This window comes from Heloderma suspectum, chromosome 2 (assembly GCF_057233095.1).
Source record: "Heloderma suspectum isolate Gila_16-S chromosome 2, 16-S_ref, whole genome shotgun sequence".
Lineage (NCBI taxonomy): Eukaryota > Metazoa > Chordata > Lepidosauria > Squamata > Helodermatidae > Heloderma > Heloderma suspectum.
This window is the reverse complement of record NC_139459.1, coordinates 60,022,877-60,094,965: the sequence shown is the minus strand read 5'-3', so window position 1 is coordinate 60,094,965 and position 72,089 is coordinate 60,022,877.

The following is a 72,089-nucleotide window of genomic DNA, read 5'->3' as shown; positions in this document are numbered from 1 at the left end:
CAGGAGCTGGAGCAAGGGCTGGTGAGCCTGTGTTGGAATGTTGTCTTAAAAACCTATAATGCTCTCTAGCCTGGACTTATCATGACCCTTGGTTTTTGGTCTGACAACACATGTATCATAGAGATTCTATTAATTCTATTGTATTCAATATAGATTCTATTGTTGGACCGATCTCTGCCTGTTTGTATAAATTCTAGTTTTGTAACTAGCTTCTGGATCATTTCTCGAATTGCCTGGAATGTTTTCTTGCCTAAATTTATCATGACCCTTGACCTTCCTTTGTATTCTGAATCATACATATCCTGACTTGAGAAACTATTGTTGCACTGATCTCTTGATATGGTTGTAGTTATTAGCCTTGAACTGTTTCTTGTACCAAGCAATGTGACTATAGCTTCTGCTTTAGCTATATGATTTATAAGACATGTTAACCATTAAGCTTTTTGCTGTGAGATTTGCTAGAATAAAAAGTCTCACTTCTTTTGGTTTTCTATGCCAGAGTTTGTGCCAGACAGATAGGCCACAACACTTAGTTACAGCCTCCTGGTTTTTCTGGTTTCCCAAGACCAGAGGTATCCCATAAATCACCTCTATGGCAATAGGGAAAGCTTTAGGCTTGGTTGGAATGGCATGTTTAGTTGCAAAAGTGCCATCAGTGAAATTACTAGATTACTCTGAGTCTATCATGGCAGCAGCCTCCAGGAGCTGGCCACCAGGCAGGCTCAGAACCACAGGCAGGGTTAGATGAGTGCCACTTTCTGAATCTCTGGAAACGTTGTCCATGATAGTGGGCCTTCATGTAGCAGAGGCAATAGTGTTCCAATCCCCACCATAATATAGACAGAAGCCCAGCTGTTGATGCTGATACTTTTATATATGGGGCACTCTGTACCTCATCTCCTTTGGATTCACAGCCAGGTCAGGGGGTTGAGCTGGTACCTGAAGATAGTTCCAAGAGCAAGAATCAAGGCCTCCTTCTATCTGGAGGCATGCATTAATCAGATCTGGAAGGTCCTCAGTGGATCAACTTGGACTAGCTTATCCAGGAGCTCCTCCTTCAAGCCCTCCAAGAACTGGTTGACAAGGGCAGTTTTATTCCAGTTCAAGTCTTGTGCCCACAGGTGAAAGGAAGAATGAGATGGACCCTTGTTGTAAGCATTGGATGTGGCGATCAGCAATTTCTGTCTTCAGTGGGTCATCAAAGGCTTGCTTCACCTCCAGTATGAATTCTGCATAGCTGTTCTGGAGGATACTGGCCTGTAACACGTGTGGTGCAGCCCATCTAGCAGCATTCTCTCTCAGCAGACTGATCAGAAAGCATGTCTTCACTTGGTCATTCAGGAAGTCCTCAGGTCAGATTTCCATATAAAGTTGACATTGTGCTAGAAAGCTGGGAAGTCAGGCTTGGTCTCCTGAAAATGTATCCAGACTCACTGGACGTTTTCCCCATGGTGGCACAGGGGGTGCTGAAGTAGTGAGAACTTCCCTTGGAGGGTCTGGTGGGTCACCATTTTTGGATGCCTACATAGCCAATTGAGCTGATGCAGCATGTGTCAGTGGGTCAGACTCAGAGCAAGATGTCCCATTCTGGACTGAGCAGAAGCCCATGGGCTCAGTACAAGGCAGCAAAGCAACAAGACAGGCTGGAAGTTGCAGCACCCAGGAGAGCTCTTAGTGAGCAACATGCTCCGACAAGATCTGAGGCCAGTGGAATCCTTTTACGGTACAGTCCCAAAGTCCACCCTTTCCTACAAAATGGAAGCCTTAAAGGGACAGGCCTCCATCTCTCCAAGTGCCCATGCCTGGTATACTCCCAGCATTGGCACACCGGATCCATAGAATGTGAGGATCTTGCTGGATATGAGCACTAACATAAATTATATTGTACTAGCATAAGGGACCTCTAGCACAACATCAGTCATGTTAGTTGGCATGACAGGATAAAACCCATTGCACCAGCTAATGCTATTGCCATTGCTCCAGAGGCCCCTTATGCTAGCACAAAATAATTTACATTAGCATTAGTGTCCAGTTGGATACTTCCCTTTATATTTAGAAATGGACTTAATTTCCAAAATAAATGAGCACTCTTGTTCATTGTAAGAATGGCTTAAGACCATGTGACACATTTTTCACTGGAAGTCTCAGCCTGAGATGAAGTTCTCATAGAAAATGACAGTATCAGTAGTCAAATCCATGAAGATTGATCTTGGAAGGCTTGTCAACTGCCAGTAGGGATGCACGAAAGTTCCGCCACGGATCCCGGGGAGGCTGAATGCCAGCGCATTCGGCCCCGCAAAATCGGTGGCAGAATGGCCTGCCAACCCCCCCCCCCGGGACGAGATTTACCTGGGGTGGATCTTCCTAGCAGCGGCGGCTCCGGCGGCGGCTCCGGCGGTGGTTCAGTGGCGGCATCTGTGGCGGCTGGTCTTCCGACTGGCTGCTGCCGCCTCCATTTCCAGTTAAAAAAACAAATAAACGTGATAGGCTACGTAAAGATTTACGTAGCCTATGACAGCTAGGTTTTTAAAAAAAACCGTGGTAAGCTACGTAAATGTTTACGTAGCCTATCACGGCTGACTTAAAAAAAAAAAAGTGCATATGCAAATGGCAGCGACCATGGCCGCCGCCATTTGCGTTCCTTATTTTGGCACGTCTTAGTCTATGTAAACATTTACGTAGACTAAGATGGCGAAAATAAGGGGAACGCAAATAGCGTAGACGCTACGCTATTTGCATTGCCCTTATTTTCGCCGTAGTCTACGTAAACATTGACGTAGACTACAGCAACTAAATAAGGAACGCGAATGGCGGCTCCCTATGGGGGCCGCCATTCGCGTACGCGCTTTTTTTTTTTTTTGTAAAGTCACCCGTGATAGGCTACGTGACGATTCACGTAGCCTATCACGGCTGACTTTCCAGATCTAGCCATGATAGGCTACGTGAATCGTCACGTAGCCTATCAGGGGACTTTTTTTTTTTTTTTTTTTACTTTCGTTTTCGCGGCCGGGCGAGGCGGGAAGCCTCCTCCCCGGCCTGAATTTCGGCCGGGCGAGGCGGGAAGCCTCCCCCCCGGCCTGAATTTCGGCCGGGCGAGGCGGGAAGCCTCCCCCCCCGGCCTGAACTTCGCAGGGGGAGCAGCGAAGCGCTCCCCCCCACCGCGAAAAAGCTGCGAGAAAAGGTAAGCGACTTTCGTTCACCCCTAGCGTACGCGCTTTTTTTTTTTTTTTTTAAGTTACCCGTGATAGGCTACGTGACGATTCACGTAGCCTATCACGGCTGACTTTCCAGATCTAGCCGTGATAGGCTATGTGAATCGTCACGTAGCCTATCAGGGGACGTTGTTTTTTTTTTTTTTTACTTTCGTGTTCGCGGCCGGGCGAGGCGGGAAGCCTCCTCCCCGGCCTGAATTTCGGCCAGGCGAGGCGGGAAGCCTCCCCCCCCGGCCTGAATTTCGGCCGGACGAGGCGGGAAGCCTCCCCCCCGGCCTGAACTTCGCGGGGGGAGCAGCGAAGCGCTCCCCCCCACCGCGAACAAGCTGCGAGAAAAGGTAAGTGACTTTCGTCCACCCCTAATTCCTGTATAGTTCTTCTGTGTATTCTTTCCACCTCTTCTTCATCTCATCTGCTTCTGTTAGGTCCCTGCCTTCTTTGTCCTATATCGTGCCCATCTTTGCACAAAATGTTCCCTTGATATCTCCGATTTTCTTGAAGAGATCTCTAGTCTTTCCCATTCTATTGTTTTCTTCAATTTCTTTGCAGTGTTCATTTAAGAAGGCCTTCTTGTCTCTCCTTGCTATTCTCTGGAACTCTGCATTCAGTTGAATATATCTTCCCCTTTCTCCCTTGCTTTTCACTTCCCTTCTTTCCTCAGCTACTTGTAAAGCCTCATCAGACAGCCACTTTGCTTTCTTGCATTTCTTTTTCTTTGGGATGGATTTAGTTGCTTCATCCTGAATAGGGATGTACAAAAGTCACTTACCGTTTCGCAGAATTTGTTCATGGGGGGGGAGGTGCTCCATCCCTCCCCCGGAATCCTCGATGGGGGGGAGTCGATCCGGTCCTCCCCTCCGGAATCCTCAATGACCGGCTCTGCTCTGCGGCGGCTCTGTGGAGCAGCCGGCCAGGCCAGGGCAGTCCGCACCTGGATTTCCGTCCGTGGACTGGCTGGTGCAGACGCAAACAGCGTAAATATTTACATAGGCTAAAACGGCGAATAAAAAAGGAATGCAAATAGCGCCCACTACGCTATTTGTGTTCCCCTTTTTTTTCACCGTAATAGTCTACGTAAATATTTACGTAGACTAAAACGGCAAAAAATAAGGAACGCAAATGACGGCCACCGTAGCTGCTGCCATTTGCGTAAGCCTTTTTTTTTTTTTTTTTTTACCCAGACGTGATAGGCTATGTAAAGACTTATGTAGCCTATCATGGCTAAGACCAGACTGCAAATGGCGGCCGCGGCTGCCCGTCGAAAGACCAGCTGCCGACGCCACCCCTGGAGCTGCCGCCGTCCGGAACATCCGCCCCAGGAAAGTCTCATCCTGGGGGTGATCCACGGGGAGGTGGGGGGTGGCAGGTGGTTCCGCCACGGATTTTTGGGGGCCAAATGCCAGTGCATTCGGCCTCACTGAAATCCATGGCGGAATTCTCTGCCATCCCTAGGGATGTACGAAAGGCACTTACCTTTCGCGGATTATGTTTATGGTTGGGGGGGAGGTTCTCTGTCCCTCCCCCCAGAATCCTCGCCAGGGGGGAGGCGCTCAGTTCCTCTCCCCTGGAATCCTGGCCAGCTCTGCCAGCAGCAGGACATCTGGCCGCTGGCTAGCAGGGACGCAAATGGCAGCGGCCGTAGCGGCCGCCGTTTGCGTCCCTTCAGTCAGCTGTGATAGCCTATGTAAATGTTTACGTAGCCTATCATGGCTGACATAAAAACCAAAACAAAACGTGCATTTACATAGACTAAGATGTACCAAAATAAGGAATGCATTTTCATACGCGCGCGTTTTTTTTTTTTAAGTCAGCCGTGATAGGCTACGTAAACATTTACGTAGCCTATCACATTTTTTAAAAAAAACCTAGCCATGATGGGCTATGTAAATCTTTACGTAGCCTATCACATTTTTTTTTTAAAAAAAAGAAACTGGAAATAGCGGCGGCGGCAGCCAGTCGGAAGACCGGCCACCGCAGCCACCGCTGCTGAAGCGCCACCGGAGCTGCCACCAGAGCTGCCAGTGCCAGGAAGATCCACCCCAGGTAAGTCTCATCCTGGGGGTGGCGGGGGGGGTGGAAGGCCGTTCCGCCACCGATTTCGGGGAGTTGAATGCGCTGGCATTCGGCCTCCCCGAGACCCTCTGCGGAATTTTCGTACATCCCTAGCCATCCCTACTCCTGAACCTCCGTCCATAGTTCCTCAGGCACTCTGTCTGTCAGGTCTAATCCCTTAAATCTATTCCTCACCTCCACTGTATATTCATAGAGGATATGATTTAGGTCATACCTGAATGGTTTAGTGGTTATCCCTACGTTCTATAATTTAAGCCGAAATTTTGCAACAAGAAGCTTATGATCTGAGTAGGGATGCGGGAGAATTTCTCCCCGAAACTTCGGGGGGCTGAGTGCCAACGCATTCGGCCCCCCGAAATCGGCGGTGAAATTCTCCGCCACCCCCCCACCACCACCCCCGGGATGGGACTTACCTGTCATGAATGTCCCTCCCGGCGGTGGGTCCCGGCGGCGGTTCGTCGGGTCTTCGTCAGGGGCGGGGGCAGCAGCCGGTCTTTCAACCGGCTGCCGCCACCGCCATTACAAGGAAAGTTAAAAAAAAACCCACCCCCGTGATAGGCTACGTAACGATTAACGTGGCCTATCACGGCTAGATTTGCAAAGTCAGCCGTGATAGGCTACGTTAATCATCACATAGCCTATCACGGGTGACTTTGGAAAAAAAAAAGCGTGTACGCAAATGGCGGCCCCCATAGGGAGCCACCATTTGCGTTCCTTATTTGGTCCCTGTAGTCTACGTAAAGATTTACGTAGACTACGGCGAAAATAAGGGCAACGCTATTCTTTACGTAGACTACAGGGACCAAATAAGGAACGCAAATGGCGGCTCCCTATGGGGGCCACCATTTGCGTACGCGCTTTTTTTTTTTCAAAGTCACCTGTGATAGGCTACGTGACAATTAACGTAGCCTATCACGGCTGACTTTGCAAATCTAGCCGTGATAGGCTACGTTAATCGTTACGTAGCCTATCACGGGGGTGGGTTTTTGGGGGGGGGTTTCGCGGCTGGGTAGACGGGGCGCTTCTACCCGGCCTGACTTTCGCCGGCAAGGGATGGGGCGCCTCCCGCCCGGCCTGAATTTCGGCCGTGCGAGGCGGGAAGCCTCCCCCCCCTCGCATGAACTTTGGGGGGAGAAGCAAAGCGCATCCCCCCCACCGCGAAAAAAGCTGCGGGACAAGGTAAGTCCCTTTCGTACATCCCTAGATCTGAGCCACAGTCAGCTCCAGGACTGGTTTTTACTCACTGTATAGAGCTTCTCCATCTTTGGCTGCAAAGGACATAATCAATCTGATTTCGATATTGACCATCTGGTGATGTCCATGTGTAGAGTCGCCTCTTGTGCTGTTGGAAAAGAATGTTTGCTATGATCAGCATGTTCTCTTGGCAAAACTCTATTAGCCTTTGTCCTGCTTCATTTTGTACACCAAGGCCATGCTTGCCTGTTATCCCAGTGATTTCTTGACTTCCTACTTTAGCATTTCAATCCCCTGCGATGAAGAGGACATCTTTTTTTGGTGTTAGTTCTAGAAGGTGTTGTAGGTCTTCATAGAACTGATCAACCTCAGCTTCTTCAGCCTCAGTGGTTGGGGCATAGACTTGAATTACTATGATGTGGAATGGTTTGCCTTGGATTCATACTGAGATCATTCTATCGTTTTTGAGATTGTACCCCTGTACTGCTTTTCCCACCCTTTTGTTGACTATGAGTGCTACTCCATTTCTTCTAATGGATTCTTCCCCACAGTAGTAGATAAAATGGTCACCTGAATTAAATTCGCCCATGCTTGTCCATTTTAGTTCGCTGATTCCCAAGATGTCGATGTTCAGTCTTGCCGGCCCATCTCATGTTTGACCACTTCCAGCTTACCTTTATTCATTGATCTGACATTCCAGGTTCCTAAACAACATTGTTCTTTACACCATTGGACTTTCTTTTCACCACCGGACACATCCACAGCTGAGTGTCCTTTCGGCTTTGGCCCAGCCGCTTCACTCTTTCTGGCACTACTTGGAAATTCCCTCTGCTCTTCCCCAGTAGTATATTGGACACCTTCTGACTTGAGGTGCTCATCTTCCGGCGTCATATGTTTTAGCCTTGTGATACATTCCATGGGGTTTTCTTGACAAGAATACTGGAGTAGGGATGGACGAAAGTCCGTTACCTGGTCCCGCAGCTTGCTTCACGGTGGGAGGGTGGTGCTCCGTCCCTCCCCCTGAAATTCTGGGCGGGGAGGAGGTGCCCCGTCCTTCCGGCCGTGAAACCTCTTCTCCTGCCAGGACGCAAATGGCGGCGGCCGTAGCCTCCACCGTTTGCGTCCCTGCAGTCAGCCGTGATAGCCTATGTAAATGTTTACGTAGCCTATCACGGCTGACTTTGGAAAAAAAAAAAGCGCATACGCAAATGGCGTTGCCCTTATTTTTGCTGTAGTCTATGTAAATGTGTACGTAGACTACACGTGCCCAAATAAGGAACGCAAATGGCGGCACCCATGGGCGCCGCCAATTGCATACGCGCTCCCCCCCCAAAGTCATCTGTGATAGGCTATGTAAACATTTACGTAGCCTATCACGGTGTTTTTTGAAAATCTAGCCGTGATAGGCTACGTAAATCTTTACGTAGCCTATCACATTTGTTGTTGTTGTTGTTTTTTTACTTGGAAATGGCGGTGGCGGCAGCCACTCAGAAGACCGGCCACCGCCGCCACCCCGCTGCCGCACTGCCGCCGGGAGCCACCGCCACCAGGGACATTCGTGCAAGGTAAGTCCCATCCAGGGGGGTGGCGAGGAGGTGGCGGACCGTTTCTCCACCAATTTCAGGGGGCCGAATGTGTTGGCATTCGGCCTTCCCGAGATTCATGGAGAAATTCTCCAACGTCCCTATACTGAAGTGGGTTGCCATTTCCTTCTCCAGTGGACCACATTTTGTCAGAACTCTCTGCTATGACCTGTCCATCTTGGGTGGCCCTGCACGGCATAGCTTATGGCTTCACTGAGTTACGCAAGCCCCTTCACCACAACAAGGCAGTGATCCGTGAAGGGGAAGTTTTCATTAGTTTTGCTCTTCTGTCAGTGGTATTGACATGCATGCAATGCTTCTACTTTTACAGACGGTGTTTTCAGTGGAGTCCTCTGAGATATGCTATACAAAAGAGTAAGTTAATGGTAATGAAATACAATGTTTAAATGATTTTCTGGCCAATAAAGTTTAAACAGAAAAGCAATGTCAAAGCATTAGTATTGACATTTTAAGTTACATGTAATTAATCTTTCAGCAGATGCTGGATTTACGTTTCTGTCATTGTGCATTTCATGTGCTATGCCTGCTGGAAAATGTACAAAGTTAAAGTCACTAAAAGTTAATTATCCATATTGTCTGTCAATATAAGATTGGAGATCTTTAATAATTTCCTGAGAATTTTAATTTATTTCCAAACTGACAGTTGTCTCTTAGTCACAAAATGTGGGATTGCAGGCAAGCTCAGTACTTCTTATGCTTAAATTCTTCTGCCATTTATATAGAACAGCCTTCCCTATTCTGGATCTCCAGATGTTTTGGACTTCAACTCCCATTTGTCCCCACTCCCCAGCCAGCATACCAATTGTCAGAAATGTTGAGAATTTTAATGCAAAGAATCCAGAGGACACCAGATTGGGGAAGGTTGATATAGAACATATTTGATCCCCCGGAAGCACCTTGGTAAATAATTTATTTTGGTACTACCTAAATTACATTACTAGAAGATACAATTAACCTGTATGCCAATATGAATTAAGGGAGCAATTCTATACTCTCTGGAAGGCTGGCAGAGGAAGCATTGGATGTGGTAGATCTCCCTTTCCGCCAGAAGAGAGGAGGTCTACCAACAGAGAAGGAGGACCATCAAAGGATGTCTTTCCTAAACTAAGGTGGAAAATTCTGCTGCCATGGCTAATCTGATGGCAGTACTCTGCTAGCAAGAGGGCCAAAAATGTGGTGGGTCAGAAACATTTTTGGAGCAGCTGAGGATCTACAGGATTTCTCTGTCATATCCTCAAATGGAGTGAAAACCTACACCTGTCTGAGAGCTGGTATAGTAAATTCCCTCCCTTTCGCAAGGAAAAAAAAATGTCTGTGCCCACCTCCTGCCTTAGCCACTGAGTGTGGGCAGGGTTCTGGATGAGGCAGTGGCTCCACAGCAGAGTTCCCTCACCTGGGACATGGGCTTGCTCTGCCCAAGTACAATCTCACACATGTGTACTCAGAACTAAGATCCATTGGGTTCATTGGTGCTTACTTCTGGGTAGGGATGTACGAATACCTTACCTCGTTCCGTGTGGGGTCATTCGCGGTGGGGGGGAGGCGCTCCGTTCCTCCCCCTGAAATTCTCCCCAGCCGGCTCTGCTCTGCAGCGACGCCATGGAGCTGCTGGCCGGGGCTACCCACAGCCAGACATCTGGCTGCTGGGCTGCGCAGGGACGCAAATGGCAGCTGCCGAAACCGCCGCCATTTGCACCACATCTTTTGCCGTGATAGGCTACTTAAATATATATGTAGCCTATCACGGCAAAAGACAGGGACGCAAATGGCAGCAGCTACAGCACTACAGCGTATATATTTATGTAGCCTATCACGCCCTCCGCAGCAACGCAAATGGCATCCCTGCGTTAGCTGTGATAGGCTACGTAAATTAGGGATGTATGAAACTCACTTACCTTTTCACGGAATCTTTTGCGGTGGGGGGGAGGTGCTCCGTCCCTCCCCCCGGAATCCTCGACGGGGGGGAGGTGATCTGGTCCTCCCCCTGGAATCCTTGATGGCTGGCTCCACTCCGCGGCCAGGCCACGGAACAGCCGGCTAGGGCCGTTTGCAGCCAGATTTCCAGCCACGGACAGGATGCTGCAGACGCAAATGGTGGCCGCCATTTGCGTGCAGCCAGGCAGCCATGATAGGCTATGTAAGGATTTACGTAGCCTATCATGGCTAACCCCCCCAAAAAAACAAGCCAGCGTGCACAAATGGCGGCAGCTATGGCTGCCGCCATTTGCATTCTCTATTTTTCGTCGTTCTAGTCTACGTAAATATTTATGTAGGCAATTACGGCGAAAAAAAGGGAACTGCAAATATCATAGTGGGCGCTATTTACATTTCTTTCTCTTTTTTTTCACCACAAAAGCCTACATAAATATTTACGTAGGATAAAACGGCAGGAAAAAAAAGAATGCAAATAGCGCCCACTATGCTATTTGCAGTTCCCCTTTTTTTTTCCGTAATAGCCTACATAAATATTTACGTAGGCTAGAACGGCAAAAAATAGGGAACGCAAATGGCGGCCGCCGTAGCCGCCGCCATTTGGGTACGCTTTTTTTTTTTAGGGGTTAGCCATGATAGGCTACGTAAATTCTTACGTAGCCTATCTAGGGATGTCAGAGAATTTCTCCACGAATCTTGGGGAGGCCGAATGCCAGCGCATTCCGCCCCCCGAAATTGGTGGAGAAATGGTCTGCCCCACCCCCACCCTCCCCGGGACGGGACTTACCTTGTGCGAATGTCCCTGTTGGTCTTCAAAGTGGTTTGGATTTCTCATTTTCCACTTGTGTTAGGGATTCCCTAGCTGGCTCTACATGACCCTTCAAGCTTTTCCTGAACTCTCATGAGTCCATGTGACCTCACACTCTGTCATAGGCATTCAGGAAGAGGTTGTCAGGGTTCCCTTAACACCCTCCTTCCTCAAGCACTCACAAACACACAAAAAGAGAGGCTTCAGTCTCATGCCTTTAATTCATTATTTATTACAGATGCAAATCCTTGAAGACTCTCTGGCTACAAAGGAGTGCCTCCAGGGGATTCAAATGGCAATAAATGAAAATTGCCTGCAGTTTGAAAGGGCGGCTGTCTAACTAGGCTAACTTAGAGGGGGGGGGGTTCTGCCCCTCGCCTGCTGCTCCCCTGTGTAGCCTCTCACACATTGCTAACTGGTTTGAACATCTAAGCTCTTCCCCTGAAGTTTCCCTCTTAGCTCTGTGTCTCTGCCTGGCATCCCTTAGGTCACAGATCTCAAGCTCCTCCTCCTCCTGCTCACTGCTTCTCACAGAGGGGGGTAAGGATGAGGTTTCATGCCCGGCCATCTGGGAGCTGGTAACCTCAGTCAGAAGCACACCTATCCATATCTGAACTGGCCTGTGAAAAAATGCCTCCCCCAGTTCTGGCTGCTCCTCTTCTGAATCTGAGCTGCTAACTCAGAATCAATCCTGACAGGGGTGTAGGGCTACAGACATATCTCTGCAAACATCCCTGTACTCTTGTAAGCAAGAACAAATGGTATTTTTAGAGCTTTAAAAAAACCCTGTTCTTGCTTGAAGCAGCACAGGCTCTTTCCAAACAGGCTTTCTGCGGAGAGACATTCGAGAACTCCCACTGGGCTGCAAGCCACTCTTTGCACAGAGGCTTCTGCAACCTGGCAGCTCTTCCCGAATGCCTATGAGTGTGAGGTCATGCGGCCTCATGGGAGTTCCGGAAGAGGTGCCAGGCTGGAGAAACCTCTCTGTAAAGATTCTTGTGCTGCTGCAGGAGCAGGGGGCATTTTTAATAGGGATGGCACGGGCTCCCGAATCAGTCTGGGAATCTGACAGACCCACTCCTACCCGCACTCTGAGCTCCGCTTGTGAAGCCCCTGCCCCTGCTCGCCCCCTGCTCGCACTCTGTAAATGGCTTGCACTCCCCCCAGCAGCCTTGTCAAGCTTCGTGGTTGCCATTTTTTGAGAAATAAAATGGTGATCATAAAAATGTGCATATTCACATGTGTGCAAAAATGCACATTTTCATACACACACTAATGTATGCCTTTACAAAAATGCGCATTTCGTACTTGAGAATACATGCATTTGCAAAAATGTGCATTTTCGTGCATACAAAAACATGCACATTTTTGCGATTGCCTCTTTTTTTTTTAATGGCAACCGTGGAGCTCGATAAGGCTGCTGGGGTGAGTGTGGGCTGCTCGCCGAGCATGGGAGGGGCTCGAGCTCAGTGGGGGACTGGCGAGCAGAGGCAGGGCCTGACCGAGCATCTGGAGAACCAGAACAGGGGTGAGTTCACACATTCCTAATTTTTAAAGTAAAAAAAGAGGAAAAAAAGTTCACGCAGCCACCACCTGGAAATCCTGTCCCCCTCCCCAAGGAGAAAACTATTCAAAATTCTCACCTTTCCAGACTCTTTTGGCAGCTTTTTTGTCCCCACTCCAAGATCTGCCAAAAATAGAAGAATTGAAATATTCAGCACAGCACTAGTTATAATCCTAGTTTCCAAGCACACATTGGAAGTTACAACAAGAGGGGAGAAAGCCTGCCCTGATTCTCAAAGCATCTCGCAATTCTAATTAATTAATTAATTAAATGTATTTATTTATTAAATTTCTTAATCACCCATCTGGCCAGTCACCTGCCCACTCTGGGCGATGTACAGTAATACAACAGTTTAAAACAATACAATTCCACATTAAAATATCGTTATTTCTAAAAATACCCTAACCCACCCCAAATGCCTGCCTGAACAACCATGTTTTTAATGCATGGCAGAAGCTCATTAAAGAGCTAATGACAGGATTTTGGCTTGCACCATCTGGACTGGACTTTAATAAAGGCATAGTGTTACTATTAAAGGATAGATGATCAAGGTGAAAACACAACATCAATAACAACTTAACTACTAAGAGCACGACAGATTTCAGGAATCTCTGCAAAAGAAATCAAATCCACAATTTCAACAGATCATTCCAAACTATGTAATTACATAATAGATATTTAATTGAAAAGTAATGGAAGATGAAATTTGGCCTAGCATAGTCATGTTCCAATGGTTGGAACTCAGCAGGAGTGCTTGAGCTTATTAAAGATGTTCCTCATCTATGTAAGTAGCACATTTTAACCGATGCACATGTTTTATTTTGAATGCCTACTTCTTGTCACTTGGCAACATTAAAGTAGCAAATATATATATACTTTAACAGCTGGATATCCAAATAAAATGAGTACATTAAAAAACTGGCAGATTGCAAAATGGGCCAGTTAAAGATGGGCCAATTAAAACCTATAGCATTCGAAACTAAAGGACAAACAGCACAATCCTCCTACATATACATACAATAAGACTTTGTAGTTTATGTTGTAGTGAATATTATGAAAGTGTAGGGGTGTAGGGAAACTATACAGCCCTCATCAGCAACCAGGGTTTGTCAATAGGCCACTTGGAGAAAGAACGGTGATAGGACTAGCCCTAACATTAGTCAGAGAGAGGCATCATCTCAGGAAGCAGATGACAGGGGTAGCAGTGGCAGCCTCCCAGCTGTTCCTCCTGGACTCCCCCGCTGTTCTTAGGGATGTAATGGGAGTCCAAGAGGGGGATGGAGTCCAGTGAACTCCCCCCCCCACTTGGCCTCCCAGACTCCTGTCCATGGACTGCCATGCTTGCCCCCTTGGCACTCACCAAGCTGGGCAACTATGGCAGTCCCTGCTCCCTCACCGAGCCACCATTTTGCAGAAAGTGGCTGCTTGTTCTTTTTATGTAAGGGGGCTTTATATGCATATGGTGGCCTGAAAGGAGCCATTTACATGAAATTACTGGTGCAAATGACCATTTACACCTGCAATTTCATGTAAATGGCCTTTTATGGCTGCCATTTGTATAAAAAGCCCCTTTACGTAAAAAGAACAAGCCACCATTTTGCACAAAATGGTGGCTCGGCAAGGGAGCAGGTGGCCGCTCACCAGGTGCCTGTGGAACAGCTGGCAGCTTCTGCAGCAAACAGTTGGGCAGCCAGCGGGGTCCACCAAGCAGTGGACCCAGGTGAGTTTGCCTATCTCTAGCTGTTCTCCTCTGTGGGTAGACAGAGCTGTATATGCCACCCAACCTGTCCTGGACCCCCTGAACTAGTCTGCTGCCTCAGGTATGGTGGAGGATACTGTCCCATTGCCAGTGGTGAAGTAAGATTCAAGTGCCACTCCAGCCAGCTTCTCTACATGGAATGGGGTGGGGACACGGGCACCATCTTGTCCATCTCAATCAGCAAAATGTCTTGGGCCAGCCCCAGGAGGTGGGATGGGTGCTATCCTCCTTCCCCCTAAGTTGTGTGCCCCAAGTTCCATTGCTACTGTTACAATTACCAGCACACACCCTCTTCTGCCTCTCAATTGAAAACATCTTTTAGGTTGCCAAATTTGGTCAAGGGGTTGATCCCTACTTGGCACGTGACATCACAGTTCCATAGATTTTACAGCCCATGCTCATAATCCATTAGGATAATTCTCCTGTGCTAGCCTCATTGAAACGAATAGCAGATGTACAAGGGCATGGCTGTGCAGAATCAAGTGCATTTTGTCCCATGAACTGCCTGCCATGTTCCCGCACATTCCATTTTCTTTTGGCTACCTAAATCATCTAGTCAAAGTATAGTGCTAAAAGTGCCAATGACATGGCTTTGAGGCCCATGCTGGCTAGAGGGATGAAATGGAAGCTTTAAGCTTCTCCTCTCCTTTTGAGGGGAAGGGCTGTACCACAGTGGTACAGCACATGCTTTGCATGCAGGAGTTCTCAGGTTCAATGCCTGGTATCTTCAGATAGGGCTGGGAAAGTCTGTTATCTGAAACCCTGGAGAGATGCTGCCAGTCACTATAGAGTAGCCAATGCTGGGCTAGATGGACCAGTGTTCAGACAGTGTAAGGCAGTTTCCTATATTCCACAGCTCATAAGAAAATAAGAAGAGCCATGCTGGATCAGACCAAGGGTCCATCTAGTCCAGCATCTGTTCACATAATGGCCAACCAGCTGCCCATGGGAAACGCACAAGCAGGACATGAGTGCAACTCGTACCCATGTTCCTCAGCAACTGATGTACATAGCCATACTGCCTCTAATACTGTAGGTAGCATAGAACTATCAGGACCAGTAGCCTTTGATAGCCTTCTCCTCCATGAACTTGTCTAATCCCCTTAAAAGCCACCCAAAGTGGTGGCCATCATTACATCTTCTGGAAGTGAATTCCATAGTTTAATTACATCCTGTGTGAAGAAGTATTTCCTTTTATCTGTCCTGAAGGTCCCACCAGTCAGCTTCATGAGATGACCCCAGGTTCCAGTAGTATGACAGAGGGAGAAAAATATCTCCCTATCCACTTTCTCCACACCATGCATAATTTCACATCAAGGAGACTTAAACAGGAGAACTTCCCAGTGGATTGTGCCCCATGAAATTAATTTTCATTAAAGTGATGAACTAGTTATTTAATTAGAAAGTATTAAACACTATCCTAAACATATTTAAGCATCTTATTCAAAGAATGGCATACTGTACCTCAGAATAACCATCTGACTATCTAAGTATGCTTTTTAAAAAGATGAATGAAGAATCTTATGATATAGCAAACTCAGTTCTCTGAGTGCCAGTCCTTAGGTAGCCAAAATGGCTCTATCCATTCAGGGAAGAGGGAAGTATCAGCAGGCTTGGGGAAAAACCCATGGTTTGCAGAAGTACAAGAAAACTTAAGTTTAAAAAAAAACCTCCTAAAGGCAGGCAGGGGGGACATAAAACAGCCCGATGCAGACTGAACATATTCTGTGGACACAAGTTACAGACTGACTGTCAAGAGGGAAATAATGGAAAAGGGGAAACGGAACATAGTTAGCTGACCAGAACCCTGAACAGTAACACTTCACACTGCAGCATGTTGTTTCAGGACCCACTTATTTTAAAACCTTTATTTATTTATTAAATATATGCCTGAAGAAACCTTGTTCTGCAAGGGAAATATAAAAATTTGACCTCCAGATTGTTATATGATTCATCCCCAAAAAAGACTTAAACATGATAGTTTCCTCCCCTGACATGTGTGTGCACTGCACACACACACACACACACACACACGGAGGAGGAGGAGGAGGAGGAGGAGGAGGAGGAGGAGGAGAAGAAGACGAAGAAGAAGACGAAGACGAAGACGAAGAAGAAGAAGAAGAAGAAGAACTTTCAAGAGTTGCTGATTTGAAGATCTGTCTCCTGGGAAAACCACAGAGTGACTGCACCATTTATTTGCCAATTAATCCAAGGAGGCACACTGACATTAGTTCAGGAAGGAGATGTTTCCTTGCCCACCTGCCTTAAGGGTAGAGCAAAGTTTGCAGCTGGCAAGCAGCTGGACAGAAGAAAGAAATTAGGATTCGGAATCAAAGTTGTTGTTGGGTGTGTGTTTTTAATTTGCCTAAAGGATATGAGGATGCTCCCTGCATTAATTTTAGAAGATAGGAAGGGATCCCACTTCACCCCATTGCCAACTGAAATGAAGCTTGAATTTGTACACCTACATTTATACATGTTTATGCCCTATATTGCAGGTAGCTGTATTGGTCCATTAGGAGGAGAAATCCCAAAGCAGAGGAATACTTCATTTGGGCCAACTAAAAGGTCACAAAGATACGAACAAGCATTCAAGATGTTTGACAGCTTGCTCCATTTTTTGTGACTTCTTAGTTGGTCTTGATAAAGGTATTACCTTAATAGTTTATATTCATCCCATTATCCCTTGTCTCTCTACCTTCCCTGCCTTCTTGTCTTCCCTAGCAAACAGATTTAGACTACAAGCTTCTCAGAACATGGAAATAACTGACATTATTCTGTATCTGCAAATTGCCATGTACATTGATGGTGCCATATAGGTGACCAAACAGCAACATCTTAATCTGTACAAAAAAAATCATGACATGAGGAAGGTAGCATCTATATACATCTCTATATCTGTTTCTGAGAGAGAAAATACAAAAATTCCACACTAGATTCTAGACACTTGCACTATGGACATTCTTCTCTTCCCACATGATGGTGTGTGTATTTTTAGTATCTTAAAATATGGGGTCTCCTAGAACTGGGTTCTCCAATGCAGCTGCCATAATACCCATGGACACACACCCCACACAGGTCTCTTTCACCTCCCAATTATATATTATGTTGACCAGCTGGACTAAAAAACAAAGCACTAGCTTTCATTCACCTCACCCGTTTCCTTTCCTCATCCCAGAATGCCTCTGGACCCTACAAGGGCCCAGAGGCATTCTTAGGAAAGGAAGAGCATGGGGTGGCTTTAGGGATGTACAAAAGTCACTTACCTTTCCGCAGATTATGTTTATGGTGGGGGGGATGCATTCTGTCCCTCCCCCTGGAATCCTCGACTGGGGGGGAGGCGATCCGTTCCTCCCCTCCCCCAGAATCCTCCACAGCCGGCTGTGCTCCACAGTGGCTCCGCGGAGCAGCCGGCCAGGCCCAGCCCAGGCCAGAGCCGTCTGCAGCCGCATTTCCGGCTGCAGCTGGCTCTGGCTTAAAAAAAAAACAAAACGCGTACTCAAATGGCGGCGGCTACAGCCGCCACCATTTGCGTTCTTTATTTTTCGCCGTCTTAGTCTACGTAAATATTTATGTAGACTATTACGGTGAAAATAAAGGGGAACGCAAATAGCGTAGGGGGCGCTATTTGCGTCCCTTTTTGATTCGCTGTTTTAGCCTATGTAAATATTTACGTAGGCTAAAATGGTGAATCAAAAAGGAACCCCAAAGCTTTTTCTTAGGTTCCAAGGAGCTCCCACTCATGCAAGCTACCCTGCCTGATTTTCCCCAATTCCCCCTCCCACTTCAGTTCCCCATTCCACATCTCAAGTAGGAATATATGAGAAATACATTTCAGTTCCATTTTGATCAGGTTTTTATCCAGTTCACTGCTTCCAGACTGAACACGGACTCGGACACAATCTGCAGTTGAAGTCTGTACTTTTCCGAGCTTGCAGCGTGATTCACAGACCAAAAAAAAAGCATTTGACAGCACGAGTGCATTTGAAAAATGTGCATGCAAAATATATACTTTTGAAAAACACACATGAATATGCTTTAATCAATGGGAGAAGAATGCACACATTTCAAAGATGTGTACAATTGATACATACATTTGGAAAAATACACAGGGAAATATACACCGATTTTCATGCAATAAGAAAAAAACAAAGCTCGCAATCTGAAATGGACTCGAATCAGAATGAGCTTCAAGATGGCATTTGGAGAATGTCAGTGAGCTTGTGGTTTGCTGATTTGCACATCCCTAACCTCAAGCCTTCCTAAGGATTGTTATGGGGGCGGGGGGAGATCCCAGAGAACATTTCCAGAAGGGGGGGATACAAATGGTTTGAGCAGAGGACTGGAGCCCTCCTTCCATCCCAGCCTTTCCTTCCATCTAGGACATTTACAGGCCTTTCACTATTACATAATACAAGCCAATTCCCAGCATTGTGTTACAATCTAGCATGTCTATGGAACGTAGAATGAGGCTATGGAGAAGCAGGCCTGTTTTTCAATTAATGAAAAGTAGAATAATGCTATGAGGGAGGAGGAGTCAACGAGTTGCTATGTGAAGAATGCACGGAAATTCACTGTCCCCCACCGTCCTTGCAATATATAAATCTCACCTGTCCAGACCTAACACCTATGATAATGCTTATGTGAAACAACAATCAAAAGAATGTATATGTGAATAGAGCACCTTTTCTCTGACGACTAAGTAAGCAGCACTAGGCCCACCACATCACATGTGAAAGAAGAAGAGCTTTCATGTCAGCGATCACAACTAGCAGGCACTCTGGAAACCTGCATCTCATGTTTCCAAAACTGAGTACAGAAGGCAACACCAAATTGTTACCATGTGTTCTCAGTATCTTAACATGCATCTGTACATGTATGCTCAATCAACATGAAAATGCAAGGATCTTGGGCAAAGGCATGGTGCAGTGCACACAGTAGATGTGTATGCTGTGCTGGATACAGTGGTGAAATCTGGTCAAGTATATCAACAAAACTTAAGCTTAAAGCAGGAATGTGGAATCTCCATCTTGCCGAGATGATGCATTAGAGGCTTCACAGGGAGGGAAGGTCTATCTGGGACAAGGCAGCAAGGTAGTGCAAGGTTTTGTTGAGCTCGCAGGACCCATCACTTGTGCAACAGGAACTAGCGCTTCCCACAGTAATTCTGGAAATGAGCAGAAACACACATTTTCGGATCGCAGCAGGTCAACGGAGCTTCCTTCTGCAAGCTCCGCTGACCTACCCCATTTTGAAAACAAGTATTTTGCTTGTTTCCAATAGCTGCAGGATCTACTAGTTTCCTGTTGCACCAGCAGTGGGTCCTGCTAGCATGCAGGCAGTCTTGGATACTGCCCTATGTATGTGCATGCTTATAATGCAAGAGACTTTCTTTAAGATTCCCTTTTCTCCCTCCCTTAACCATCAGTCTTGAAGGTTTATATTTTGAAAGAACTGTGGCTGTTCTTTTCAAACATTTCTACCCACCATAAAGTTTCATAACTATGCCACAGATAATGCACACACATGCACGCACGCAGGCACATACACACAAAAGCAAAAGAGTCAGCAGTTTGGGCGTTTTTTTCACATTTTTATGTGTATGAGAAGTTATTGCAGAGGAAAACATCTTTGCTTTTATTGCAAAACACTGCTGCCACGTAGTCTATTAGGAGCCTAGTTTTCACTGTGCCACAATACATTTCTATTTTTGCAGCATCTTACAATCATCATGTTAAACAACCCAAACCCCTTTTTTTTCTCCCCAAGAATGGAACAGTTTGCAAGTGTGACCTAGTGAAATTATCTAGCAGTTAACATGAGTGAACTAGACATTCTCCTTCGTTGAACTTTCAGAAGACAACCTTCAAAATTGACAGATTAAAAGTGATTTGGTGCTGTAAAAATAGAGCTAGTGCCACAAAATATGCAGAAGAACTTTACAGATGGTGGACTGTTGGCTTACATGGCAATTAGCTTACTATACCCACTGCCAGTTAAATTAATAACGTCACAATCTATCTTTAGTGTCAGGTGTAAATGACTTTAGCACATCAATAACTTGTTTACATTGATGTCCCTCCAGCATTTAAGAGGGTATATTGATTTCACAGTTTGTGCAGAAAAAGTGTGTGTGTGTGTGTATTCACACATGCACACACACACACACACACAAGCACACACATACAATCCAGATATTTTGTTGTAAATGGGATTTCAAATAACCTTAACGGTTATGGCTCAGGGTGAAGCCATAAGACGGAAGGGCTTGTCATTTATAGGAAGATATACAGTAATGATCCTTCTACAACCATAATATTGATTATCAGATTGACTTTCACTCTACCATAGGCCACCACAAGGCAACATGTAAAAGGAAGATTTCATGAAAGGCTGTAAAGGTTACAATGATTTCCTCGTATATTTAACTTACGGAGTGCCTATATCAACAGTAAGCATCGATTACATACTTCTAATTTGCTTTAGACAAACATGCTTATGCATAATTTTCATTTCCAGCACAAGAAAAAGCAAAAACGAAAAAATGAAAAAATGAAAAACAAAGAAAAACAAGTACCACCATCTCAGAAATAATTTTATGATTACATGTGAACCAGACAGCCAATTACTATTCCCCATTACACCTTTTCTAACTACCACTGCAGGTTTACAGTGAATGTTTGTGTTGCTCTTAGGATGACTAGCACTAGAGCCATTATCCCCTATCAACACTACTGTAGTGTTGTAGTTCATCTGTGTTCCCTCCCCACCTATTATCTAAGGAGAGCAGGATTCCTTCCTGCTCACCATTGCAGCAGATCAAGGAAGATATAATGTGGGAAGACCATAGTAAATCTATAGGGCAGGCACATTCACAAAATGGCTATCATTATGCATGTGGCTGGTCCCAAAACACCCGTTTCCCAGAAGGCAAACTGACGAGACTAAAAGAAACATTACTTGCCCAAAAAGCTAATGAACAAGGCAGAGTTGTGGTCTGAGCTGCAAAATGTGAAACCAAACCATTCTTTTGAACCCACATTTTTCTGCTCCAGCCTCCAACAATAACTGCACAGAAAGGAAACTGTTTGATGCTTAGAGATGTGGGGTCTAGAGCCATTCATAGAAGTAAAGATGGTGCTGAAGGCTTTTCAACATGCGAGATTCACAGCGTTAAAATCTGGTTAATTTTAACCAAATGTTTAAAAATGAAAATAAAAATCAGGAGGGGAAGGGAGACTGGTGGCCTCCAAGACAGTTGTCCATGGGCACAGTGGTGCCTATCGGTGCCACATTGGAGACCCCAGCTATCGGGGTAAGCTAGAGCTGCTATTCAGTATAATAGCATTCTGCAGCATTAAGAGCACCAGCTGGGCTGAAATGCAAGATAAAAATGGCCAGTCTTTCCAAAAGGAGTGTTACTCAAACAACCCTCCCTCATGAAATTACCAAATGTGTGAGGAATTAGTAGTCGGATTGCACCTGCAAGCCACACCAGCACTGGATCCACCAGCCACTCCCCCCCCATCCCCCAACCAACTGTGCATTAAAAACTTCTTACAGAGGCTGAAGATTACATAGACTGATGGATGAAGGATATAATAGGATAGCCTTTTCTAAGCATAAGGAGCTGGAACAGGTCAAGAAGGGCTAGAACAGCTGTAATTCCTATTGCGCTACAGGAGGCCAAATGGGCAAAATTACAAACATTTGAACTTACAAGCAACCTCTATTTCCAATGAGTTAATTGCTCTGGTGTTGTGTTTGACATTCCTATTCTATAAATGGAAAACATAACAAAACATCATCGTACGAAACACACTGATAAAATGGCATATATGGCAATAGTTACAATCCCAGCTTTCTAAGAGCATAAATACACTTGTGCAATTAATACTTCCTGTGTAGTCACAGCTCACATGAGCTGATAAACAAACACAAACTGCTTTTAATTAAAATGCAACCTGTTTGGTTCATGTAAGCAAGCTACACTGGGATCTATGGCCAGAGAATCCCATTAAGTCCTGAAAACATTATGTGCCTGTAGGCCTTAGGTTTTTAGTCTATGAGAAAAAAAATGATCAGATCAAACCTTGCAATGCCCCATAAATATCTGAATCAAAATAAAATGGTGGGTAAGATGACTAAAAAAAGATGCAGAACTTTAGTTGAATAAAACTGTAGCTCTTCTGTAGACAGAAGACTTAATTTTGAAAGTTCATTAACTGCACTCCAGTGGAATTCTTCATGTGTGCATGCACATATAAAGAAGGCGCCGGGATTGTGTCAATTGTATATTCATTGAATTTGGATAGTATATCCCATTAAGATCCTAACTTTGCACAACCGGAAGATATACAGTACACAGATTTCTGATATTTTAATTTTATTTAATATTTTGTTGAATCATTGGGTGCTTACAGAATGTTATCAATTATCTTAAAATTTGAAACGATGAACACAGTAATTAATTTTGATAAGACAAAGGTGCACCAGTTATACATCCAATGTCAGCAGTACTATGCATATAAAACAGTTTCTAGGACTTAACAATTAGCACATGAGCAAGGAATTACTGTGCATGTATTGTGTATATTTGGCCACAACCTTGACATTTGCTCATTGTTTCATTCCTTTGGCGCAGACAGTACCTGGTTTATTTTATTTATTTACTACATTTCTAAACTGCCCCATAGCTGAAGCTCTCTGGGTGGTTTACAAAAGTTAAAGGTTTATTCTGTGCTACCTGTTAGTCCCCCAATAGCAGAATTCACTTCCAGTGCATCTTAGCTCAAGTTTTTAGACTTTTAAGGAATGTAAGACTTTACTGTTCAGACAGGCTTTTGATAGCCAGAATTAATTCTATAGGAGTGTTTTGCTTTAAAGAAATTGTAGGGGTGACATTGTCATTTTTATGATTATTGTTTTAGATATTAATGGCACATTGTGCAAATTTACCTGGGACTAAGCCCAAATGTTAAATTAAATGCATATTCCATCTCAAATCCAGGTTTAAATGTCTGTTTTCTCTCCGTGTTTACATGTGTGTTTTCTCTCAAAATACAGAATCAAACCTATATTTTGATACATTAAAACTGCCCAGGGCTGTGTTCCAATATTCAGAGAAGTTCTGATCCACATGTTAGTCAAAAAGGTGCAGATTAGGACAGTTTGTAGAGTAATGAATTAAATTCCTCAAGCATCCACAGGGTTAGAAGCCACCCAGTGTTAACGTCACCAATTGCACACAGGCAGACAATCTGTACTATCCAAGCTTTTCAGTGATGACCATCACCATGGATCGCCATATGCTCAGCCATAGGTGCTTGATATAGGAAGGAGTAGGCTTTCTCCATTAAACATCAATTGTCCATGAACAGGACCTAATCTGATGTGGCGATGACTTGAATATAGGAGCTTTGCATTTTCTTTCCTCATGCTAATCAATAACATGGTATTAACACCTTCCACTGCCAGCATCTGGCCTTGGGGAACAGCCCATAGGTCAGTGGTGGACAGGGATGGGTGGACCCATCTCTGTTTGGAGTTCAGGGAAGCTTGATGAGCTGTCCCCCCTCACATGGCCCAGACCCATTTGACAAGCCTCCCTGCTTCCCCCCCCCACCCACTGAGCTGCGCGAGCCTCCCCTCCTCTCAGCGCCAAGGATTCTGGCAGTCAACCCTTGTGCTTTATGCACATGAGGGCTGACTGCTGGAGTCCTCAGCTTGGCCACCCCCCAGCGCTCTCACCCTGGTGTCCTCAAGAGGAGGCTAGGATGAAAGTGCTGGGGTGCTGCAATTGCCTGCCAAGGCCCTTCCTGCCTGTGCCAGTAGTCAAAGGGCTTCTTTGACAGCCAATGGAGGCAGGATGGGTCTTGGTGCAGCCACCCCCAGTGCTCTTGCCCTGGCCTTCTTGGGAGGAGGCCAGGGTGAAAGCGCTGGGGTGTCGCTGAGGCCCTTCTGCCTGTACCAGTTGTCAGGGGCTTCCTTGACAGCCGACCGGGCAGGATGGGGCCTTGGCTGGTGCCCTGGCCACTAGCTGTCTCCTGCTCATAAGCAGGAGACAGCTACCAGCTGAAGCATTCACTGTACCTCCTCTTCCTCCTGCCCAGTCAGCTGTCAAGGAAGCCCTGGCCCCCTCCCGAGCTTACGGGGCATACAGAGAGTATTGAGCTCAATCCTCTTTCCCTGCTCTCCCCTAGAGCCAGCCCCTCATCAACACCTCCCCTTTTAGGGAGAGGAGTTTCAGGGGGCAGGGTGGATGTGGGGTATTCAAAGTATGGCAGGTGTAGTTTAAGCATCCCATTGAAATGCATTGTGTTGCTATTTATGGCCATGCAGGACATGCAAATGGCTTAGTCCCATGCAATGTCTCCCATGACCACTAGGGGCACCGTAGACAAGTTCCATTCATCACCAGCAGGTGGAGCCCACAGGCTTAGGCCTGTGACACAAAATGGCAGATAGTACATGAAATGGCCACCATGCTTTGGACTCCCAAATCCGAATCCGAATCAGTGCACTGGGCTACTTCAAACCCAGTGAAACTGGAAGGTTTTCCTGCTTTGAGGACCATAAGATACATTTGAAGAAGAGATAAAAGAGGTATCTGGACCTCCTAACCTAATATCTCTTACATATTTTTTGTTAAAAATACAATGAAATGTCCTCTGTTTTCAAATATCGTGCAAGAAAAAGGAATGTTCTACTAATCCACATGAAGAGCAGGCATTAAAACAAAACAAAAACCCTCATATAAATATAGGGCTTCAAAGCAGGAGTAGGAAATATGTTCTACAAGATGTTACTGGACTCCAACTCCCATCAGCCCCAGCCAGCACAGCCAATACTCATGGATGATAGGGGTTGTAGTCCAACAATCTCTGGAGAGCGACAGGTTCCCACCCCTGCTTTAGAATGTTCAGAGTGTTTCCCAACCAGCAGTCCTTAGAAACATTGCAGATAGGCAACTGATGCTGAGAGACAGGAACAGGATGTTGCTTAAGGGCCATCTTGCAGTATGGTTCTGAACAAGGCTGGCTCCATGTTTGAGGGGGCCCATGCTATGGGGACCTCTAGTCAGCACAAGCAGCCAGCCACTCTCCTCCTCACACTTCCTCTTGCCATCCAGACACAGACGCAGGCAAGTTTACTACTGCAAGAGGAGAAGGGCAACACTGACAGTGTGATGAGTGCCAGGTGGCGGCCATTGTAATAGCCCGCAATGCCCTGCAGTGATGTAGCATTTCTGTGAGACATTGGTAGGCAATTGCAATGGCAGCCACCCAGTGCTCATTAGTGGAACATCAGAAAAGGTGGCCTGCTGGGGAAGCTGCGAGTAGTCGTGGGGCCACATCGAATTGCCAAAGAAGAAGACATGCATCAACAAAAAGAGGACAAAAAAGGACACCACTTTGCAAAAAACTTCAAAAAAAAAAAGCTATTTGCGTTGCCCTTATTTTCGCCGTAGTCTACGTAAATCTTTACGTAGACTACAGCGACCAAATAAGGAACGGGAATGGCGGCTCCCTATGGGGGCCGCCATTATCCGTACGCGCTTTTTTTTTTTTTAAAGTCACCCGTGATAGGCTACGTGACGATTGACGTAGCCTATCACGGCTGACTTTGCAAATCTAGCCGTGATAGGCTACGTTAACCAACACGTAGCTTATCAGGGGGCGTTTTTTTTTTTCTTTTATTGCAATGGCGGCGGCGGCAGCCAGTCGAAAGACCGGCTGCCGCTCCCGCCCCGCTCGAACACCCGCCGAACCGCCAGCCGGACCCGCCGCCGGGAGGGACATTCGGCGAAGGTAAGTCCCATCCCGGGGGGGGGGGGTGCGGGGGAGGGGGGGTTTGGAGGATTTCTCCCCGAAACTTGTTCGGGGGGCTGAACACGTTGGTGCTCGGCCCCCCGAAGTTTCGGGGAGAAATTCTCTGCCATCCCTATATAAAGCACTCCTGGATACCTGGGCTTCCCCGGTTAGCTCAGAGTCCAGGAGGACTCCCAAACGATGCACTTGGTCTTTCAGGGGGAGTGCAACCCCATCTAAGGCCAGTTGTAAACCTCCATCCGAAGTAGTTGGTTTCCCATCCCAACTTTAGTAGCTGATTTAAAGTTCCTAAATGCATTATTTAAATGCGTGGGAATCTCGGTAACTTCTGGAGTGCACATTTTGGGACCAAGCCTCATTGACCACAATGTGAGTTACTTCTGAGGAGACACACATATGTTTGTGCTGGGAAAGACAGGGACAGGAACTGAATGACAATAAACCAAACAACGGAGAATCACAGCTTCGAGAGAGCGCTTTACAGCATTTAGGCAACTAGTGCTTTAAAATGTGCTATTTCGATTGAGGGGGATCTCTGTAAATTCTGAAGTGTGCATTCAAGAGACAAGCCTCATTGACCACAATGAGAGTTACTTCTGAGTAGACACTACTTGGTTTGTGCTGGGAAACACAGGGAGGGGGAAAACACAGGGTAGGAAATACCCCTTGACCAGGGTCACAGTGAAAGGCACACCCCTGGGTAGGGCTATCATACCTGAGGTAAATGCAGGGGTTGGGGCACACAACAACTATACTTTGGAGAATCCAATGTAAGGAAAAGAATCAGACTTAAAGTAGTCTCAGGAAATCCATTTTTTCTGTGAAAAGCTCCAGGGTGGCTGCAGGATGGCCACAACACCATGTGCCCTGAACGACCTTGAAACGGAGCCAGCTCACAGCAAACCTACCATGGAGACACCCCACAGAGTAGGGGTGTACAAAAAAACCCCTTACCTTGCATCCACGGGGGTCCGCAGGGGTGGGGGAGGCAATCCATCCCTCCCCCCTCGGAATCCTCGCTGGCCGGCTCTGCTCCACGTCAAGTCCGCAGAGTCGCTGGCCAGCTCTAAAGTGCCAGTGATACGGCCGCCATTGCTGTATTGCTGGTGGGCCAGAGTAACTGCAGCCGCAAATGGCGCCTGGGACATCCCTGCTTTTACGTGATAGGCTACGCAAATATTTGTGTAGCCTATCGCATTAATCAAAAGCACGGACGCAAATGGCTTTTTTGGATTTGCATGGCAAAATGGCAAAAATTTGGATTTGCGGCCGTAAAGGCCTCAGTGTAAGGTAAATGCAGCTATTTATGGCTGCATTTACCTTAAACTAAGGCCTTTACAGCAGCAAATGGCATCCGGGATGCCATTTGTGTCCTCAGTCAATCCATTCCGGAGCCGACCGGCAGGGAGGATCCGGCCAGCGAGGATTCCTCTTGGAGGTGCAGGTAAAAGATCCAGTCCTCTGCAGACTTGGGAATTTGAGCAAGTGCTGTGGGAGCTACCACAAAATGGCCCCATGGTGGATGTGGCTAGTTACATAATGGCTGCAGTGGGGGCCTGGCTAGTCAACAGTGAACTAAACAGGTGCAGGGTGTGTGTGTGGGGGAAGGGAATAGCAAGGCTAGAGGCTGGGAGGGAGGGGGAAACGGCAAAGCAAAGTGGCAGAGGATAAAGAAAGAGCAAGGCTAGAGGCTAGAAAGGGAGAGAAAGAAGACTGCCTGAATACATTCCAAAGTTTTTCTTAAAACATTTTTTTGAAGGGGGCAGGGAGAGGAGAGTTTTATGGGCACCGTTGGAGATCCTCCTGGGTGTTATGGTACCTGCTGGCACTATGCTGGGGCACTGGAAATAAACAATGCCTCCAAAATAGAGGATAGTTCTCTGTAAAAGACACATGGCCACACTAACTCAGCAAGGACAGACCCCTGGCAGCAACTGGCCTAGAATGCTGCCTGTTGATGCTGGGCTTGCTCCTACCTAAGATGAGATTTGAACAAGAAATATCCTGGCTCATTGTACACGTTCTGAGTGTCCACTATACCACTGACACAACTACAGTATATTTGAAAAGAAAGAATCCTTTCAGATGTCTGTACCATTACCTATAAGCACCAAAATCTTCAACATCTAGCAATTAGCATGAGAAAATGGTGAAAGATTTCTTTGAGACTGAGAGTCACCATGAAAACCAGTGTTAATATAAATTAGAATGAAGCCACATGTGATGAATTCTGGAGTTCTTAGGGGTTGTGTTTGGGGAAAGAGAGGTAAACTCCCCTTCTCCTCTAATCACAGTTGTAAAAACCCTGGAAAAGGGTACTAATTTATATGTCCAGCACATGCTACTAGGAATAGTACAGTAAGGAACAAATTATAGTTCTTGGTGGCCTAGATGAGCAGTCTCTCACATAACTGAACACTGCCCTCTGGAGGGACTACAATTTATCCTTTTATGTTAAGTAAAATATATACATATATTTACACAGATAACTTAGCTAATGTTCTGCATAAAATGAAAGAAAAAGTCCACTATTTATTATAGGTATATGAATTGCAAATTATTTCCTCAACAAAACTATTTACAGGACATTCATTTTAAAAATGCCATGTCTTAAATGGTTAGAAGAAATATTTTCTTTAAAGTGGAACTCTAATAGAAGAAGAAAACATGGTTATGTGAGCATGTGCATTTATTTTTCCTACTTGAAATGAGTGATTGTATTAATCATTCCATTTATCCCTTTTTTAGGCCCTAGTAGCTTTAACCATTCAGTCTGAAATGGAAAATTAAGTCCTAAAGCATGCTGATCTGTCATTATTAGGAAAATAAAATATGAATTAAAATCAATTATACAGCTTGATTTCCTTAGAAAAATTAATGTTTCCTTCAAATGCTAAAAGAAGTGCATTTACTTTGTGTGATATTCTGTGATGAAAATGGTCGTTCAATTCCTGCCCCCCTCCTTGTAAGACACAAAAGCAGCTATTATTGAGGAATAAAATGCAATGTCTGTTTTCTACAATAGGAAAAGAATTCAGAAGAGTTTGTATTGAAAATGTTGATTGTTATCAATACAAAGTCATAAATTACTAAATCTAAGAAATTATGCAGCTATTTTAGAGCAAAGAAACTGCTTGTTGAAATAAATTGCCACACAATTATCTGTAAAATAAATTACTTCCACTCATTTTTCCCCATGTTGTCATTTGTAATCAATGCGCCTTTTCCATAGCCTATTTTTATAGTAGTATATTTATTTTATTTTCAAGGCCTGAAAAGTAATTACAAGAAAGCACTTATGGGAGGCAAATGTTTACAGCCATTTTTTCATGCTAATTACAGATAAGTTGTTAGAAACAGATGCTTGACCACATTTCAAAGGTGTTAACTGTTGTTGTCGGGTTTTTTTAAATGTAAAACCTTCCTTTCATGACATAAAGATAGCAATAATGGGTGGAAAACACCTGTAAAAACAAAACCCAAATGCTTGAAAATTTAAACCCCAAAGTTTGAGTTGACTGTATCAACCTTGGACGGAAGTAGCAAATGAAATGCCAATAACTTGATAGTGCCAAGGAAGCTAGGATTAACCCTCAACTTGTCTTTCCCCTCCCCACAAAGTCATACCATCTGCATATAGATATGAGATAGAGATAGAGATTGTTGTTGTTGTTCTTGCCTGGATGCTTTGCACTATTCTTTTCCCAGACCCCCTCAGTGGACAGAAGGTCAATCCTGCCTCCTTTTCTGCATCTCCAACAGCAGGTAACCATCTTCCACCTTCCATCTGTTTTATTTAATTAGAGACCAATAGAAGGCAATTAATCCAAGCCCTCAGACTGAGGGGCAGGGTTATAGTAACACTTTAATTACCTGGAAAGTCTACTATTAATCAAAGTGATGCTAGTCTCTCTGAGGAAATGGAGAGAAATGTGCCTTTTCTTAGGATGACCTGTGGAACGAGAGAGAGAGAGAGAGAGAGAGAGAGAGACTTAAAAAAGAACATGAGGCTATCCTGTTTGCCAGTGCAAGGCACCCTGAATATATCAATTTAAGGATCTTCTTCTACCTAAGAGTCTCTGCTCCTGACTCGTCAACTACTCATCCAGTTAAAAACTAGGATTGCTAGTTAAGCCTTCTGTTTAAGGAAGTAAATCAGTCATTATTTTCAAATGGTTATTACTAAAAAAAATATGACTGCAAGTAGTCTGAGCTAGAAGGGCTCATATCTTAAATTTATCTCTAGTAAACAAAGAGGTCATTATTAAGATCTAGCATGATGTCTACCATCTCATGAAGTTTCCAGAAAGGTCTCTTTCTTGACAAGTGATATTGACACAAGTAACAGCCCCTTGGAATAGTTATGATCATTTGCAAAGGATTGGGAGAAGCCTACAAACTGCAACACGAAACAAGAGATGTGATAGCACGAAGGTAATACGTGCTCCCTGAAATAAATACCCTGCCTTTCTGTTCTGAGTGACATCCAACACAGCAGTAAAGTTTGAAAACAAGAGTCCTAAGAGGAAATGCATATACAGTATTAGATTCTCATTTATCTGAAGGGTTTGGGGGGAAGCCAAATTGCTCTGATAAACAGAAGTTCCAAGATTGCGGGATCACTTTTTCATAAGATTTCATTGCCATGGGGTTACACAAAGAAGTCAAAGTGAATTTTGATAATTAAGGTTCAGTTAATTGATAGTCTACTCTATGCATGCTCTAAATGTTGCTGCATATATTGATCCGTACATTATCTGTCAAACGGAGTTGCAGTTTCCACAAAGAGGATATGATTTGCAATGCTTTTATGTTGACTAGGTATTTACCAAGCCCCAGAAGAGGAACAGTAAGGCTGAAGTTACTGTGGGAGACTGTTTCAAAGAGAAAGAGGTTTCATGACAGCCTGAAGCATGATGCTCCAAGCCAAGCTTATTATGCACTGCCCTCTTCTGTTGCATCAGGCATTTCAGTATGAAAACATTGCATTTCCATAAATTTGCCACATCTGGTATGCCAGGTTGGGTTTTTCATGAAAGTATGCAAGAATGTGACAAATGTTGATTGAGTGGCTAAAATGAGTGACAATTTCTTTGGAAGTGCCTACACACAGTAGTTTGCAGAAGCGTGAAAGGATCCAAAAGGTGTCAGTCAAAGACAGTAGTGGCTCATGTTAATTTTAGATTTGTCAGGAGTTTAACATTTGCATCTTGCACATCCAGCCACTTCGATGTGAGCACAGAGTTAGAACATAAAGTTCCAGAAAGCAAAATGCTCAATTTTGACATCTTCTGAGAAACATGGATTAATGAAGTAGGCTGTAGGAAGAAAAGATTAACTAGAAAGCCCATTGTAAAACTCACAGTTTACAATGTATTCATGAAAAAGCACAATTTACAGGTTCATTTTTGATGTAGTGATGCCATCACAAGGTGGCTTTCCCCCAGATTTCATTCAGTGATGCTTTCTTCTGGATGCGCCTAGGGATGGTGGAGAATTCCGCCATGGACTCCAGTGAGGCCTGATTCTTTAGAATCCGGTCCTCCGGAGTCTGTGGCAGAACGGAGCAATCCCCCTGCCACCCCGCGGAATCCTCCCGGTATGGAGCCTACCTGGCTCCGATGGCGGCGGCGGCAGCAGCTCCTGGTGGTCTTCCATCCACTGCCAGGCTGCAGCCGGTTGCCATTTGCGTCCCTGCCTTTTGCTGTGATACGCTATGTAGATACTTATGTAGCCTATCATGGCTTGGCAGGGACACAAATGGCAGCCAGCGTAGCGACTGCCATTTGCGGCTGCAGAATGGCAGCAGCCGGAAGTCCGGCTGCAGCCAGCCCTGGCCAGTGGCTCCACGGCCTTGCTGCGGAGCGGAGCCGGCCAAGCAGGATTCTGGGAGGAGGGACGGATCGCCTCCCCCCCCCTCACCGTGGATGCCCCTTAGCGGAGCAAGGTAAGGGATTCGTACACATCCCTAGATGTGCCCCCATATGATAAAATACTTAACAACATATTGGAAAGCAATTGAAAATGAACTTCTTTATCACTTTGTACAACCTGATCACACAAGAAAGATGGGCAGTCACAAAAAAGCTTCAATACATGAAACAAACAAACAAAAAATGCGGGGAGCCCCCTTGTGGTGATTTTAAGTTATAAAGCATGAATGTAAAAAAAAAGAAAATGACTTTAGCCATTACAAATTAAATATTCAAAATCCACACTATCTTGAGAGGAATTTTAGGGGACCCTATTTGTTCAAGAAGGAGAAGACATAGGGTTGCGCACAGATGACCACATTGGTGATGTAAAACATATTGATGACAGCAGGGTGGGATCATGATGGCTCTAGTGCAATAGAAAATAGAAATGTATACTCAACAGGAGTGTGACATTCCTGGGGTCCATTGGGGAGCCCTTACAGTTCTCCTTATCCTACCCCCAGTGAGATCACTACTTAAACCAAATTAGATGGTTCTCTACCCTAAATATTCAAAACATCAGCAGCTGAATCACCACCTACTGAGTCAAAGAGCAGTAGGACTCTTTTGTATTTTGGGGTGTGTGGGGGAGGGAGACATAAGCACAGTACCAAAGTATAGCTTTTCCATCCAATATCTTCCCGCCTAACTGTCCTAGAGGGTTAACCGCACTTTCTAAGTAACTTGACTAAGTCAGCCAAGGCATTAATGTGGAATTAGACATGGTTATTTAACACGAACTTGAGCACTCTCCCGGAGAGAGCGGAGGACAAGGAAGGCCTGGCGTGCTATGGTCCATGGGGTCACGAAGAGTTGGACACAACTTAACGACTGAACAACAACAATTTAACACCAACCCAGATCAAGACACACCAGTATATTTAAGCAAACGTTAGGTTTAGTAATAATAGGGATGGTGCAGGTGCCCAGCTGGGTCTGAGAGACTGATGGACTCCCCCCTGCTCATGCCTAAATGGGTCATTTATGCCTGTAATGTTGTGTGTATGGGGTCTTTACAGCTGACATGGGCACAATATTAAATTTACGGAAGTTCCCAAGTTGCTGCTTTTTTTTCTCTTTTCTTTCAAAATAGCAACCACGGGAATGACAGGCACTCACAGATAACTCAGGGTAGGTGCAGATGGCTTGGTGAGCATGGGGAGCAGGGGGTGAGCAAGTCCAGTGGCACACAAGCAGAGGCAGCAGCTTGGTGGGCACCCAGAGGACCTGGACAGAGGGGTGTCCATCCATCCCTAATTAACAAACACAAAAAATATAGAAGAGGTTTCAAAGCAGAGAAAGATGTTTGTTCTAACTTCTAATATTTGCCCTACCCAATAAAAAAGGCAAGTGTGCTGTATTTTATGTAGCAGCAGAAATCCATAGTGAGACGTATAAATGGTGCAGAAATCAAAAATCTGTTCAGGTCCTTCAGGCAGAAGATACAGCATGAAATCTAGGATAGGGGTGTACGAAACCCCGCTTATCTGGCTCCGCCGGGTTCCACTGGGGGGGGAGGCACTCCGTCCCTCCCCCCAGAATCCTCACCGGGGGGGAGGTGCTCCGCGCCTCTCCCCGGAATCCTGGCTGGCCGGCTCCGCTCTGCGGCCAAGCCGCGGAGCTGCCGGACAGCTCCGGCCGCTCACAGCCGGACATCCAGCCACTGGCCAGCCCTGCAGGGATGCAAATGGCAGCTGTCATAGCCACTGTCATTTGCATCCCTTTCTTTCACCATGATAGGCTACGTAAAAATTTACGTAGCCTATCACGGCAAGATTGAACATCGACATCTTGAAAATCAGCGAACTAAAATGGACAGGCATGGGCGAATTTAATTCAGGTGACCATCATATCTACTATTGTGGGCAAGAATCCCTTAGAAGAAATGGAGTAGCGCTCATAGTCAACAAAAGGGTGGGAAAGGCAGTACTGGGGTACAATCTCAAAAACGATAGAATGATCTCAGTACGAATCGAAGGCAAACCATTCAGCATCACAGTAATTCAAGTCTATGCCCCAACCACTGAGGCCGAAGAAGCTGAGGTTGATCGGTTCTATGAAGACCTACAACACCTTCTAGAACTAACACCAAAAAAAGATGTCCTCTTCATCATAGGGGATTGGAATGCTAAAGTAGGAAGTCAAGAAATCACCGGGATAACAGGCAGGCATGGCCTTGGTGTACAAAATGAAGCAGGACAAAAGCTAATAGAGATTTGCCAAGAGAACACGCTGATCATAGCAAACACGCTTTTCCAACAGCACAAGAGACGACTCTACACATGGACATCGCCAGATGGTCAATATTGAAATCAGATTGATTATGTCCTTTGCAGCCAAAGATGGAGAAGCTCCATACAGTCAGTAAAAACAAGACCTGGAGCTGACTGTGGCTCAGATCATGAGCTGCTTCTTGCAAAATTTTGGCTGAAATCGAAGAACGTAGGGAAAACCACTAAACCATTCAGGTATGACCTCAATCATATCCCTTATGAATATACAGTGGAGGTGAGGAATAGATTTCAGGGATTAGACCTGATAGACAGAGTGCCTGAGGAACTATGGACGGAGGTCCGTAACATTGTTCAGGAGGCAGCAACTCAATCCATCCCAAAGAAAAAGAAATGCAAGAAAGCCAAGTGGTTGTCTGATGAGGCTTTACAAGTAGCTGAGGAAAGAAGGGAAGCGAAAAGCAAGGGAGAAAGGGGAAGATATATCCAACTGAATGCAGAGTTCCAGAGAATAGCAAGGAGAGACAAGAAGGCCTTCTTAAATGAACAATGCAAAGAAATCGAGGAAAACAACAGAATGGGAAAGACTAGAGATCTCTTCAAGAAAATTGGAGATCTCAAGGGAACGTTTTGTGCAAAGACGGGCATGATCAAGGACAAAGAAGGCAGGGACCTAACAGAAGCAGATGAGATTAAGAAGAGGTGGAAAGAATACACAGAAGAACTATACAGGAAAGATCTGAATGTCCCTGATAGCCATGATAGTGCGGTCACTGAACTTGAGCCAGACATCCTTGAGAGTGAAGTCAAGTGGGCCTTAGGAAGCATTAGTAACAACAAAGCTAGCGGAGATGACATTATTCCAGCCGAGCTATTTCAAATCCTAAAAGATGATGCTGTTAAAGTGCTGAATTCAATATGCCCACAAATTTGGAACACTCAACAATGGCCGCAAGACTGGAAAAGGTCAGTTTACATTCTAATTCCAAAGAAGGGCAACGCCAAAGAGTGTTCAAACTACCGCACAATTGCGCTCATTTCACATGCCAGCAAGGTGATGCTCAAAATCCTACAAGCTAGGCTTCAGCAGTATGCAAACCGAGAACTACCGGAAGTACAAGCTGGGTTTCGAAGAGGCAGAGGAACTAGAGATCAAATCGCCAACATTCGCTGCATCATGGAGAAAGCAAGAGAATTCCAGAAAAATGTCTATTTCTGCTTTATTGACTACGCTAAAGCCTTTGATTGTGTGGATCACAACAAACTGTGGCAAATTCTTAAAGTGATGGGAGTACCAGACCATGTTACCTGTCTCCTGAGAAACCTGTACGAGGGTCAAGAAGCAACAGTAAGAACCAGACATGGAACAACTGAGTGGTTCAAAATTGGGAAAGGAGTACGACAAGGCTGCATATTGTCACCCTGCTTATTTAACTTATATGCAGAGTACATCATGAGAAATGCCGGGTTGGATGAATTAGAGGTCGGAATTAAGATTGCCGGGAGAATTATCAACAACCTCCGATATGCAGACGATACCACCCTAATGGCAGAAAGCGAAGAGGATCTCAAGAGCCTCTTGTTGAGGGTGAAAGAGGAGAGTGCAAAAGCTGGTTTGAAACTCAACATTAAGAAAACGAAGATCATGGCATCTGGCCCTATCACTTCCTGGCATATAGAAGGGGAAGAAATGGAAGCAGTGACAGATTTTACTTTCTTGGGCTCCAAGATCACCGCAGACGGTGACTATAGCCATGAAATTAAAAGACGCTTGCTCCTTGGGAGGAAAGCTATGGCAAACCTAGACAGCATAGTAAGAAGCAGAGACATCACCTTGCCGACAAAGGTCCATCTAATCAAAGCTATGTTTTTCCCAGTAGTAATGTATGGCTGTGAGAGCTGGACTATAAGGAAGGCTGAGCGCTGAAGAATTGATGCTTTCGAACTGTGGTGCTGGAGAAGACTCTTACGAGTCCCCTGGACTGCAAGAAGGTCAAATCAGTCAATCCTAAAGGAAATCAACCCTGAGTGCTCATTGGAAGGACAGATACTGAAGCTGAAGCTCAAATATTTTGGCCACCTAATGCGAAGAGAAAACTATCTGGAAAAGACCCTGATGCTGGGAAAGACTGAAGGCAAAAGGAGAAGGGGACGGCAGAGGATGAGATGGCTAGATAACATCACTGATGCAATGAATATGAACTTGAGCACGCTCCGGGAGAGAGCGCAGGACAGGAAGGCCTGGCGTGCTATGGTACATGGGGTCACGAAGAGTCGGACATGACTGAACGACTGAACAACAATCACGGCAGGGGGAAAACCTGAGTGTACACAAATGGCGGTAGCCACCGCCATTTGCATACGCTCACCCCCCCCCGCCATGATGGGCTACGTAAATACTTACGTAGCCTATCACAGCCTCCGCAGGGATGCAAATGGCGTCCCTGCCTTAGCCGTGATAGGCTACGTAAGTATTTACGTAGCATAGCAGCATGGACGGGAGCAAGTAGGTGCTCCATTTCGCACGCCTTTCGTGGGGTGGGGGTGGTGGGCACTTCATCCCGCACGCCTTTCATGGGTTGGGGGGGCAAGGGCTTTGTTCTGTGACGGGTTTCAGGGGGCCAAATGCACTGGCATTTGGCCTCACCGAGATCTGTCACAGAATTCTCTGACATCCCTAATCTAGGAAGCTTTTGCTAACTGAAACCACAGACCCTTAACACAACTTTGCCTTCTGATGCAATGGTATGACCTGCTATAGCTTGGTGAAACCAAGGTCTACCAGTGGCTGAAACATACACTTTTGCCCCTTAGGAAGGAAGGCAGATTGGGAGGTCGGGGTGCAACAAAGATCACATACAGACTTATAAATTAACTACAATTTAACTTCTTGTGACAAGGAGTATTATTAAACCTATATAACTTATTTATAACAACAGAATTTTAATCCATCTCTGATCCATTGGTTCAGGTACTTTTGTGAATCCCAACACTTATTTTTCATGTGGATATGAAAATGTACCTGTAGTTTCTTCATCCTCTGACATAAAGTTGTTTGAAACTTGCATGAGAAATTCCACTATGTTCATACAAACGCTTTCCCCTTCCTTTGAAATTCCTCAGAAGTTTCTCCTGAAGAAGAACTTCAAAATTCATCCAGGATTTCATTTTAGATTAAATCCAATGACAATCGTGGAGTGAAGCAAAACTGTCCATAGAAATTTCATGAGTCTTATCAAACCACTTTGAAGGCTTCCCTTGAACTTTCTGAGATGGTTCACCAGTGGAGAAACCCTGAATTTGCCTTTAATTTTAGTTAAGGCAATATCAATACATCTTCCCTAATTCAATTTGTAAGCTTCCTGATGAGTATTAAAAACAAGAGTTTTCCAAATTCTACCCTACACACACACACACACACACACACACACACACATAGGAAGCTGCCTTATACTGAGTCAGACAATTGGTCTATCTAGCCCTGTATTGTGGACACTGACTCTCCAGGGTTTCAGCAGCTCCAGGGTTTCAGGCAGGAATTTTACCAACCCTACCTAGAGATGCCAGGGACTGAACCGGAGCCTTTCTGCATGCAAAGCTGATGCTCTCTACCACTGAGCCACAGCCCATCTTTATGTAATCTGAAGCTCTTAATTAAGATGTTGTAACGTACTCCCCACACAAACCAAACTAGTCCATTAACCTGTAAAAGAAGAACACTTTTTTAAAAAGGTCTAGAAGATCAACATTTGTGAGTTATTGTTCTTTAAGAGCAGGAGTGGCCATCTTCCAAGGGATCAAGGGTGGCATTGCCCCCAGATCACATCAAGGGCTGCCCCCTTGCCCCCACACTGCTGAAAATTGGTGACATGGTGGCAGCAGTGAGGAGAATAGCCTTCTTTAAAAGGCCAAAAGCAACACTGGGATGCTGGTAGTGCCCAGTTTGGCAATATTGGCAATATTTAATAAATATTAAAGCAAAATATTTATTTATTATATTTCTATATTGCCCAATAGCCGAAGCTCTCTAAGCAGTTTGCAGCAATTAAAACCATAAAATACAAGATGATAAAATACAATGTAAAAATTTAAAAGTTTAGAAGAACAGTATAAAATAATAACAACAACAACAACAACAACCAAATAGAAGCTAGCAGCAGTGTAAAGATTTATAATGCAGAACCAGATTTATAACAGAAATGGAAAAACTAAAGTGCCTTGGAAAATAAAAAGGTCTTCACCTGGTGCTGAAAAGAGCACAAAAAAGAGCCTCTCTGAGAAGCTCATTCCACAGACCACAACCGGACTGCCATAACAGAAAAGGCCATCTTCTTAGTAGCCACCCAGAGGCTCCCGGAGAAGGACCAGTGAAGATGATTTTAGGGTCTGGGCAGGTGTATATGGGAAGAGACAGTCCTTTTTAGCACTGTGGCTGCTTCACCCCTGGATTTCAGAGGTAAACTGCTGCTTTGGGCTTTTAAAAGAAGGCTATTTTTACTTGCTGCTGTGCCATAGAATTTCAGTGGCAAGTTTGGTCGGTGGTACAATGGTGGCAGAGGCATGGGGGTGGGGGTGGCAAAAAGAAGGCCAGGGGACTGCATGTGGACCATGGGCCACATGTTGCCCATCCATTTTATAGAAGGGGTTTGTTAGTAACAAGATGTTAGCTACTATCACAGCATCATCTTATCTCAACAGAAATGGAGGCGTAGCCAACATAGTAACAAAATTTAGCATTTTTCAACTCTAGATTCTTGCCTACCAGTCCCATCCAATGTAGCTCAAATTGTGAGCTCTCAGAGTATTTTGGAGCAGCCTTTCCTGAAAAATGTAGGTTCCAAGCAATGCAGGTTCCAAGAATTTTTTTTAAATTTCCCATTCATTCTGATGTACCAAAAGGCACTGTAGGTAAATTAAAATGAATGACTAGCTTAATGAGTGTAGGAGGTAAAGGACAAACACTAGAATGATGAAAGTTTCTTTGTGTTGATTCCCATTGTCCCCATTCAGGTTGTCTAACCTTAATGACATTTGTTTGGGGGTGGGGTTTTTTGTTTTTTTGGGGGGAGGGTTTGGTAAAGTCAAGTAATAACACTGGAGGGCAACAGGAATGACTGAGTAGTGCCCCAAGTAGATGAAAGTAAGCAAAAAGGCCAATTTATTAAACCTGAAATTGAAATAAATAAATAAATCGAGACTAAGCATTCACTTAGCCCAATGGTGCTGTTTACACCATTTTGAGTGCAGTAAACATTTAATCAACAAAGCATGTACTTGGGAATAAGTCTTGTTTAAGCACACTGTTAAGCACTTTTCCATAGTAGTGAGATGTCTAGGGGCAACGTAACAGGGTTTAGTTTCCTTTGAATGAGAGAGAATTGGAGATTTATGGTGCCTTTATCATTTATGCTTTCTTTGCAAATACAGAAGCACAGTGTAGTGGAAGCAAATAGATCCCTACAGCAGGCAGTGAAACTACTAATCTTGTACTAAGAACAGTGTGGACCTTTGTATCACCCCAAGCTTGTTCCAGTCGAATTATGTCTGATGCCTTGTATCTAGTTTACGCCCTATGATTTGGTTTGATTACATATTTTGATGATGCCATTTTAGATTTTTGATACAATGGATTCATTTTATTTATAGAAAGTAAGAGTGTATTTTACTCCTCTAATGAGAATAATTTGGAACCAAAACCACAACCCACTCATAGTTTATCACACAAAATTATAATTTATCACAAGGAATTATAAAGCCCAGGCTTTGGAAAGATCAGTGTTCACATACTGCTGTGTACTTTAACATACACATTTTTCTTAGTGCCATATTTCTGCTGCTTATAAGAATGTGATCAAGCTCATTCCAATATTACTCTGATAATTCCTGAGAACATGTACAAAGATTTCACGTGCTGTTGCTTTTTGTTACATAAAATGGTTGACACATGTGTGCAGGATGGAGAACTGTAAAGTTTATTGCTGTGATCCTGTTCCTGTCAGTACTGCACCTCCTCAGATTGTTAGCTCTATTTTAATTGCTACTTGAAACAATATAAAAATAATATATAAAATGAATATATAAAATTCAAAGGAGAAACAGTGATTGTTTACTCCATGGGACTAAGTTGTCACTCTCCTTTGTGAACATAGCCGCTATGGTCTATCAGGAAGCCAATGTTGTTCAGTGTGTCTTGTCAATAAAAAAAGAATTGGGGGTAACAAAAACACTTTCCCTTCCAAACTCCTGGCTGCCCTGATGCTTAAAGCCAATGATGTGTAGAATTTTTTTTTTTTAAAGTCTTCATAACTCCTTGCCTGATATATGAGTAGGGGAAGTTTGACAGATCAGAACGATACCAGGCAGCCTAAAACATTTGGCACGACGCACGTCTGGCATACAGAGACTGCCTGTCAAATGCCTATGACTCCATACAGCAGCTAGGGACCCTATGGAGTAGCAGATGGACTATTAAGGTAGTATTAATGTAGATGCCATCAGTTTTCAGTTCTGACTGGGACATACTCTTTAGAACTATGAGCAGCTGCTGCCATTTATTGTGACAGCTTCCTGCTAACTTTTGCCAACTGGCACAATCTGACTCTTTGTACCTGAGCTATTAAATGTGTGGCTTCCACCATTTTAGTCCTCCAGAGAACTCTTTTAATAATCCTCCAAAGGAAGAACTAGGCATTTATCACCAAACTTAATGCAGGCACTGTACAGGCAGGGCTATTGTCCTTCCACACTGCAGTACACGTAACAGATCTTATGTGAAGAATCAACATAAGCTTGGTATAAGAAGCCTGCATGGTATGGGCAATTGAAAGGATGTAACAAAAGAAAGCATTACGCACCATGAATTCTCAGTATCTGAACATTCATCTGAAGTCACTGAGTGTACACAATGCTGCACCCTATCAGTGTAACCCTGCTGTAAATAGCAACACTGTTCATCTTTACTGGCGATTATTTGTAACTGTTGGATGCTCCTTGGATCATTTGTATATATGTGACTACACTGTATTGAATGTGATGCTAGGAACTGAATTTAACTGAAGATAATGAATACACATTATGTAACCCTGTTACCTGATCTCTAAAAGCCACTTCACATGAGACACAGCAACAAACTTGGGCATACCAGCAAGTGAATGCTCATCAGGGAGCCACAGCCAATCCTAACCCTCTGAGGGCCAAACTAGATGTGATGGTGACAGATTCATGTGTTTAAGTCCCAGTTGGCTCCAAATCATGTTGAAGGGGGGATGTAGAGTCTATGCTTAACTGGCAGGACATGGCTAGGGCTATAGAGCCTCCTGTAGAGGTGGACTTTTGCCCCCCAGTAGCAGCATTTTTGGTGTAGCCTTGGAAAGCAGTTCCTGTGCAAATGAAAGGAGACAATGGTCTCCATCATTTCTCAATTCATTTACACAAGGGCTGCTTTCTGAGGCCGTACCCCAAAACTCTGGTGCTGGAGGGATAAGCCCATGCCCTGCAGGGCAAAAAGTCTCCTTCAGGGGGTGGGAGTGCCCTCCAGCAGCAGTTTTCCCAGGTGTAGCTCTTGAATGCATGGGTAAGTCTGTGAAGACTTCTCTCGCTCAGATTTTTATCTGAGCCAGAGAAGAAATCACAGGCTTACAGTGCTCTCCTCTCATTCCAGGTGGGTACTACGGAGCTCACAAGGAGGGTTTCCAGGCCTGAGCCTGGCAAACTTTGGCAGTATCTCTTGATGTCATCTTGTGTGGGAAATAGCATTATATGGATTAGTCAATAGGTGGTACAACCATAGTGGCAGTGGCAATCGAAGGTTCAGTTTCCTTCTCTGTAATGTGGGTTGTTGCTGGAACAAAAAAGTAGCCCCAAAGGAGTGCTTTTCTGTGGATTATTATTACTATTAGTATTGTTGCAGGGCAGGGGGGAATCTGAAGTTTTTAAAGAAAAGAAGGGTATTTTCCTTCATTAAATACTTTCCAGCATTTAATTTCCTTCTGACCTCACTGTTTACAATTCCCCACCACCATATGTACTGTATATAATCCTGAAAAAAACCAAAATACTCCAAGTATCTGATGAAGTGGGCTATAGTCTAAGATAAGAAAGCTTATGCCAGAATACATTTTTAGTTTTAAGGTGTCACAAGACAGTTCCTTGTTTTTGCGGTTAATAAAGTTTCTTTGAGTTGACATTCATACCGAAGATGGCGATGCACTGTTGGGCCATATGAGAAGCAAGGGGGCGGGGTGTGAATTGTTAATGTTTAACTGAACATCCCCCTTCATGGATCACTGCCTTGTTGTGGCGAAGGGGCTTGCGTAACTCAGTGAAGCCATAAGCTATGCCGTGCAGGGCCACCCAAGACGGACAGGTCATGGCGGAGAGTTCTGACAAAATGTGGTCCACTGGAGAAGGAAATGGCAACCCACTCCAGTATTCTTGCCAAGAAAACCCCATGGAATGTATCACAAGGCTAAAAGATAAGACGCCGAAAGATGAGCCCCTCAGGTCAGAAGGTGTCCAATATACTACTGGGGAAGAGCAGAGGGTATTTCCAAGTAGCGCCAGAAAGAGTGAAGCGGCTGGGCCAAAGCCAAAAGGACACTCAGCTGTGGATGTGTCTGGTGGTGAAAAGAAAATCCGATGCTGTAAAGAACAATATTGTTTAGGAACCTGGAATGTCAGATCAATGAATCAAGGTAAGCTGGAGGTGGTCAAACATGAGATGGCAAGATTGAACATCGACATCTTGGGAATCAGTGAACTAAAATGGACAAGCATGGTTGAATTTAATTCAGGTGACCATCATATCTACTACTGCGGGCAAGAATCCCTTAGAAGAAATGGAGTAGCACTCATAGTCAACCAAAGGGTGGTAAAAGGAGTACTGGGGTACAATCTCAAAAATGATAGAATGATTTCAGTACAAATCCAAGGCAAACCATTCAGCATCAGAGTAATTCAAGTCTATGCCCCAACCACTGAGGCCGAAGAAGCTGAGGTTGATCGGTTCTATGAAGACCTACAACACCTTCTAGATAGAACTAACACCAAAAAAAGATGTCCTCTTCATCGCAGGGGATTGAAATGCTAAAGTAGGAAGTCAAGAATTCACTGGGATAACAGGCAAGCATGGCCTTGGTGTACAAAATGAAGCAGGACAAAGGCTAATAGAGTTTTGCCAAGAGAACACACTGATCATAGCAAACACGCTTTTCCAACAGCACAAGAGGCGACTCTACACATGGACATCACCAGATGGTCAATATCGAAATCAGATTGATTATGTCCTTTGCAGCCAAAGATGGAGAAGCTCTATACAGTCAGTCAAAACAAGACCTGGAGCTGACTGTGGCTCAGATCATGAGCTGCTTCTTGCAAAATTTTGGCTTAAATTGAAGAACGTAGGGAACACCACCAAACCATTCAGGTATGACCTAAATCATATGCCTTATGAATATACAGTGGAGGTGAGGAATAGATTTCAGGGATTAGACCTGATAGACAGAGTGCCTGAGGAACTATGGACGGAGGTCCGTAACATTGTTCAGGAGGCAGCAACTCAATCCATCCCAAAGAAAAAGAAATGCAAGAAAGCAACGTGGCTATCTGATGAGGCTTTACAAGTAGCTGAGGAAAGGAGGGAAGCAAAAAGCAAGGAAGAAAGGGGAAGATATATCCATCTGAATGCAGAGTTCCAGAGAATAGCAAGGAGAGACAAGAAGGCCTTCTTAAATGAACAATGCAAAGAAATCGAGGAAAACAACAGAATGGGAAAGACTAGAGATCTCTTCAAGAAAATAGGAGATATCAAGGGAACGTTTTGTGCAAAGACGGGCATGATAAAGGACAAAGAAGGCAGGGATGTAACAGAAGCAGATGAGATTAAGAAGAAGTGGCAAGAATACACAGAAGAACTATACAGGAAAGATCTGAATGTCCCTGATCGCCATGATAGTGCGCTCACGGAACTTGAGCCGGACATCCTAGAGAGTGAAGTCAAGTGGGCCTTAGGAAGCATTACTAACAACAAAGCTAGCGGAGATGACAGTCTTCCAGCTGAGTTATTTAAAATCCTAAATGATGCTGCTGTTAAAGTGCTGCACTCAATATGCCAACAAATTTGGAACACTTAACAGTGGCCACAAGACTGCAAAAGGTCAGTTTACATTCCAGTTCCAAAGAAGAGCAATGCCAAAGGGTTTCAAACTACTGTACAATTGCACTCATTTCACATGCCAGCAAGGTGATGCTCAAAATCCTACAAGCTAGGCTTCAGCAGTATGCGAACCAAGAACTACCGGAAGTACAAGCTGGGTTTCGAAGAGGCAGAGGAACTAGAGATCAAATCGCCAACGTTCGCTGGATCCTGGAGAAAGCAAGAGAATTCCAGAAAAACGTCTATTTCTGCTTCATTGACTATGCTAAAGCCTTTGATTGTGTGGATCACAACAAACTGTGGCAAATTCTGAAAGAGATGGGAGTACCAGACCACCTTACCTGTCTCCTGAGAAACCTGTACGAGGGTCAAGAAGCAACAGTAAGAACCAGACATGGAACAACCGATTGGTTCAAAATTGGGAAAGAAGTACAACAAGGCTGCATATTGTCGCCCTGCTTATTTAACTTATATGCAGAGTACATCATGAGAAACGCCGGGTTGGATGAATCACAGGTCAGAATTAAGATTGCCAGGAGAATTATCAACAACCTCAGATATGCAGACGATACCACCCTAATGGCAGAAAGCGAAGAGGATCTCAAGAGCTTCTTGTTGAGGGTGAAAGAGGAGAGTGCAAAAGCTGGTTTGAAACTCAACATTAAAAAAACTAAAAACATGGCATCTGGCCCCATCACTTCCTGGCATATAGAAGGGGAAGAAATGGAAGCAGTGACAGATTGTATTTTCTTGGGCTCCAAGACACCGCAGACGGTGACTATAGCCATGAAATTAAAAGACGCTTGCTCCTTGGGAGGAAAGCTATGGCAAACCTAGACAGCATAGTAAGAAGCAGAGACATCACATTGCCGACAAAGGTCTGTATAATCAAAGCTATGGTTTTCCCAGTAGTAATGTATGGCTGAGAGAGCTGGACTATAAGGAAGGCTGAGCGCCGAAGAATCGATGCTTTGGAACTGTGGTGCTGGAGAAGACTCTTACGAGTCCCCTGGACTGCAAGGAGGTCAAATCAAATCAGTCCATCCTAAAGGAAATCAACCCTGAGTGCTCATTGGAATGACAGATACTGAAGCTGAAGTGCAAATATTTTGGCCATCTAATGCGAAGACAAAACTCTCTAGAAAAGACCCTGATCTAGGAAAGACTGAAGGCAAAAAGAGAAGGGACGGCAGAGGATGAGATGGCTAGATAGCATCACTGATGCAATGAATATGGACTTGAGCATGCTCCGGGAGAGAGTGGAGGACAGGAAGGCCCGGTGTGCTATGGTCCATGGGGTCATGAAGAGTCGGACACGACTGAACGACTGAACAACAACAAACTGAAAATCAGTTAAAAGAGCTGGTGTCAATCTTCAGGTTCCCTCCCCAGGGTCTCTATAAGATAAGTGTCCACTTGATCCATCTTGTCTCTACTGCATATGCATGTAAATGAGTACAAACAGTAATGCAATGCACATATAGCCATTTTACATGCTAGGGAGGCTCATTATGAACATAGCGTAAGACAATTGTTTTTCTAGTATAGAAATATTTACTTAATTCAATGTATTATTATTACATTTATATCCTTCCTTTTTCCATCTCACAAAGAGCCCAAGGCAGTTTACATGGTCCTCCTCCTCTCCATTTTATCTTCACAACAGCCCTGTGAGGTAGGTGAGGCTAAGAATCAGTGACAGGTCCAAAGTCACCCAGTGAGCTTCATGGCTAGGTGGGGGACTCGAACCCAGATCTCCTGACTCACAGTCCAACATTCTAATCACCACACTAAGGGATGGTGCGCGTGTCCTACTGGGTCCGGGAGTCTGTCAGACTTCCCCCTGCCCGGGCCCCCAAACCATGCCCACCTTGCCCTTTCCCCTGCTTGACCCCCATACACTCACCAAGCTGCTGGCACTCACCCGACACCCATCCACAAAATGGTGCTATGAATGGCCCATGTATGTAAGTTTACAGGCATAAATGGCCCATTTAATCTTATGTATATGGGCCATTCACAGCACCATTTTGCGTATACCTAGATTTGTGCATATTCGTGACTGCCATTTCTTCCCAAAATGGTACTTGAGGTGCTCACAGACAGGTCCCAGGTGAGTGTGAGTGGCTCAGCAAGCAGCGGGGAGCTCGAGCACAAGTCCAGGGCCGCACGACCAGGGGCAGAGGCTGTGCGGGTTCCTGGAAAACCCAGATGGGTTCCTAACTACACTACACTGGCTCTCATATTTATGTTTTACCTTTCCTCCAAAAACTAAAGATATCCCATTTTCACCCTCACAACAATCCTGTGAGGTTGGTTGAGAGCTAGTGGCTGGCCAAGCTCATCCAGTGAGAAATGGGAGGCATATGCTGGTCTTTCTCAGGCAGCAAAATGTACTGGACCAGCACTGGCTGTGTATGCATGTGTGTCCTGTTTGGCTGTTGTGTCTGAATTAGGGATGGCGGAGAATTTCTCCCCGAAACTTCGGGGGGCCGAGCGCCAACGTGTTTGGCCCCCCGAACAAGTTTCGGGGAGAAATTCCCCGCACCCCCCCTGCCCCCCGCACCACCACCCCCCGGGACGGGACTTACCTTTGGCGAATGTCCTCCCGCCGGCGGGTCCGGCCGGCGGTTCGTCGGGTCTTCGTCCGGGGCGGGAGAGGCAGCCGGTCTTTCGACCAGCTGCCGCCACCACCATTCCAATCAAAGAAAAAAAAACAAAAACACCCCCGTGATAGGCTACGTGACGATTAACGTAGCCTATCACGGCTAGATTTGCAAAGTCAGCCGTGATAGGCTATGTCAATCGTCACGTAGCCTATCACGGGTGACTTTAAAAAAAAAAAAAAAGCGCGTACGGATAATGGCGGCCCCCATAGGGAGCCGCCATTCCCGTTCCTTATTTGGTCGCTGTAGTCTACGTAAAGATTTACGTAGACTACGGCGAAAATAAGGGTAACGCTATTTGCGTTGCCCTTATTTTCGCCGTAGTCTACGTAAAGATTTACGTAGACTACAGCGACCAAATAAGGAACGCGAATGGCGGCTCCCTATGGGGGCCGCCATTTGCGTATGCGCTTTTTTTTTTTAAGTCACCCATGATAGGCTACGTGACGATTAACGTAGCCTATCACTGCTGACTTTGCAGATCTAGCCGTGATAGGCTACGTTAATCGTCACGTAGCCTATCATGGGGGCGTTTTTTTTTTAAAAAAAAAACTTTTGAGTTCGCGGCCGGGCGAGGCAGGAAGCCTCCCCCCCGGCCTGAATTTCAGCCGGGCGAGGCGGGAAGCCTCCCCCCCAGCCTGAATTTCGGCCAGGCGAGGCGGGAAGCCTCCCCCCCCGGCCTGAACTTTGTGGGGGGAGCAGCGAAGCACCTCCCCCCCACCGCGAACAAGCTTCGAGGACAGGTAAGTGACTTTCGTCCACCCCTAGTCTGAATGAGGCAATGGGTCAGTCTATGACTCTTTTTTCTGAGTGCATGTGAGTGAGTGAGTCTGTGTATGTGTGAGAAAGAGAGAGAGAGAGAGAGAGAGAGAGAGCGTAAATGTGTGTTTATGTTTTCTGTGTCTGTATGCTGTAAAAAAAGGAAGCTTGCGTTTGTATTTGAGTTTGCTACTATAGACATGATATTCATCTTTTGCTTCCAGGAAAGCACAGAAGATGATTTAAGAACATAAGAACATAAGAAGAGCCATGCTGGATCAGACCAAGGGTCCATCTAGTCCAGCATTCTGTTCTCACAGTGGCCAACCAGCTGTCGACTTGGAACCCACAAGCAGGGCATGAACGCAACAGCACCTTCTCTCCCATGTTCCCCAGCAACTGGTGAACATAGGTTCAATGCCTCTGGTACTGGAGGTAGCACATAGCCATCAAGACTAGTAGCCATTGATAGCCTTCTCCTCCAGGAATTTGTCCAAGTCCAACCCCCTTTTAAAGCCATCCAAATTGGTGGCCATCATGACATCATGTGGTAGCGAATTCCATAGTTTAACGATGCACTGTGTGAAGAAGTCCTTCCTTTTATCCATCCTGAATCTCCAACAATCAGCTTCATAGGATGACCCCCAGTTCTAGTATTTTGAGAAAGGGAGAAAAATGTCTCCCTATCCACATTCCCCAGACCATGCATAATTTTGTACACCTCTATCATGTTTCCCCTTATCCTCCTTTTTCGTAACCTTCTTTCATAGGGGAGATGCTCCAGCCCCTTGATCATTTTAGTTGCCCTTTTCTGCACCTTTTCCCAGCTCTACAATATCTATTTTTAGGTGTGGTGACCAGAACTGTACACAGTATTCCAAGTGTGGCTGCACCATAGATTTGTATAGGGGCAGTATGATGTTGGCAGTTTTATTCTCAATCCTTTTTCTAATTATGCCTAACATGGAGTTTGCCTTTTTTACAGTGGCCGCACATTGAGTTGACATCTTCATTGAGCTGTTCACCACAACCCCAAGATCTCTTTCCTGGTTGGTTACCACTAGCTCAGATCCCATCAGGCTATACTTGAAGCTGGGATTTTTTGCCCCAATGTGCATCACTTTACACTTGCTTACATTGCACTGCATTTGCCATTTAGATGCCCATTCTCCCATTTTGGAATGATCCTTTTGGAGCTCTTCACAATCCCTTTTTGTTTTAACCACCCTAAATAATTTTGGGGTCATCTGCAAACTTGGCTGCTTCACTGCTCACTCCTAATTCCAGATCATTTATAAACAGGTTGATAAGCATTGGTCCTAATACAGATCCCTGTGGGATTCCACTATTTACTTCCCTCCATTGGGAGAATTCACCATTTATTCCTACTCTCTGCTTTCTGTTCTTTAACTAGTACCTGATCCATAAGAGGACCTGTCCTCTTATTCCATGACTGCTAAGTTTGCTCAGGAGTGTTTGTTGAGAGACTTTGTCAAAAGTCTTCTGGAAGTCCAAGTAAACAATGTCTACCGGATCATCCCTGTCTACATGTTTATTGACACTCTCAAAGAACTCTAAATGTTTAGTGAGACAGGACTTACCTTAGTGGAAGCCATGCTGATTCTTTTTCAGCAGGACTTGTCTTTCTATATGCGTACTAACTTTATCTTTAATAATGCCTTCAACCAATTTACCCAGAACAGATGTTAAGCTAAATGGCCTGTGATTTCCCGGATCCCCCCTAGATCCCTTTCGGAAAATTGGTGTTACGTTGGCCATCTTACAGTCCTCTGGTAAAGAGGCTGACCTTAGGGACATGTTGCATATTTTGGTTAGAAGATCAGGATTTTCATATTTGAGTTCTTTGAGAACTCTAGGATGGATACCATCTGGGCCCAGTGATTTATTTGCTTTCAATTTATTAATGAGGTTGAGAACTCCATTTTTTGTCACCACTATTTGCCTCAGTTCCTCAGACTACCTTCCTGAAAACATCAGTTCAGGCACAGGTATCTGTCCTATATCTTCTGAATTGAAGATGGATGAAAATAATTCATTCAGCTTCTCTGCAATCTCCTTGTCCTCCTTCAGTACTTCTTTAACTCCATTGTCATCCAATGGTCTAACTGCCTCCCTAGCTGGTTTTCTGCTTCTGATGTATTTAAGGAATTCTTTATTGTTGGCCTTGATGTTGTTAGTGATATGCTCTTCAAAATGCTTTTTTGCATCTCTTATCTCCTGCTTACATGTGCAAGCTTGTGCTGCCTTTTGTTTTCCTCACCTGGGCAAGACTTCCATTTTCTGAACGAACCTCTCTTTTCTCTAATAGCTTCCTTAACACTGCTTGTTAACCATGCTGGCATCCTCTTGGACTTGATGCTACCTTTCCTAAAATATGTCCTATGGTATACATTTTAGCTGGGCTTCTATCATTGTGCTTTGAGTAATCTCCAAGCATTTTGAAGGGATTTAATCCTCTTGACTCCCCCTTTCAACTTCCTTTTCACCAGTTCCTTCATTTTAGAGAAGTTTCCTCTTTTGAAGTCAAATGTGACTGTGTTGGACTTCATGGGCAATTTTCCATTAAACTTATATTAAATCTGATAGCACTGTGATCACTGTTTCCAGTTGGTTCAACAGCATTTACATCTCATACTAGGTCCTGGGCAACACCATTTAGGATTAAATCTAAGGTTGCCTCCCCTCTGGTTGGTTCCATGACCAAGTGTTCTAGGGCACAATCATTTAGGGCATTGAGAAATGTAACCTCTTTGTCATGGCTGGAACATGAATTTAATTTATCCAATCAATGTGGGGGTCATTGAAGTCACCCATTATTACAACAGGCCTCCTGTTTGGAGGCCTCCCTGATTTCAGTTTGTTTTCCTGATTTCGTTTTCGATTTCCACTAACATATGGAGTTACTTTTTTTTCATTATTATTGTATATTGTTGACTGTGTGTGTGTTTGTACAAATATTATATGTGAGTTCATTATAGGGGGCAGAGTAGGGGGCCCACTACAGATGGCTACCCCCAGGGCTCATTGTGGCCTTGATCTGGCTCTGAGGATATCTCCATAGGACATCAGCATTAGCAGCAGCAGAAGCATGAGTGTGTATGGTTGTGTGAATTCTCCACATCCCTCCACACTGTGCACTCATGATCTTAAAGTCATTTGATTCTCTGTGGAATGGGAGCTGCTGCTGAAACAGGAGAATGTTTGGTCCAAAGGAGTTCTTCTGTGTGGCTGTGTGATTTCCCCACTCCCTTCCCTTGCACATACAACCTTAAAGTTCACGTGCCTCAGTTTTCCTTCTTCTGTGCTATGAGTTGTTGACTGTTGGGGATTCAAAAGACTACTCCACCTCTGGTGACACCCCATGGCTCCACCTCCAGTGAGATGTCCTCCACCCTACCCATCAGATTGGACACTGGCCGCCACTGCACAACCACCCATTGCCATTATAAACTGAGCTGGAAGAGTACTCTTGCTCAATTATTGTATGGAAAGACAGTAATGAATATGGCTACCAGCCTGACAGGTGTTCTCTAAGCCTTTCCTGACACACCTGCACAATAATTTCATCAAAATATGCAAGACTACCACCAGCAGAAAAAAAAATATTTTCTCTTCTTTCTTTGATCCAGCCAGACTTCTGGGGATGCATTACATCAGTATTTTTTTTTTTATTGTGCCAAACAAGAAAGCGAACAGCAGAGTACAGCAAACACTCTGACACACAATAAACATTCCAGGTAGTCATTATAAAAATGGTTGGCAGACAGATTCATTATGCTGAGCTCATGCCTTTTCTTCTTCAGATCTCTCTGCAATGTGACTAATAATGTGTACGTGAAACTTCATAGAGCAGATTTCAGCTGCTTGATACCATATTTTCTGTGTAGACGCAGTCCCATCATTTTTTGTTGCTGTTGTTGTGGTTAAAGCTAAAAGCACTTTAATATATATTCCTCTGCCATCAAATGGCAGGCCCACAGATTACTGAATCTGTAAGCAGAAGGGGAACAAAATATTCTTAAGAGGCAGGTGTGGATATGGGGCTCCAAGACAGCCAAGGCTGGCCTCACTTTGTCTATAGTGTCAGGGAACTTTCCCCACACAGAATACCTTATGCACCTGGAGCATTCCTTGGAAGGAAGAACATAGCAGTCCCCATGCATGCAAATTCCTGTATACACGTTTGAAACTATCCAGAGCTTCAGACTGTGGGTTTTATATGGATGAACTCTGTTTTTAAGTTTTACATGAAATGAACAGCTTTTCCATGTGTTTCATTTATAACATCCCACAGTAACAAAATGATTCTTAAAATAAAGATTGTTGTTGTTGTTGTTCAGTCGTTAAGTCGTTAAGTCGTGTCCGACTCTTAGTGACCCCACGGACCATAGCATGCCAGGCCTTCCTGTCCTCCGCTCTCTCCCAGAGTGTGCTCAAGAAAATAAAGATTACTCTAATGTTATCTATGAGAGATGTCGTGTTAACCTATTCAGCTTAAGTGGTGCTGCCAGGGTCACACCATAAGGCGCAGGTCCAGGCCCCTCCTGTCTGGAAGGGCTCTGAAATGACCCCCCGATAAACCGCAGCTCCTCCTTCTCCTCTTGCCGACTCCCTACTAAAATGAAGCACCACAGCAGCTGACTGTTCAAGGCTGCAGTCCCCACACTGCACCATTCTACATAAACACATGGGGGGGGGGTTCGTTGTTAGCTTTGAGTAGCAGCAAACTCAACCAATCAGACACTGCCTTGGGGGGACATAGCTAATGAAGGCACCAGAGCAGCAAAAAGAAAGACCCTTAGCTGCTCCTGTTCCCTCATTGGTTACATGCCCACAAAGGCAGCATTTGGTTGGTTCAGCTCACCACTACTCAAAGTTAATAAGGCGGGCGGGGGGGGGGCTTTCATTTAAAATTACAGACTACAGGGCTGCAGCATCATCTGGTTGGCTGCCGCTGTGTTTCCTTTTAGCAATGTGCTGGGGAGGGAGGAGGAGGAGGAGGAAGATAGGAGGACCACCAAGCCAAGTTGAACCAAAGCATTCCACACACAAGGGTTTTTTTTGGGGGGGGGGTTAGAAAAGGGAGGGCTGGCAGAGTGGCAGGGAAAGGCTGGACTGGGGAAGCCCCCTGCCCCCGAAAGCACTTTGTCCAGGGCCCCTTCAAATCTGGTGGTGCCTCTGTTCAGCTCAAGGTCTGCTCTAACCCCTGGGCTGGTTACTAGTTCATCATATATTCCAAAGCATTGTTGCAGCTCAGTATACAGACGGTACAGTGTTGCTCCATGGCACCTCTTACTTCTTCGAAAATTGATCTGACAACACTGCCATATTTCTACATTTGACCCTTTGGCCGGTAATAACGTGACTCACACTGACCTGCCTTTAAGTCCTTCCAGGCAGTTTCAGCCAGGAAGAAAAAAAAAAAGGAAAGATAAAGGGGAATCTATGCAACCCAGTCCTATCCGTGTTTTTCTCAATAGCAAGACTTATTCATTGTAATAGTCCTTACTCCCAAGTAAGTATGCATAGGACTGGAGCCTTAGGGTGCTTTAAAAAAAAAATAGCAGGGGCCAGAGGAGTGTACAGACCTGTCTATCTAAATGGATCAATAGTTTCATAATCCCTCATAAACATCCAAGCTATAGCCCATCTCTGCTATGAACCCAATCAGTGGAAACAATTGAGGAACGTCACGTGCCCTGCCACAGTTCAATCCTGTAGAGTCATAGAACGACTACAGATGTTTTACTTAATCAAGTCTTTAGACAAATGCTTCACTATGTCTATTTTTGTTGTTGTTGTTTCTGTAGGGGAACATATTATTATTATTATTATTATTATTATTATTAAACATTTCTATACCACCCCATAGCCAAAGCTCTCTGGGCAGTTTACAGATGTTAAAAGACTAAATACAATATAAAAAGTTTAAAAGCCATTTACATAAGAGCACTCAGACAATATACACAGACTACATATAACCAACTTTAAACTGTCTGCCATAACTAAAGACACATCCAGGACTGATTAAACTCATCACGTGCTGTCTGGGAAAGAGAGATAGGTCTTAACCTGACGCCAAAAAGATAATGCTTGTGCCAGGCCAACATAGGAAGCTGCCTTAAACCGAGTCAGACAATTGGCCCATTTAGTTCAGTATTGTGTACACTGATAGGGTGAGACACAATCCAGGTTTTCATGCAGGGGTCTCTCCAAGCCCTACCTGAAGATGCTGGGGATCAGACCTGGACCTTTTGCAAAGCATGCACTCTACAATTGAGCTATAATTGTCGGGATGTACAGATGTTTATATTTATTTTGTAAGCTGTCTACAATTTTGTGAAATAGATGTAATATCAGTCTTTTAAATGCATGCATGCATACACACATATACGTTTGGGGGCCCTCTACCTCTGCTTTATCTGTCTGTCTACCTCTACCCTTCTCTCTGCTTTGTTCCATCACTCATTGTGCAGCCCACCATCATACAATCTGTACAACACTTGAGCAACCACTGCTTTGGTTCAACAGTCTCCCTCAAGTTCCTTGGTCCTTTAAGTTGGTATCTCAGAAAAGAGACTGTGAAGGTCGCAGGGCATGAATATAGAGCAGCTTGTGGTGCTGCTGCTTTTACAAGATCACCCCCAATGGTTACACTGCAGTTCAGGGGTACCCATGAGGTACTCCAGCTCACTTGTGTTGAACCTCTTTCAGCCCAAGGGCCAAATTCCATTTCTGAGAAGCACTTGGGGGCCACCCTCCAGTGGTGTGAGGGGCCAAAGGCAAAAGGGGCAGGACCAAAATAGCAAAAATGCCAGCATATTTTAGCTTGGACCTCTTACTGCCAGTAACGAAGCCTCAACAGAGGCATTTCAAGCCCTCAGAATGGAGGCAACTGCACAAAAGCCGGGAAACAACACAGTGATTGGTGGCTGAGGGAAGGGGGCAGGAAACGGACTTCTGGGGAACCCCGGAGGGCTGGACTGGGACCCCGGGCAGGCCAGATCCCCCCCCCCTGCCCTGGCCTGAGGTTCTGCACCTCTGCTGTAGTAGTACATCCCTCCTCTTGTAGCAGGTTCTTTAATAAACTCTGGATATGCATTTCTGTGAGTCAGAGGTTAGGAGTGCTGGCATAGGCCTGTGGTAGCCAACAGCAAGGGCACTACAAGTCACATGTGAAGTATGATAATAATACCATGCAGGTATATATGCAGCTCCCTATGCTTTGAGACGGTTTTTGCCTCTAGCATACAAGAGCTGAGCAACACTGGAAAGGCAGGCACAACTGCAGGCTTCACTCTATGACGGGTGGGGAACCTCAGGTCAAATCTGGTTCTTCAAGCATTCCAGTCTGGCCCACTGAGGTTCCCCAGATGGCCATGCTCCCTTGCCCTGGGCCCACCCCCTTTCCCCAGCTGCCAGTTGTTTGCTGGTTTCCCAGCTTTCCACAGTTTTTTTTCCCATTCTAAAAGGTTGACATGCCTCTCCTAAGACTTAGGTACTGGCAGCAAGAATATCATCATCATCATTTCATTTCTACACCACCCAATAACTGACGCTCTCTGGGCGGTTCATAACAATTCACAAGATAAAAAATACAGCATCAAAATATAAATATACAAAATTTAAGAACAATTTAAACAGCTCAAAACAATCTCAGTAAAACACTAGACCTGTTCAGACAGCTGCCATAAATGTCCCATCTTATGCCATTAAATGCCTGGGAGTAGAGGACAGTCTTAGCCTGGCACTGAAAAGATGACAATGTTGGCATCAGGCCATAATATGCTGGGTTGTTTTGTGTGTTTTTTGGATGACCCCATGGGGTAATCCAGCTCTTGGCCAGGCATGGCACAGACTACACTGCCTATCCTACTTATGGCACCCAAGCTAAAGACATAGAAAGTAAAGGCATTTCTAGACATCTCAGGCAGTTTCCGTCATAGGATAAGTATAAAGATATTGTGCAAATCAACAACCCTATTAAGCACAAGCTTCAGTTCAGTTTAAGAAAGTGTCTGTATAGAATTAGGATCTATCAGCTGAAAGATGGAAAGTAATAAATCTACCCTAGAAGGTAGAGGGCACACATTAGGCTGCTGCACTTAATCATGGTTTCTTTATCACAAGCTAATATTTAAATAAAAACTGGTGTCACATCATCTATTTATTTAAATTTATTCAGCGCCTATTGTAGCTCCAGGTGAGTTAAGATAATTAAATATACAAACTAACAAATGTACAACATGTTAAGCAAACAGTCGTTGCAGATGCACAGTTATAATTATCCACTGTAATAACCCCCTTAAACACAACTGTGCATACCAAACTCAACACCAAGTATTTTGGAGAGAGGGAGGCTGTTTTTTCAGTTTGCATGCAAGCTAAACCAAGCAGGTGCCAAAGCAACTCGATGAATAGTCCGCAATATTGCTGATATCATTCCAGGCAAATTTCTCTCTCCATTGGAATGCCCACTTACAAAAATAAAGAGATAAACTCTGTAACCATTGATTGGACCGGGGGGGGGGGGTTCACATAGAGACTGAGACCAAAATTTAGCAGGGATTTCTCCCACTGGTTTCTTGAGACTTGAGAGGGGAAAAGAAACCTTGTGCATCCCTTATTCAAACACAGGAGTTTCCCAGGACTGGGAGGAATAAGTTGACTCTAGATACTAGGCAGTGCTGGCTCCAGGTTTTTGAGAGCTCTTGGACAAGACAACATCAATGCCCCCCCCACTCCCATCCCATCTGATGGGTTCAGATGGGGTTGGGCCATCGAGTCCAACCCCCTGCTCAGTGCTTGCCTGCTTGCTTTCTGGCTCCCTGCCTGTTAAGCAAACAAGGGGCAGCAATGAAGAGAAAAAGGATGAGGAATCCATGGCAGAATTCTCCGCCATCCCTAATTGGAAGTCCACAAACAGGACAATAGCACCTTCAAGCTCATATTGCCCAGCAACTGGGATTGAGAGGCATACTGCCTGTGATGCTGAAGGTAATATATAGCCATCATAACAAGCAGTCATGTATAGCCTTATTATTTATTTATTTATTTATTTATTTATCTATCTATTATTACATTTGTATCCCACCCTATATCATTAAGATCTCAGAGCATCTTATAGATAAAATCAATTTAAACAGTATCAAACAATACATAATTTAAAAACATATTAAACATATTAAACCATTAAACAAGCTAATACCAATTAAAATCTAAAACAATAAAACAGTTAAAACAGTGTGCTACTTTAGGGAATGCATGTATCCCTCGAAGACTTTGGTAAAAAGCCATGTTTTTTACCATGAATTTATCTAATCCCATGTTTAAAGTTGGTAGCCATCACTATATCTTGTGGTAGTGAATTCCATAGCTTAACTATGCACCCTTGTGAAGAACTTGATTGGATGGCCCCAGTTTCTAGTATTATGCCAGAGTAGGGATGTTAGAGAATTCTGCCATGGATCCTAGGGGGGCCAAATTCCAGTGAATTTGGTCCCCCAGAATCTGTGGTGGAATGGAGCAACCCGCCCCACCACCCTGCAAAAGCCCCCCCAGAATGGAGCCTACCTGGCGGCGGCTCCGGCGGCGGCTTCAGCTCTGGCGGTGGCTCCAGCGGCGGTAGCAGTGGCGGCGGCTCCAGCCACTGCCGGGCTGCTGCGGATGCAAATGGCGTCCTGAGTAGGGGACGCCATTTGCATACCCTATGGTAGCCAATGATAGGCTAGGTAAGTATTTACGTAGCCTATCATGGCTAAAGCCCATTTTAGCCGTCATAGACTATGTAAACATTTACGTAGCCTATCACGGAGAAAACAGGAATGCAAATGACATAAGGGACACCATTTGCGTCCCCGCTTTAGCCGTGATAGGCTATGTAAATATTTACATAGCCTACTATGGGCTACCATAGGGACACAAATGGTGTCCCCTACTCAGGACGCCATTTGCAGCCGCAGCAGCCCGGCAGCGGCTGGAGGCCCTGCTGCGGGTTGGCCTGGCCGGCAGCTCCGCAGCCTGGCCACGGACCGGAGCCGGCCATTGAGGATTCCGGGGGGGAGGAACATATCACCTCACCCCCGTCGAGGATTTCAGGGGGAGGGATGAAGCGCCTCCCCCCCACCACGGATGTCCCTGGACGAAACCAGGTAAGTGTTTCGTACATCCCTATGCCAGAGAAAGGACAGCTTTTCTACTTTCACCTTCCACACCATGCATAATTTTATACACCTCTATTGGGTATCCACTTATTCTGCTTTGTTCTACACTTTAAAAAAGCCCCAGACATTGAAAAGCCCCTTTTCTCACAGGGAAGCTGCTCCATCCCCTTGATCATTTTTGTTGCCCTTTTCTTCACCTTTCCCACCTCTACAATAACAATATCCTTTCTGAGGTGTAGTGACCTTTCAAAATACCTGTGGAGAAAGATGATGGGCCCCTAAGCAAGGAAATATGTTTCCAAAATGCATTGGGTTTATTAAAGCATTTTCAAGCACTTGAGGATATCTATCCTGTTTTTTGACATAATGCATCCTTTACCTTGTCATTGGTTGTTGTTGTTGTTGTTGAGACAGACATAGTGCGTGGATTTGAATTGGGCCACATTCATTGAATGATCTGCAAAAGGGAAAGCCAGGATGGGCACTGAACTGAGTCAGCCGCTACCTGACACTGAAAGGGGTGAAAACATTCACAGCCTGTGGAGTGGAGTGTCATCATCACTGCCCCACAGGGCTACCCCTTTTGGGGGACGTAGGCCTTCCCCTGTCACCCCTGCCCGGGCCGCACAACTCCGGGTAGGTGAGGTGAGTTAGCCTCACAGGTAACCCTTATCCCCCCGATGGGCTTCAAAACCCAGAGCAGGAGTCCTCAGGCATCACCTGTCACCAGAACAGTGCCTTTGAATTAGGGATGTCAGAGGATTCTGCCACGGATCTCAGTGAGGCCGAATGCCAGTGCATTTGGTCCCCCGAAATCCGTGGCAGAACGACCTCCTGCCACCCCGCCCGCCCTGCGGAACCCCCTGGGACGGCACTTACCTGGGGTGGATGCGGCGGATGCGTAGGGATGTCAAAGAATTCCGCGACGGATCTTGGTGAGGCCGAATGCGAGTGCATTCGGCCCCCCGAAATCCATCACAGAACGGCCTGCCACCCCCCCGCCCCCCGCGGATCCCCCCCAGGATGAGACTTACCTGGGGCGGATGTTCCGGACGGCAGCGGCTCCAGCGGCGGCAGCAGAAGCAGCTGGTCTTCCGACCAGCTGCCGCCGCCGCCATTTGCAGTCTGGTCTTTTTCTTTTTTTCCCCCCACAGACATGATGGGCTACGTAAAGACTTACATAGCATATCACGTCTGGGTTTAAAAAAAAAAAAAACGCGTACGCAAATGGCGGCAGCTATGGCCGCCGCCATCTGCGTTCCTTATTTTTCGTCGTCTTAATCTACGTCAATATTTATGTAGACTAAGATGAAGAAAAGAATGGAGCACATTCCACATTCGTGGAGCACAGCCGGCCGTCGAGGATTCCGGGGGGGAGGAACGGATCACCTCCCCCCCAATCGAGGATTCGGGGGGAGGAACAGAACACCTCCCCCCCCACCATAAACATAATCTGTGGAAAGGTAAGTGACTTTCGTACATCCCTACTTCCTTCTGGATAGACATGCATCGAATTGCACTGTAAATTTGTTGTGTAGATATGCCATATAAAACCAAATAAGTTCCAATCTCTCCATTTAACAGTTCTTTTTTTAAATACCAAATCCTAATTTGGATGAAGATTTATATTTTTGAAACCAGCACTTGTAAAATTATAGCTAAAGCCAATTCATAGACAATATCATTGCATATTGTACATTCATCTAGCACTTTTAATGACAACTTTTCAAAGTGCACTCGGGGGAAAGTTGTGCCTCTTTCTGGAACTTTTATTAGGAGCCTTTGAGAGAATTGCCTTCTGGCCTTTTTGGGTCAGGGCTCAAAGGCTTGCTGTCAGTCTCGCAAAAGATGAATGGGACAGCTGCTGCCGCTGTTCCACCCACTGAGAATACCGCAGTCTTCCTTTCTTAGAGACCTCAGTCCAGTTGCTCTGACAATTAAGTAGTCCACTTTAAAAGGTTTGAAATCAGGTTGCAAAGCAGCAGGAGTGGGAAGAGTAAAACTTGGTAGATGCTTAGGACCCATTACTGCTTCAATAAAAATAGTTTATAGTCAGGATTTCACTAATAGGCTTGCCACATTCACCATGGCAAGTGTGGTGTGGTGCCATCATCTGGTGAGTAGCAGCCTCCATGCGCGCACACACACACACACACACACACACTGACCCTTTGACAGGAGATGGGACTTGAAGTACTCTTATCGGTTGGACTGCAGAGATGGCCAAAAGTTGTGCACCCCTGTTTATAGTTGGTCCAGTCTTGGTTTTATATTTATTTGGAAATCAGTTTCGATATCTTGCCACTGAAATCAAGGAAACCTGCAAAGACCTAGAGCTGTGCAGGAATCAATTCTACCATTGCATAGCAGTTCTCCAAAATAAGTGCTAACGTATGTGTACCTCTTCTCCTCCATTGTCGTGAAATATTTGAATATAGAAAAATTTTCACAGGCTCACCATTGCTTTAAGAAATAGCTGCTTTGGTTCATCAATGTGCATATTTTACCATTTTCAGAAGCATATCATCTAAACATGAAGCATAACATCAGTATGCATTCCTTAGTAATAAATAATTTGAAGTGCAGTACTTATTCCTCAGTCTCACATAAAAAGACTTCAGGAAATATGATTGTCATTGGAAGAACAGCCTTCCTCGACCAGACACTCTCCATATGTTTGGACTACAGTTTCTGTCATCCCTCCTCATTGGCCATACTGGCAGGGGCTGATGGGACTTATCACCAAAAACATATGGAGGGCACCAGGTTGGGGAAGGCTGATCTAGGACCTTACTGCATAAAGAAGCGCTGATCATTTCTGCTTTTGAATCCATGCTTTCAATGTTACATCCAACGTGGGAACACATGGATTTTACTGAAGATCATGAGGTCAAGCAAGCTTCTGCATCCACTGTCTAATCTGTGTGATGATATTGACTACGTTCCTCCATTTCATTTAATGGAACACCACAGCAGGGTACAGTCTAAAAGACAAATTGCTGACTTTATAGAATATAATCTGCCCCAAATCACTCATATTAACTCTGATTTTGCCCCAAGGTAAATGAAAAGCAGCTGAAATCTAAAACTTATCACATCCCTGATAAAATGGTCTGGAACTGAGAAATCTAAAAGACCACCTTATTTATTTTATTAACTAATGTAAATCCCATGTCGCCATTGGGGCTAGTAGTCTGGCAGCTGGAACAACTTTACACTTTTAAAATAAACGTACTACAAATAAGCCAGCAAAGGTGAAAACAAAACAAAACAAAACAAAAGTTCTTTTTTAAAAAGATCATTTGCCATTTCTTGAAGTTTGAGGCCAAAAACACGTGATGTAACATTTTTCTCTCTGTCCTCCCTCTGGTGCCCTTTCAAGTCTTTCTCCTCAGCTTAGCTTTGTCCTCCTCTATCACCAACTGATTTTTCTTCAGCCCCTTTCTCAACATTCTGGGCCTGGCCTCATTGGCCCAGCACTCTAAGAGCTCACAGGAGTAAGCATTATTACACATGCATACACAGTGTCATGTTACATTACAAGCACAGTATGGGGTATATGCATTAACCTCCCCTTTGCCTCCTCCCTCTCCCTCTCCCTCCTCCCTTCCTGAGCTGCCCAAAGCTTGAGCTTTGAACTTTTTCGAAGTTCAAAATTTTCTGCGTGTCCACACTACTCAAGCTTCAGTTTAAAAAAAATGAGCAAAATTAGTCTGGTAGGTTATTAGTAATAAGCCTTACAGTACCATATTCGTATATAAGATTCTATTTATATCCCACTTTTCCACCAAAGGACTCAGGGTGGTATACAAGGTTCTCCCCACCTCCTTTATGATCAAAACAACCTTACAGGATAGGCAAGGCTGAAATCATGACTAGCCTAAGGTCACCCAGTGTGTTTCATGGCAAGTGAAGATTTGAAACCCATTTCTCCATCCCTAGTACAACACTTTAACCACTAAGCTATGTTGTCTACTTTTTTAATGAACCTGCTCCACAGCTGAGATCACCAATCAGAAGCTCTTTGTGTATCCCCACCTTTAAAGGTTAGACAGGTGGGTACAAGAGGGAAGGCCTTTTTTGCAAAGGTGCTGAAATTCTGGAAATGTCTCCCTAGTAGGGATAGCACAGGTGCCCATCTCAGTCCAGGATTCTGGTAGACTGCCTGCACCCCCCAAGCTGCTCCCACTGAGCCCCTGCCCTGCTCAACACTCCCCCCCCACCATGCTCATCCACCTTCCTGCACTTACCCAGGCCCTGTCCACCTCCACTGCAATTGCCATGTTCTTTAAAAAAAAACATGGCAATTGCAATACTGTGCACATCGACATGTGCAAAATGGTGCTGTGAATCTTGTGTATATGGGTGATTAAAGGCACCACTTTGCATGTAAGTCTATGCGCACATTTTCACACAAAGACTTTTATGCAAAATGGCACCGTGAATCACCCGTATATGCAAGATTCATGGCACCACTTTGCATATAGGTCTATGTGCACAGAATTGCAATCACCATGTTTTTTCAAACATGGAAAAACATGGTGATCATGATGGAAGCGGACAGGGCCCAGGTAAGCGTGGGCAGCTTGGCGAGCGCGCGCATGGAGGGGAGGGGCCCAAGCATGGGTCCGGGACTGTGTGAGAAGGGGCAGAGGCTGGGCAGACACCCAGGGGAGGGTGCCTGTCCATTCCTACTCCCTAGGTAATTTCACTAGTGTGTTCACTGTTCTTTTAGGGGCCAGGCAAACTCTGCCTGGTTCTTATGGGGTTGAATGGTATGAAGTTGTCTTTACTGGTTTTAACTGCTGTTTTTATGTTATTGTTTATTGCTTTTGCTTTTGTAGTTTTCCTTAGTATAAGCCACCTTGAGGGCACCTGTTGAAAAGTTCATTATAAATCCTGTAATCATGGGTTCTGATTCATGCCCATTTCCATTCTTAATTCAAGTAGAATTCCTTTTTGTGTGTTTTGTTATCAGATCCAGTTGCTGTCAAATACATTTCAGATGTACTCATGAATTGGACCAGTGTGACTGTAAAGGTAAGCCGCTATCAGATAAATCTGGGTGTTGCTGGATCCTATTGGATGACTAAGAAGAATTAAGAGTGAAAGCCATTCCACAGCCAACACTGGGCTTTCCTGGCAACTTAGCCAAAGGTTTTCACGCCTAGCCTGATATTATAGGGGTCTGCCAACCCATGTCTTCCTCCACATACTGTATCTCCCAGCAATGTGTAATACAAGAACTGCATGTTGTCGAATTTAGCATTCCCCTGGCCCCTGCAAGTAGTCACCAATTCGTTGGAGTAGGGGCCAGGAAATGCCAAATGTGATGACTTTTCATCACGTATTTCTTTTACTATGTGTTACTACTATGCATTACCAGGGAGCTGCATGAGATGATGCAGGTTTGTGGGAACCACACGTTCCCTATAGTATCTAGTTGGTCCAACAAGACTCTCTGCTTTGATTTTATTATGTTTTAAGACCTCATTGATAACAAAGAGGAGTTTTAAAATCATGTGACTGAAGTTGCCTGCTAAAAACTCAGAAACAAACCGTAGGATGACTTAGACATTGCTTTTAGGTCTTACGCAACACCTATCCCTTCTCCTTCCTCCCTGCTGCTCTTAATCCTTCTTTTTTGGCTAGCACAACACCCAGCACTGTTCTTCCCCAGTCTAGGGATGTACGAGAAATTAGCTTCAGTTCATTTCTGAGCAGGATTGATTGAGTTTGTTTGCACCTTCCAGATTGAACATGGATTCCGATGAAATCTGCAGTTGAAGTCCATACATTTCCAAGGTTGCAATGTGATTCGTAGACACCAAAAACATTAACAATAGCATGCATACATTTGAAAAATGTGCATGAAAAAATTGCATACTTTTTAAAAATGCACACAAATAAGCTTTAATTGATAGGAGAGGAATGTGTACATTTCAAAGATCTAATTTGGAAAAATACACACATGCATGGATTTTCATGTGAAAAGAAAACAAAGCTTGCAATCTGATATGGACTCGACTCAGAACGAGCTTCAAGATGGAATTCGGAGACCTTCACTGAGCTGAAGTTTTGCAGATTTGCACATCCCTACCCCAAACCATTTCCTTCTACCATTCCAGCCCATCTAGGAATTTCTGAACGTTATAAACACAATAAATTCTTCACATGAACTCCAATTCTGTGTGCACATTTAGATAATTAATTCTGAGTCCAGAATCTGGACTCTTTCTTTTTTTACTGTGGTAAACTCAACCTGACCTTTACCTACACTTAAAAATAAAACTAATCCTTGTTTGTTAAAAGATCTTCATTACAGATTGGTTGTTAATCACTGTTTGCCCCAAATCTTTATTTCATCTGATATTTGAATACCATTTTAGGATAGTGATTCCTTTGGATGGTAAACATGATGATGGATGTCATACAGACAGCTGTGGTAGGCAAAATTTGTATTTCAGCTAGGAGACAAGCAACCCAAGCCGATAGCATGAAAGATTGTTCTGTGATTATGGACAACATCTTGTGACAACGTCAGCTATCACAAACTAGCTATATTTCATGCTACTACCACTCTGCCTGCCCTGCACATCAAGCTCCCCTCCACCTTTGTCAGCCAGACATTATCTTCCAAAAATGAAGCATAAAGCAACAAGAGGGATTGTAGTATTTTGTGGCACACATCTCTGAAGGAAAAAAGGCATGTCACCTGCCTGTAGTTCAATGGCAGGAGGCCACCAAGCTGTGCCATGTCAGTGATAGCTTGCAATATCTTACTGTTCAAAGCAGGCTCATGACACACCTGCCTTTCACTTCAAAGACATGTATGTCACCTGGCGCTCTCTCTCTCTCTCTCTCTCTATATATATATATATATATATATATATATATAAATAACATTCTGGATCAGAAATTCAGATTTCGTTTTCCTCCTTCTCATACAGGGCATTAATAAAATGCTAAAAATGATTTCAATTCCACTCAGCCACTAAAACAATGTACTTTCCAAAGGTGACAATGATTGCATTGACTCTTAAAATTGTCTATCATAAATGGTGTGTGTAATATTATATATGATGTGTCTGTCTAATATTATACACATACATTTTCTCTCTCTTTATCTATCTACAGAGAGAGAGAGAGAGAGAGAGAGAGAGAGAGAGAGAGGAGTATATCAGCGTGTCTCAATGGCTAGAGTTATTGGGTAGACCCAGATTGAAAACTCTGTACAAGTCTGTCAGTGGAGGTCCTTGGGTCAGTCACTACCCTAAGTTCCCTGGAGTAAAGGTGGGATACAAATGTGCTAAATAATATTTATGCATTTAGTTGAGTTTGACAATGTTATTTTTGCCCTTCAAGAAAAATTGTCAGCAGAAACATCCAGAGCACAGGGGAAGAGACTGAACACCACCACCCTTGTCTCTGTTGGAGCCTTTAGAACTTCACCAACATGAGAGAGGGGAGCATGGGAGAGATCTGCTGCAGGCATTAAGAAACCTGGCTGCTGTTTTCTGAACTTTGTTTTCCTGGCATAGCTGTTGCAGTTTGTAGTGGTTATTAATGCCTTAATGCATAGGAAATATTTAGTTTATTGGGCTCTGGTTTACACCCTACTGAAAGATAATAATTGCTATTATGTTGCAATGTTTGATTTTGCCTATTTTGTAATGAATCTGAAATGTTACTATGTTAGTATCAGTGAAATGAGTTGTTTATGATTGTAATGAGGTCCTATTATAATGTTGTTGCTGTATTGCTGTTTTGTTAGCCGCTTTGGGCACTTTTTGTGGAAAAGCGGCATATAAATTAGATGATGATGATGGATGTTTTATTTCTTTTTTTCCAGATCTGAGCCAGATACATATTGATGGCATTCCTCTCCTTTAATAACGTAACTATATGACCAACAGTTTAAGAAGGGATGTGTTATGAGGCTCTTGTGAGTGGGCCAACCAAGAATGCAAACTTTGTGGCAAAACATAGGAGCCAACATGAGTTTTGAGAAACCTACTTCCTGTCCAGGTGACAATTGCTACCAGGCCAAAGTAGGTGCAAGTAGGTGGCCACTGGGTGCCTGGAGTTTTGGACCCCTGGGGCCAATATTTAATCAAAATAAATCAATTTCCTGAGTACATCAGTGGAGCTCTATGTAGCCACAGGGAATCCTGTTTGCTCACACAGGGCTACACATTTTTAAAATGAGTGTTTAGGGGTGGGGGCAGTGAGGGATAAGGAATATGGTATTATATATGACCCCAAACACTGGGAATATAATAAGTCTGACTGTTGGAACTAGGCAGGATGACCTGGGTCTCAAATTACTCTGCAGCGATGAGTTCACTTGGTCGCCCTGAGCGTCAGTACCTCTTAGCCTCCATGTTCTGCAGGATTTCTTTGAGGACCAACAAGAAGGATTTAAAGCACTTTTGTACCTTTAGTATCATAATCTTGCAGGGCTGTAAATGACTAGTGTTAGGATACAAGCCCTTTTCACACAGTCTTCCAACCATGTAGACTGAACACATGGAGGAGGGGACTGTGCCACTCTCCCTTCCCCAACTACTATGTGTTGGATGTGTGTGCAGAGCTTATACTCATACCACTTGTACATTGTAGGCTGTTTTCACCATATTTTTTGCAATGTTCCTGATTGCACAGCAAGCCTGAGCATGTACAAGTTGAACATATGTAGGCTCTGTGCTAATAAGGATGGATGAATCTATCAGATTCCCTTTCTCCCACATTAATTTTTTAAAAAATATCTTAAGTTCTTTCTATCCCATACATAAAGACATCTATGAATTTTGGTAAATGATTATCAAAAACAAACCAAAACAAAATTCTCACCCATCTGTACCAGCCAAATTCAGTAGGAATGGCTATTGAGGCTGTACTATTGAGGATGAACATGCGACATGAGAGGGAAGCAGGGCCATTCCACCAGCCCTGCTGAAGACCTCCCTCCTGAAGGCTCCTCCTCCCTCAGCTGTCGCCACCAGTAGCCAAGCCAGCAAGCTGAAACAGAGGAAGAGGAGAGGCGAGGCAGTGCCATTCCAGCCCCGATGAAAGACTACATATTTTTCTTCTTCTGTTCCCATCCCTTTTTCTTTGTGTGTTCTGTCTTTTTAGATTATAAGCCTGCAGGAAGGGGATGTCTTGTTTTACTGCTCGCATGTAAACTGGATAAAAATATTTTATAAATAACTATTCCCAGCATATGAACTTGAGCACGCTCCGGGAGAGAGCGGAGGACAGGAAGGCCTGGCGTGCTATGGTCCATGGGGTCACGAACAGTCGGACACGACTGAACGACTGAACAACAACAATTCCCAGCATGGAGAGGCCCACGTTGTATCTGCCTGCTGCCATATATCTAATTAAAGATGAGGAATCAGTCAGAAAAAGAGGTGCCAATGACCCTAATTGAGCACCACAAATGTTTTTATAAAAGACATATGCGCGAACCAAACAAAATTCTCATCCATCCCTATCTGTGCACACAGACAGATGAACAAAAGCCGTCTTGGAGAGGGGCAGTAGCGCAATCCCACCTTCTCTCCATGCATTCAGCCTACAAGACTGGAACACCACAGGAAAGGGCTTCAGACTTAAAAGCCACAAAGTGAGCACAGAAGCCTAGCATCTCCCAACACTCAGGTCTATTGCTTCCACCCATGGCTTTCTTCACATGGAGCTTTTATCCTGCAATTGAGATCAGATTGCTCCTTCACAGAAGTTTGCGGGCTCTTTACATGACGCTGTGTGTCTCCTGCACTAAATGCCCTTTGTTCCATTTTTAAATAGAACACAGATAATGAGCTATCAAATTACACCATTGTGTTCTGTTTGAGTTCCCTCCATGAAAAGAGGAAAAGCGGCAAGAAGAGGAGTGAGATCAATGAAAGATAATGGAAGACTCAGATATGGGGAGAAGGAGGGGGAAAGGAAGCAGGTAAAAAAGGGAGTTGTTGTGATCCTGCATTTAAAATGAAGCAGAAAGTCCCGATTTAAATGCAGTATTTTAGGCTGGTTTAGAGATGCCGTGTGTGTGTGTGTGTCTGACAGAAGTCATCTCTCTTAGACAACAGTCATCTTCCCAATGACAACACTTTTCATGTTTTACATGAGCAATATCCAGAGATGTGGTTTTGTAATATTGAAACACGGAACACTCAGAAATTGTAATTCTTCTCATCCTCCTTCCCCATCCAATGTTTCAGATTCTGATTTTGAGGACAACATGTCCTGACTGGAAATGCCTCTATCCCACCATCTGTATACAAATGAAGAGGCAAAACCCGAACCAGGCATGTGAATGAAATCCAGCACTTATATTCAATGACACACTTTTAAGCTAAATTGTTAACAGGACTGTAAACTGTTCAGTGCATCAAGGGAATATTATTTTCCTGAGATCCTAGCCTGTGCATTTTGCCTCAATCAATTCTTAAGCAGTTTATATGACTGAAAACGATTAGGCACTGCAGTTAATTAGTCTAACTTTTTCTTCAAGGCATACTTCTATGGATCCAGCTCAAACAAATAGATTCACCAAGAGAAATGGGCAATGTCTTCTCATACTGTATTTCCCAAAACACTTAGTTTCCTGCTGCAAATCATTAAACAGTCAACAGATGCATTTTGTTTTTCACTTGCACACACGTGCAGGCAATTTTTCTTGAAGGGCAAAAATAACATTAATTTTTGATCCAATAAGAATTTATCAAAAGCCCGTCACCGTGTACATTTCTACGTCACCCTTTAACGGGTGCCGAGCATCTGTCATGTCATTTGCAATGACTCTCACACAATAATGAGCACAACATTTTGGATAGGAAGGAAGGTTTAAAGTTCACACTGTGAACAAGGCAGTGATGGATTATTAATTGAAGGCAACAGAGTATGCCCTGCAGATGACAAGGTGAGCACCCTGTAATTATTAAATTTAGAAAAGAGCAGAAGCAAGGTCTTCTCCTGGCTTTAAGACAAAGTTGAAGGCAAAGTTCTTTCTTTCTTCCCCTTCCTTCCTTCCTGCCTTCCTTCCTTCCTTCTATCCATTCATTCATTCTTTCTTTTTGTTCCAGATCAAAATGTAAAACAAATGTACTTTAGAATCACGGTTGTTGTTGTTTTTTCCTGGCACCTCTCCATAGCCAATTCCATTCATGCAGAAAAGGGATGAAATTCCATCATTCGAGCATGACATCTCAAAATTCAAACTTAATGAGAGCTTTGGCAGCTTCTGTCGAAGGCAGACAGTGATTAACAAAACACTTCAGAGTACAAGGCACAGCAGTGCTCAAAGAAAACAGTGATGATCTCCACTTAATTGTAGAAAAGCCCAAAGCATCTGCCAGCAGAGGAGAGCTGGAACCATAAGGAGCTATTGCTCAGATAGACTGTCATCTCCAGAGATCAACAACCATATGCTCAGCTCAAGCGCAAACTCCAAAGAAGTTAATTTTCTGACAAAATACAGGGATAAATATGACATTCAAACAAGTGTGCTCACTCATCCTGAACACACGTTCATCTGCATGGATCGGATTTATGCATCGTTTAAGCACAAGCAAATATAATTTGTTTTGAACACAAACATTGCTGTATGAGCACAGGTATAATTAATCTTTGTCCGCGCCTTACAGTCTTGTGTTCTCCTGGCTAACCATGCTTACAGTAAACTTTTGATGAACGGAATTATTCACTTGTTGCATTACACATGAAGTATCCAAAATAAAAGCATGACACCTTTTCTTTTTAGCTTTCTGCAGCTATTTTGACCTAATCCAAATAGAAATCTATTTCCTATTACTTAAAACACTGGTCAAGGCCTTGTCACTCTATTCAACTATTTTGTACACTTAATTGTATATTAATTAATTAATCACTTAGGTAACCAATGAAAAGAAATACTGCAGAATCTCATAGATATGATATTTTGAGGATATTTAATGAAGATTATGGTTTCTTTTGACTAAGTGACACAGACAGATAATTTACTGCTTGGAAATTCATGTTAAAACACATCGTTTGAATCAAGAGATACACATAAGATGATTTAGCACAATACTATTATGAATTCATGGAATGTGTGAATTAATCATACAGATGGGGATGTACATTCAACATTAGTATTGACAATGTGTGTAGAAAGCTTCTTATGCTGATACCGCTTGCTGGATTGAGGTGTATTTTGAGACTGGGCCAGTACCATGATTAGCTCTAACTTGCTCTCTACCTAGATTCAACTGTCAGCAAATGGTGACCAGCTTCATTAAGGTTTATTCCCCATCCAATCTCCAGTCAGAATGCTCACAAGTAACATGCATTTCATCGTTCAGATGTATAAATTGCTCTTCCACATATCTCACACCAATTGGTTCAAAATTGGGAAAGGAGTATGACAAGGCTGCATATTTTCGCCCTGCTTATTTAACTTATATGCAGAGTACATCATGAGAAACGCCGGGTTGGATGAATCACAGGTCGGAATTAAGATTGCTGGGAGAATTATCAACAGCCTCAGATACACAGACGATACCACCCTAATGGCAGAAAGTAAAGAGGATCTAAAGAGCCTCTTGTTGAGGGTGAAAGAGGAGAGTGCAAAAGCTGGTTTGAAACTCAACATTAAAAAAAATGAAGATCATGGCTTCTGGCCCCATCACTTCCTGGCATATGGAAGGGGAAGAAATGGAAGCAGTGACAGATTTTATTTTCTTGGGCTCCAAGATCACCGCAGACGGTGACTGTAGCCATGAAATTAAAAGACGCTTGCTCCTTGGGAGAAAAGCTATGGCAAACCTAGACAGCATAGTAAGAAGCAGAGACATCACTTTGCCGACAAAGGTCCATCTAATCAAAACTATGGTTTTCCCAGTAGTAACGTACGGCTGTGAGAGCTGGACTATAAGGAAGGCTGAGCGCCGAAGAATCGATGCTTTGGAACTGTGGTGCTGGAGAAGACTCTTAAGAGTCCCCTGGACTACAAGGAGGTCAAATCAGTCCGCCCTAAAGGAAATCAACCCTGAGTGCTCATTGGAAGGACAGATACTGAACCTGAAGCTCAAATATTTTGGCCACCTAATGCAAAGACAAAACTCTCTGAAAAAGACCCTGATGCTGGGAAAGACTGAAGGCAAAAGGAGAAGGGGACGGCAGAGGATGAGATGGCTAGATAGAATCACTGATGCAATGAATATGGACTTGAGCACACTCCAGGAGACAGCGCAGGACAGGAAGGCCTGGTGTGCTATGGTCCATGGGGTCATGAAGAGTCAGACATGACTGAACGACTGAACAACAAATGTACATAGAAATAAAAGCAACCCCAAATATACTCCAGTTTACACAACCATGGACTTAAAAACAAAGCATAAAACTCTCTTAAAATCAGCAACAGTGATGCACTGCCAATGCAATCCTATAAATGTATACTCAGAAGTAAGCCCCCTTGAGTTCAATTAGGCTTATTTCCATGTAAGTGCATATAGTATGCAAATTAAGATCCTAAATATCCTCAAACGCCTGGTGGAATAGGTAGCTTTTCATCATTTTCCTAAAGTGTAGTAAAGATGAAGCAAAATGAACCTCTCTAGGATTACTTGACTTTCATAGACTGCTTTATCTAAATAAGTGGCTGGGAAAAATCTCTGAGAATTTGAACATGGGCAGTAGTGCAACTACACATACCAGAAAGAAACTATACCTATTTCCTAACTACAAATGACCTGATCAGGTGAACTTGCCTTTCTTTCAATTGAGAATTATATTGTAGCAAAACTGGAAATGAATAGGATGTATGACAATTTTTTTTATTTCACAAATCATCAGAACTTCACAACCCCAAATGCAAATACGAATGGGAGCACATATTTTTGAAAAGTGCTTGCACATTCCCGAACTTTCAATTGCATTCAAGAAATGCGGTTTTTTAAAATATGTGCTTAAAATGCACATTTTTCAAAAGATACGCAAGTTCACTTTTTAGTCAATTGGGGGAAAAGCAAGCACTTTTAAAAAATTCACACAGAAATGTGCACTTTTCCCATTCTAAATGCACACTTTTCCTGTTCGAACCAAAAGAAAAACAGGTTGAAACAAAAACAGGAGCTAGGCAAACTGAGCTTTGAAGTGGG